Source organism: Solea solea, chromosome 14, assembly GCF_958295425.1.
Source record: "Solea solea chromosome 14, fSolSol10.1, whole genome shotgun sequence".
In the NCBI taxonomy this organism is placed as follows: Eukaryota; Metazoa; Chordata; class Actinopteri; order Pleuronectiformes; family Soleidae; genus Solea; species Solea solea.
The window spans coordinates 5,251,167-5,323,255 of record NC_081147.1 but is presented as its reverse complement, the minus strand read 5'-3'; positions in this window follow the sequence as shown (position 1 = coordinate 5,323,255).

Sequence of the window (72,089 nt, the reverse complement as noted above, 5' to 3'; positions counted from 1 at the left end):
GATGGATGGTTGAAAGATAATATGTCAGCACAATGAGGTGAATGGTGCAACCATTTCATTGAAATGTTATATTTTTAACTGAACTCAATGAGAATAGGAGAACAATGCTTTAATAGAAGAATTCAGACAAAAAAACAACAACACTGATGTTCTTTCAAGCAGCTTATCAAAGGTAGATAAGCTGCCGTATAAGCTGATAGACAGGTATAAGATGGTAGTTTCAGATCTCCACATTTTTGATCCTATAGCATGCGAGCATCAAAGTGTTTCTTTTGAGCTGCACATGAGTGGCATGAAAATCATGAAGAGAGACGGATTTTTAAATCTTGATCGATTTGATGGAACCAAATGGCTAAAACTGTGATGCTATAAAGAACCTTTCTGAGGCGATGACTGCTGAACAGTTTTTGTGAAGGTCATATATAGGAAGGTTAAAAGTAACCTAGCTGTGGCCTGTTTACTCCTGAATCTTGTTTTTTGACTTTTGCCATTTACATCCTCTGTTTACTCAAAGATTCAAACTAGAGATGGCACGATACCACTTTTTGTGTCTGATACTGATATCACAAATTTGAGGATCTTCCAATACCGATATCAGTCCTCCTTTTTGACCTTATAAATTACGAAGCTGTTAGCAACACATTTGTGCTAGCCATTTCAAGCTATTTCAAAGATATAATTATCCTACTTTGTGACAAATATTGTTTTCCCATAAAGAAGAAATAACAACCAACAACATAACTCAGCTAAAATCACGTTACTGATTGTTATTTACATGTTCACAGTTGTAGGATTTTTGGATTGTATCAGATTTGACATTTTTGTCTTCCCAATATCCAATCCAGTGTTTTTCACCACTATTGGACCGATACTGAGTATCATATCGGCTCATCCCTAGTTTTATCCAAACAGTACATACAGTATTTATCTGTAATCAACTTGGTCTCTCAGAGAAACATTGCTATTTTACATATGTGTAACCATGGGAAGCATCACATTTGTACATTTTGTGCATAAAAAAAACTATATTAAAAAAAACATTCCACATTTCACCCATTTAATTCAATAACCACTGTTCAGTTTGAGTTGATCAGATACACGTTATTCATTAATCATTTAAATAGTAATTACTCATTTGGGTGCACACACTTTAGTTAGCTTTGTTTCCTGATTTAGCAAAAAAGTGAGGCCTCCGAAACATGCCCTTAAAAGGGCTGCCCAACAAGAAGCGATCTTGTTAGCTTTGTCTGATTCGTTGTTAATTTCATCATCCTTTTAGATGTTTCCTTTTGATAGATTATGTTTGACTTGGTTCAAGATTGTTAAAGCTTCAATATTGTGATTGTTACGTCCTCATTTGCACTTTTGTCCTACTGCCTCTTAAACTACTGCATAAACTTAAATTATTATCTAAAGTTTATTGTTAAATTGCTGAGTTTTATCCCGGACTGCTGCCCTCGTCCACCTGCATAGGCCCCTTCAGACACATGTGTTAGAAAGTGTCCTAGATGGGTCTCCTGTGATCATATGAGACTGGATGTGGTGTCCCCCCGTCCTTTATTCAATTGCACACCCACGTTATGTCTGTTCTCACAAAAACAAAATTATGTTTTTAAGGGAATGACTATGTAGATGTGCTTGATGTCAGTGAGTTTATGGATGTGTGTTTCTCTCTGTGTGTGTATGTGTGCACACGAGTGAAAGAGAGAGAGAGAACAGAGGCGAAGCTTAAGGGAGCCAAAGTGCACTGCTGCAACCAGAAATTATTTTACTATTGTCCAAAACAAATCATATAGCATATTAATATTGTGTCAGTGTCTAAAAATGAATCAATGTATTAGAGTGCTTATTAGAGTAAAAATGGAGGTGGACGATGAATCTCGAGGATGGATTTCATTCATGCAGCCCTGAAATGTGCCCATTTGTGTCAAATTACCTCCGAATGTGATTTCTGATGATATATTAAAGACAAATTTTAAGTTTTCATACATCTATCTTGTGTTTTCTGCCAAAATCAGATGTCTGTGGTGACATTGAGCCAAGTTATTATGGTTTAAAAAAAGAAAACAATATAATCAGTAACAATCCTTAGTCTGTTTTGTGACAGCTTCCTTTACAGCCCCACCACCACACCACACCCCGACCCTCCCCTGACCTGTCTGATTACTTTAATCCATAATCTGGCACGGCTCCAGTTTCTGTCACTGAAATGCCATTTCACTGAATTAAGATGTAGTCCTCAATTTGGAGGCTGACAAGCACTTTGATAATTGCAGCGGCAGAGCGGCACAGATTGTGTTGTACATGTGGACTGTAAACTTAGTAGCACTGTCACTTGCATGGTGCAGGCCGGGCCTGTCTGTGAGCTCCAGAGGCCTGCCCTTATTCACCAGGTCAGGCAATCAAGACAATGGGCCTGCCATTATGATTATTAATGAACTCTGCTATGAGGTCATATTTTTCCAGAGATCAAAAATAAAAAAATAGAGATTAAACCTCACACAAACATTCTGTATGGGCAAGGGCAAGATATTTTATTTTTCCACCCTACAAAAAAAGCCGTTTTCAATCTGAAATTATGATTATTGTATTTCCCAGCTTCAGGTTTATTTAATTCTTATCATTACTATTATTATTATTGGAATATAAATGTATTCAAAGCGATAAATAGGAGCAGAGTACCATTTCAAACCTTCTTTACCCCCCCAAGAGAGATTTATGTTTTCACTGAAATAAAGCTTTGCTTTTCAGCACCACATTTTGGTAAACATGGATCCCCGCTGGAAAGCGCAGCTCATAATAAAGTGATAAAAAGAGCACACGGAGAAGAGGGAGTTGCGGATACTGCTCATCCACCATGTGGATTTTTATGGATGTGGTACTGCTTACTTTTTTAATGGAACTGACAGGAAGCACATTATCACCTATATCTTGATAATTATTAGAGTTTATTTCAGTTATTGTTTTAGCATAACTTAATATTACCAGGATTTGTTGTCCCTCTTTAACAAAAACATGTGAAAGTATTGACCAGTTTGGAAAAAAAAAATCTAACAACAAATTAACTAAATTAATAAAAAGAGTAAAAAAAAATATTAAAACAACAATAAATTATCCCCTTTCATGTTGTGCTCAGTACCTCTGTTATATGCTTAGCATATGAATCAAGTCAGCTCAGTTAATAATAATCAAAATAACAGATTTATTTTGACAGCCCAAATCTAATTTGTCAAAAAGACCAAGTTATAGAGACTTGTAAATGTCATCATTGGTGCTGTGATCCATTTTTATTTTGACGGATACTTAAATGTCAGTTTTTGATCTTCATTTTCTGTAGAAATTCCCTATGGTAAATTATTTTATGCTTACATTAACATGTTTACTCATTTTGACATGACATACACACACTTCTCTTAGAGAAAACACCACAGTTTACTTGGCATGTTCTGTATTGACTGCAAATCAAAACAGAGCTGTATTAAAGCCAAATCACTCATGTAGATTAGATTAGCCAGCACTTGACAACTGTCGCTGTCAGACATATGTGTTTATTTATTATCATGTTTCTATTTTCCGTGTATGACTGCTCATGTGCTTGATTTATCTCGAATCATACTTTTCTGCTCACGGTTTGTTCACTTCAGTATTGTACAGTGCCATGTCACTTCCGTGCATTTTGGACAGCCTAACAGAACTTTTGAGTAAAATAGATTTCCCATCAGGGAGTAAACTGATCACCAAATCCCATTGAGAAAATCAGTTTATTTAGCTTTTTGGATTTAGAAGTTGATGGTCAATTGCTGACTCATTTGCTGATATAAATCAATAAATCGGAGTAAATGATGCCAAATTCACACAGCCAATACATTTAAACTTACTGATGTAGACGGCATCAAAACAACTCCTGTGTTGTGTAATTCCTCCTAAAAAGGCTTTCTTGCAATATCAAGTTGAAAACATTCTAGATTTCCCATTCAGACATTGAAATTATTATTGCTTTGTAAACTGCTCATCAAATCCCATCAAGATAATGTGCGTTTTTTAAGCTTGTGTCGACACAGGACAGGTCAACTGCTGACTATGTCTGGTAATTTATGTCACGAAGTTAAGTCCAGACAAAGGATTTCAAACACCAAAGTAATAAAATAGTACATTACTAATGTAATGTAGGCAGCAGCGCATCAACAAAACTGAAATTTGGTTCACACATGAACCCCACTTTGAAAAATCTGATCTGTCCCTTAAGTCCTACTTTCCATTAAATGTAGGTGGTTATATATAGCCTATAGGCTATACACACAGGTTCATGCACTCATAATATATGTATATTTAATACAAGTATTCATCACCATAATTCCAAAGACGTGTGTCCTACAACTAGTATGTGCACTGAGGATTAGTGAGTGATGACATTCACAGAGCCAACGGCAAAATACAGAGCATGCACCCACACACACCCACCTAGCCATTAATGCATCACAACACACACACACACCAGCATACAGTGAATGTATATTGTACATCCTTTGTGTTGTAGTGCAGCAGAATTAAGGCACAAACATCCTTCTCTGATCCCCTTCGTTGCCTAATCCTCCATTAGCATAATGAAACCCCATCTAATCGAATCAGAGGGGACTATTCCTTAAATGGATCGTGCATGGATGACACATTAATAAAGAAATAGAGAGAAGAATAATATGGGGGTGGAATGGTGTGTGTGGGGTGGAGGAAAAGCATGTTAAACAAACAAAAAATAATTGGTCTTGTATATGGGTCAGGAGGACTCACATTGGGAATGAGACTTGATGTTGACGATCGGGGTTGTTGGAGGGTTATGGTTCACAGACTGTGATGTAGCTGAGGCCGACGTCACTTCACTCTCTGCTAACTGATCCAATGGCCTTGCAATCACCAATAATGTCTGTGAATTTAGTGTTTCCTCTATGTAATGCACTATTTTTACACCTGAGCACAGCCTACAGATCCTTGCACATACTAAATGTGCTCAGTTTTGGTCCAGTCATGTGGTCAAGTCATACATCACCTACTAAATCCAGCTCCTCACATACAAATAACTCAATGCCCTGGGTCCTCACTACCTGTCAGACCCCCTTCACACATACAGACAGGTGCGGACACCCATCTCTGCTCTTTTATGGACAGACCTTTCAGTGTTTGCAATGCCCCAACTCTGGACAGCTTTCAATAACTCCTTAAAATTAATCTTTTCAAACTGGCCTAGGGCTGGCCCTGGCTTTTTGTACTGTAAAGCATTCATGGGTTTGCTGAATGGCACTATATAAATAATAATATAAGAGTTTACAAAGTCAATGTACAGACGCACGTAGATGTGAGTGACGTGTGCATGTGTGCGATCGGTGCGACGTGTCAATCACTCCAGTGCCCAAGTTGAAAATGTTCAACTTTGGCGAAAACTGCATTGACACTATGACCAATTAGCGTTGAGATTCTCCAGATGACATCACGTACTTGCCGGCGGCACCCGGACCACAACACAAGTTGCTATATGGACTCAATTACTATCTCTCTATCTTCTGTCTACAGAGAAAAAACGCCGCTGTGTGTGGTTTCACCACCAACACCATCTGGAGCCACACACAACTTGGCAAGTTCCACCGTTGACTTCAGGAGCTCCGTATGAATGAGAACAGCTTCCAGTGATACTTTTTGACGACTTAGTGGTTCGCATTGAGGCCAGGCCAGGATTTTCCCGCAGTGATACCAACGTCAGGTGTTTTGTCCCAGCTGCGGAGAGTCTGCACGTCATGCGTTTGGTGTGGACGCAGCATTAGAATTTCTTAGAATTTTGCTGCATGTAACCCACCCAGAAGTGAACTGGCAGCACACATCTACGCCTGTGGAACACTGGGGGTACCTTGCTCAGGGGTACCAAAATCCTTGACCTGTTCTGGGATTTGAACCGGCAACCCTCCGGTTTCATACCTAATAATTTCCTCCTCTGTTATGACTGTATATCAGTACATTTGGGGGTGGGTTATGGTTTGTCTCTTCAAGGCCTTGTTTCTACTGGACAGGTAGGTTAACTTTATTTCTTTGTGATCTTTGGATTTGGTGTTTTTCGCTTGTCATTTGAACAAGTCTCACCAAAAAGTAGCAACCATTACCGATGCTGCACAGTACTCGTGAATCCATGTGAATAAAGGGCTTTGGATTCAAAATGTAGCCAGCTTGAACAGTTTTTTTTCCAGGATCTCCAACCCTACTTTTAACAAGAAAATCTGCTGAATGACTGGACATTCTCTCTTGTATGTGAGATTGCAAATATCCGCAAAAGTTAGTGGCATCTCAGTGGCTGATTCTCAATGTCTGATTTACTGCACCTAGAAGACTCATAATGTGGGTTTCCATCGGTGTGTTTTCAAGCATATTTTTGATTTGCACATAAAAACGGAATGGAACAGAGAAAATGTCTTATAAATCAAAAAAAAAGTTTTTACACTTGAGTGAGGTGGAAAGGTTGGTGTGACTACAAATGAGCATGATGGAAACAGATTCAGCCAATAGAGAAACACAATTAGAAATCACATGACACAAACAGCCCTGCAATGGACTGGCAAACTGTCCAGGGCGTACCCTGCCTAACGCCCTATGTCAGGGCTAGGTGGGTGGTGCAGGACATGTAGTATTAGGACAGTGGGTTCAAGGTGGAGGTGCGATTACATCAAGGATCAGCTCTGAGCCCCTTCTCGTTTGCAGTGGTGATGGACAGGTGGAGAGATGAGACCAGACAGGAGTCTCCATGGACTATATTTTTTGCCAATGATATTGTAATCTGTAGAGAGAGTAGGAAACTGGTGGAAGAGAGCCCAAACAGGTGGAGGTATGCACTGGGGAGAAAAGGAATGAAGATTAGTTAGAATGTGAATGACAGTGAGACAGGTGGTACAGTGAAGATGTAAGGACTAGAGGTAGCAGAAGTGGATCAGTTTAAATACCTGGGGTCAACCATCCAAGCAATGGGCAGTGCACATGAGAGGTGAAGAAGAGAGTGCAGGCAGGGTGGAGTGGGTGGAGACGAGTGTCAGGGGTGATGTGGGACTGAAAGGTAGCACCAAAGGTGAAAGGGAAGATCTGCAAGACAATAGAGAGACCTGCTATGATGTATTTTCATTAGGTCTGACCAGGATGGACAGGATTAGAAAGGAGGACAGCTGGTGTAACAGAAAAGGACTCAGGGGATAGGGCTCGATGATCCACTGTTTTGACCATTGAAGGAAGAAGCCGACAGAAGAAGGAAGAAGGTACATTCTCAATGTGAGGCTTGTGGGAGATTTCTTGGAAAAATTCTCACGATCAATACAACTCTGGAGGTGATGATAAAAAAAACATGAGGAAACACGATGAAAGGCCAGTCCATTTGGATTCAAACCAAAATAGTTGAGGGCAGATGGTTTGTCAGCAAGTTATGTTTTCAAATCAATCAATCAATGTGTATTATTCAGTGAGAGTGAATAAATATGAGCTGAATGACTGGTCGGTTTTCTGTGCTCATGTTCCCTGCGTACATCTTCTCATTTGTTTCCTCACACTTAGATGGCAGTGCTCACTTAAAAGTGTGTTTTCATATTATAAACATAAATTATATACATGTGAAAAATGCATTATGCAGTCCTTCACTCCTCATATAATGTGATGCATCTCCATCTGTCTCCATCTCGTTTGGACAGAGAAAGACCTTAGCCTTCCTAACAACCCTTGAATACAGCCACTAGTTTGTAATAATAGTGGCAACAGGCCCATTATATTGTTAAGTAGCAAAGCTACATAGCAGACGAGACAATAGCAACAGCAGAGCCAGGTTAATCAGCTGAAACAAAAATAAAATATATACAGAACAGATGAGAATATTTACAGCAAGTGCCAGAATTGGCCATTTAGACACAACCTACAATTGTATGCCATTTATCTGCCATAAATGTATAATTTTTGTTTCTTAGAAGAGCATGGCTTACCATATTACCATGGTAATCCCCAATTACTGGCACTAGCTGCACTTTGTGTGTGAGATGCACAAGTGCACATTAACACACACACACAGGGAGGTGAGGTGTGTCATTTTTTCATGGCTGTGTGGAGAGGAGAGCCAATTAGTGAGCATCCAGATGCTGTTTAGCTTATCCCTGTTCTGGCGGAGAGTCTCCACACACACACACATGCACACTCAATGCTATATACTGTGAGCAGTCACGCTTCCACAGAATATAAATACCACACATGCATGTACACATATCCATGAAATCCATGAAGAAAGTACACGAAAATATGCAGATGTTCATTTATACAAATTACATATGGACGAGTGCATTGTTTCCCCATTTTAATTATAGCTGCCCTGCTCAAATCATAATTGCCTTAATCCCAATTTCCAGAAAGTTTCCATTCATCCATTCATTCCCCCCTCCCAAACTTCTGAATCACAACAATATACTTATTTCCATAGAAAGTGATCACCAGCGGGAAGTGTTGTGGCGACCAATGATCCACCCTCCTGTATCTCACCAGCAATGGCAGAAAGTGAGGCTTTGTACGCAGATGTGTCATATCTTGCTGAGAAAAGATCAAGTGGAGCAGATGTTATGCTAATATGGGCTGTCTATCAGGCAGCGTGATTGACAGGGGCCTGTCATAAAGAGAGCGAGCCCAGCCATTACAATTTCAAATGCTAAACGCTCGCTTCGAAGAAAGCAGCATATGGGCTTATGGGGGGTGAAGGAGTGAGGGAGAGGAGAGCGACTACAAAGTTTCACTTTTTCTTCCTAACTGTCAAGAAGTGAGGAGGTGACAGTGTTTCTTGGCACTTTGATGAAGGCCTATAAATAATGTTTTAATGAAATTCTCCGGGTAAATTCATACCATAGCAACATAATTCATAGTTTGAACCTCAGCACGTGCACTGAGAAAATCGTCTCCCACTCATGTCCATGCCTGGGTTGTTAACACACATAACTTTAAGTGTACATTCAATATGAAACCTGACATCGAATGCTTGTATCGCACATATATGTTAGTTATGGAGGTCTACTTACATATATTAACTTTTTTTCATGGTTAAAAACCTCCTAGTCGCTGCAAACGAGCCGATCAAAATATCTCCTCACTGACGCTCTCGTCAGCCGTGCTGTTTCAGAACAAAATCACACCCCCAGAACGCGGACTGTGTTGTGATTGGCCAGCCAACGAGAGCTTTCCCACTGTCCTGTGATTGGCCAGCTACCTGGAAGTGACATAATTAGTAGGTCAGCTCTCAGATACACAGCTCCCCCTCTGGCACGGTGGATGCTCTGCATCTCAGCAGCTACAACGAGAATAGTTCTTCTTCTTCTGTGGTTGAATGTACGCAACCAGATGTGCCCGGACTAGTGCCCGCACCAGGAGGAACTACAGTGGTGATGTGTCGTTCGTGAACGATTTGTTCAATATGAACTAATCTTTTGTATGACTCGGGATTAATGAGTCGTCTCAGTGAGTGATTCGTTCATTTTCATGCAGTACCTTCCTTCGCCACATGGCAGACAGTTGCATAAGCTCAGCAGGACAGGAAACAGAAATGGTTAGTTCAGGATTCACTGAACTGAGCGTCCGTCCTCAGGTCACGTGACAGCTACCTAGTCACCGTCGTGCTGTTAAACAACAATGGCAGGGTGGATACAGGACACAAGTCACTTTATTGAGGTGTGTATTTGCTTTCCTAGGTTTTCATATGGTTTGAATTGCTTGTGGCATTTTGTTTATTATACTTTGTCAGCTGAAGCAAACCATGTTGTCTTCAGTGTTAAGTGTTTGAGAACCGTGGTCTTTTTTACAATGCCCACAAGAGGGCTACAGTGTCCACCCGCTGTAAAAATGAACGAAATGGACAAAATGACTCAAAAAAAAGATTAGTTCAATTTACTGTCTGAGCGTAAAAGATACGAGTCAGTAAAAAAAGTCGAACTTTCCATCACTACGGTGGTGAGGTTTCCTGATGACATCATCAGCAAACGGAAGTGCCTTTCCGCTTTGCAGAGCCCAGGAAAACAATAAAACCCTATTTTCTCAGCAGTGTCTGAACTGTTTTTTTTCTGAAACATTTGGGTTTCATAAATGAGGTAATGACGCAGGTACACACACAAAAGCAGCGTTAATTGGAGCTTCCGGTCTGTGTCGCCTTTAAAACTGTTGTGTGTACCTTTAAATATAAACAAATCCAAAGATAGACCGAGACAACAGGCAAACAGGCATGACGGGCAAACAGGTTGGAGTAAGACTGAATACACAAAATAATGTCCAGGACAAGTATCAGAAGTATCCGTTTTCAGATCAAGACATAACATACAACACATAAACAGAGGCGGAATAATACAATCAACAACAAAAATTATGCACTGCAACTTTTGAACAATGACTCAAATGTCAGCTTTTTTTCTGACTGGGGACATTTCTTGTGTCTCCATTTAAACAAACTGTTCCCAGATGACTCATTTTTGTTCAACTTTTAACCTTAACATAACAATAACCTCTTCCTAACCATACACATCTTCACCTTAATCATTTAAGTGAAGGGGTTTGATTGTTGTCCCCATAAGGAAGACAAGTGACCATAATGTGACTGTGTCCCCACAAAATAAGTAATACCGGGTAACACACACACAGGCACGAACACTGAGAGATCAGGGTGAAAGCAATACACAGCTTGCACAGCTATGCTCAAGTATAGTGTTTGACATTTTGTAGAACATGCAGTGACATTGGATTTGGAAAACAGATGGTGCTCAGTTGGATAGAGTACAGAGGGGATTCCAGTGGTTGTTAAAGAAAAAGGTCTTTTCAAGCACTTTAAATAAACTGCGCTGTAAATATTTGTGTTTTAGCACAGGGGGAGGTTCGGGTCAATTGACTGCAAAATAACTCAGTTTTATTTTTTATTAGGGGTGATTCCTGTGTGAAGCCAGGGGGGTAGAAGGTCCTCTGGGTCAGTTCAGAGAAATGCTGTGGGCAGCAAGTGCTAGACAGCCAGCAGCCATGGCTTTAGTCTGGTACAGCCTTGGATTTTAGCAGTCAGCAGTACTCAGCAGTGTAATACATCCTGGATGTATGAGAGTGTTATAGCTCTGCAGCAGGTGCGTTTTTGGGAGGCACAGGAATTAAAATTTCCTCTGGTTGTAATTTATGTCTTTTTCATGTGTGAGGGGGGGGGGGAAAGAAAATAATAAATAAATAAACAAAACCCCTGGGCACTGTGCTGTTTCATTTGATTGTCAATTTTTCTGAAGACAGATTGTGTGAGTAAGTGCGTTGCAGTGACGGTAATTATTTTCTAATCCATCAGAATGATGGACAGCAGTTGGACTCATCTGTCAACACTCCTAAAACTCTGTAAATGACAGATAATGTGGGCTCCTTCAACATTCGCCAAGGGTTTTCTGGTGAAGGAGCTGAAAAGCCAATATTTAATTTTGTGAGCAAAAAGCTTTATTTAAATCAGTCCCTGCTGAGGTGTTTTTTTATGGACCACAAAGGTTTTCAAACTGAAGAGTGTTAAAGGGACATTATGTGAGAAATATATTTTATGAAGTCACAAAAATGATCGTATCATCAGAGTTTTAGGAAATATGTTTAAATGAGATGTTCAAACAGTGGTACAGTGGCTAGCATTGTTGCCTCTAGGCAAGAAGGTCACTGATTTCAATCCCAGTTCAACCTATAGGCCTTTCGGTGTTGAGTTTGCATGTTCTCCCTGTGTGTGCGATTTTTCTGAGTACTCCCGTCCAAAAATATGCAGATTAGGTTAACTGGATATTCTAAGTTGAGCAATAGTTAGTTGAAAGTGGAGAGGCCTTGAGATGGATGCTGGTGTGAATAATTCTCTCCTCAACAGGTAAGCATTGAGCTTTATCCACACAGTGGGGCAATTATGTATGAACACATGGTTACATGGCTCCTTGCGTCTGTCTTTGGAAAGTATCTGGGGAGGCAGACAGATAGAGAGATAGATAGATAGATAGATAGATAGATAGATAGATAGATAGATAGATAGATGGATAGATAGATGGTAAAATTAATGATAATGTATAGCTTTCAGATTGAGAATAGGCCTTGCAACATTCCCATTGCAACATGCCAACATATTTAATGTGTGGTTTCCAACAGAATTTGTGAGTAATTTAAATCAAGGAATTTAAATTAATGTACTCCTATGTTTTCATTACCAATACTTACTTTTACTTACATATATGTTTTTCTAACATGTTTTTTTTTTTTTTTTTTTTTTAAATTAAAGACCATTTATTTATATCAAACCACATTTTAAAATGTATTTATTTCCTTTGTGACCACCTCCAAAAGCTTTTTGCAGTGATATTTCAGAGTTGCAAATGTCACTGATATAGATACTAAACATTTGTGGGTCTAAAACTAACCCTTGAGGTACCCCACATGTAAACTGTATCTTTAACCAGTCCAAAACAATACCAAATAAACCATACATTCTGTTATTTTTTTCCGTACCAAATCAATCAGTGCAAAGGCTGCTGATCTACTGTTTCTGTTTCTTCCATGAATAGTTTTTCTAATATTTCAGAGAACTGAGAAAATACCGACACCGGCCTAATGAGTTTACAGTACACATTTTAAAAGCTAATAGTCGCAGTAACACATTTTTACATGGCAGCCCACTAAAGAGGGCATGGGGAAGATGATCGATGAAGTAAAGATACTGAAAGTAGAGCTTTGATCACAGTATGTAGATCCTATGTAAATCTGTTAGCATGCCTCATTATGGGTTTAATCTGTGACATACACTCACATACAGACACACACATACACTTACATTTTCTAATGGGGCCATCTCTGCCTCTACTCCATAATACACTAAACCAATAGAGGCCAGTGTTTGTAAGAGAAAACACCATTGAGGTTCTCTGGAGGAAAGAGAGACACGGACGGTTTGAGATAAATTATGATGGTTTAAAGCACACACACACACACACACACACACACAGGTATGAGCATACCACACATGTACATACCAGCTATTTTTCTATGCACTCACATGAAAGTATATATGGTATAAAAACACAGACACATACACTCAGTTGCAGTGTGCTCTCTGGGGGTAATTATGCAGAATCTGCACGACATGTCTCTCTGCTGCATCCTGGGGATTATTTAAATGGTCAAATGAAGTGATGTACTATGGACCAACAAGTGGGCTCAAGGGAGTCTTAGCAATGGAATGACTGCGATAATGTGAGTGTGTGTTTGTGTGTTACAGCCAGGAAGAGGCTGCTTTGTGTGTGCTGTATGTGCGGCCGCGCGAGTGGGAAGACCTGCTTTGGGGAATCTCTCCCCTGCGGTGACGGGCTCGACACTTCATTCCTTATTCATCAACAAGTGTGCGAGGAGGAAGCAACGAGCAGAACTGAGCACATACACATACTGAGCTATTGTTTTCAGGCACACCAGAGGCACCACTGAGAGACAGGGAGCACTGCAGGATTACAGGGAGGAAATGGAAGGTGATAAACTCCCAGGTAACAGTCTGGTTTGGGAGAGCAGCAGCCTGACTGACACTGTTCCAGCCAGTTAGACTGACTGGGGCAGAATAGTTTCAGGGGAATTAAGTCAGGGTAAATTCAAGCAGCAGTAGAGTGGTACAGTCACTGACATAACACCGATTGAGTGGAACTAAAGGTTGTGTTGTTGCAATGGATATGATCTTTGATGTGATGCGCTGAAGTGACCAAATTATAACGCAAAACTCTACTATGGCTTGTTCCAAGTCAGTGTATCTCCATGGTCGCTGTACCATCTAATGGTTTAAATATTTTTCACCCCTTACCCCTATCACTTGGCCCAAATGTTGCATTGAACCTTCATTCATGGTTCATTTGTAGAGCTTTGATTTATTTGGCTTTTATTTTCACTTTGCCTTGTTTCTGTTTGTTTTACTTCCCAAGTGTTTGTTGATTACCTTCACCTGTGTGAAGTTTCTTGTCTTCTCAGATGACTTCCTCCTTTCAGTCCCTGCCAGATTGTTTTGTTTCTTACTCCATTTCGCCCCCACATATTTTTTTTAAAGTTTGTAATAAGTTTTTGACCTTTTGTCTTTTGGATTATTTTGCTTGTGTGACTTCCTTTTGTTTTCTTCAACCTCTTAAATTTGGATTTTTACCTGCTCTCTCCAGTAACTTGTATAGACAAGATGAAGGAACTGGTAGATGAGGTTTAATATGATTTGTTTCTGTCTTGTTCTGACTTTATTTTTTATTTTTTATTTTTCCAATTGTGTATTTTTCGCTTGTCGTGTTTTCAATGTTTCTCTCAATCACTGATGTGATCGTATGAGTATGATTTAAAGGTAGGAGTAGAAAACTGCTCCCAAGATTGCATAGTTCTCTCTTTGCTCAAGTAAGTTTTGCTGTTTTTTTCTATTTTGTTATTTTGCTATCTCTCTCTCTCTCTCTCTCTCCCTATGTATATATATATATATGTATATATATATATATATATATATATGTATATACTGTATATATGTATGTGTATATATACATAGAGATGTATATATACAGTCTATATTTTTTTGTCCATGTCTGAGTAAATAAATGAACAAACTAAACTAAGCTGTCAGTCTGTTCTTTGGTTCTTGAATATAAACTACAGCCTTTGCTTACCGGTGTGAACTCTGGAAATTACAACTTCAGGGGGCGCAAGTTCAGTTTTACTCAGTTTTACTCATAACTGGGCCTTTGAACACAACTGGACCACATTATAAGAGAGAGATTTTAAGCTCTCTCTCTTGACATCAAAGGTTAACTCACCTACCTGCAAGCTACAAGATGGCAAAATAATGTTTTATGGTATTTTAGATGCCACAAGTCCAAAGTTGCAACACTACTCTATGGTAGTAAGTGGAGGCTGACAAACTCTCAAATGGGTGATTTTTCTTGGCCATACTGCAGAAGGAGGGCTATGAGAATATCCACAGATTAACCAAATGCAAAGAAACTCATGTTATTGTCATAACGCTGACATTAGTTAGCATGTTATGCGCCAGTTTCAGTGAGAAAAAGGATAGGGCCATAGGTTCCAAGACCTCCAGAATGCAACACACTGGAACACACTATAAGAGACAGATTGTAATTGTAATAGTTTTACATAAACTCGCCACAAGCTACAAGATTGAAAAATAATGTAATACGGTTTTGTAAATGCCACAAATCCATATATCAATTGTGTTATAAAAAGAGTTTCATTTCCAATGTCAAGAACCACTATATAACCCACAATCTTCAGGTGTTATAGTAATGTCTATGAAGATGGGCATCTATTTTCTTTTTTTAAATCACAGCTGTACAAATCATGTCATTATTCCTGTGCAATTAACACCTGCACTTTATTTGTTTCAATTTAAATGCAGGTTCATTTTCACAATTGAGTAAGTGCAGTGACAATGATTCTGTTCCTATTCTGGACCTGGAATAACAACACAGCGCAGAGCAGTCACCTCGGGCTGTTATTAGTGCCTACATGTAAAGTCTCACAGTTTATCTGTGAAAGGGTTTTCACATAGACTGCCAAAAGCCTTTCTGAGGTGGTAATTGTGAATTCTGGCATGAATGCACCTGCAATTTGTATGCCTTAAAGCTTGCAATAGTAGGCAACACTTAATTCAAGTCATACTAACATGTTCATTTGAAACATAAAACTCCAGTTTTAGTCAAACTAACACATTAATTAGATTCCTTAACGTCATGTAAATATACTGAGTATTACAATAGCTACAGACAACAACTTTAATTTATTGATGGCTGTCAGGACGACCCTCCCACAAATACAGCACGGTTACAGAAACTAAGGGAATTGTACTTTATGGAACACGTCACCTACTACTTACATGTGTAGAAATGAACAATTGTTAAATGGTAGATAAATGAGTGCCCAATCTGTGATGATTATTGGCCTGCTGTGTTTCTGTAATAGTCTTTATCCAATGCTGATGTACCCTGTTTTGATACTGAGACTGAATATTATTACAACAGAATACATTTTGCAGTGTTAAAGTTACAGTAAAATAGTCAATTCAACACCAATTGTGGTAAATTGTAAAACTAACCCTTGTAGTGTTACTTTAGTACTAAAATAGCAAAGAATTTTGCCAAAATTTTGTCTATAGAGCGAGTCATTTTTCAAATGCAAGACTGTGGGTTGCATTCCTGGCTCCAATAGTCTACATGATGACATGTCCTTGTGCAAGACACTTAACCTCACATTGCTTCGGACAGCTGTGCCAGCAGAGTGTGAATGTGTATGAAAGATGTGTGGTGGAAAATGTTCTGCTCATTGATGCGCTATTAGAACTTGTGAGTGAATTGGTGTGAATAGAAAAACTGTAGTTTAAAGCAACTTTGAGTGTTCATCAAAACTAGATAAGTGCTATAAAAATACTAACCATTTCATATTTAAATTTAATCCTCATCCATATTTGATTCAGTTGTAATTTGAACTAGTGCTACTAGGTCAATATGGTCGATTTTAGGACAGGTAACCACAAGTGTAATCACTGTGGCAATGGGATGAAAAACCAACCTTTTTGCTTGGAATTGCGTAACATCATTTGTGGTCTGCAGACTCGAGTGTGGTTGTTTGTATGTTGGTGGAATGAAACAATAATTGAAGGCAAGAGTGGCCAAACATGAAGAACTGCCAACTCCCAGTGTCTTACGGGACTTCATTAAAAAGAGGCTAATCATGATAACTGCAATATATATTAGGCATAGACTCTGCAGAGGCCACAATTAAAGGAGGAGACAGTCTCACAAAACTCAAATTACACTGAAGGCTACACAATATCCAGGTTTAAATGGGGAAATTTATTTTAGTGGTGCAAAATGCAAAAACTGAGCAGCAGCACTATGACAGACCAAAACAAACGTCCTGTTTTGAAAAAGGTCATGCACCATTTATAATGTGATGTATTTTGTAGCTTTGTTTATCCTCAGTTTTTTGTTTTTTTTATATAAATTGAACAAGTCAACAACAAGTAAAGCCAAATGACATTTTACTGTGATGTGGTTGATCAGTGTACAAAGGATACAAAGTTAAAATGTCACTTCACCTTCATTATTGACAATCCTCTACACCTCCCCCTGCTTTTTCTGGAACATCAACTGGTCAGTGTCACAGTTCAAGGAAGAAAAGAAAGTAAGTGATAAAATGCAGCATAGCCTAAGGATAAAGTATTTGAATGAGTTAGAGAGTACAGAAAAAGAAACATGACCAAACATCAACCTTCTTCCTGCCTTCAATAGATTTTGCACTATAGAGGGTTTGTTCAACTCTGCATAATGCGATGTTGTGATCCTGCCTTGACCTGTGTGCAAAGAAGCAAAAGGAAAAAAAAAAAAGAAAGAAGACTCATGTTGTGACAGACAACATCAGGTTCACATCAGAGGCTCCCCGCTGTAAACACGCAGCTTTGCAGTGTTGTTGACATGTTGGCGTTTTTTTATTCTTTGATTTTGACTTAGACGAGGATGTTGTTGCTGTGGTGGACCTGGTGACATTCCTCTGAAATCTATGAAGGAAGGAAACATTCCAACTGCTGTGTGTCTATTAAGTACTAAGGGTACTCCAAAGGTTGTAAAGTAGAGGCAAAAATATGTACAGAGCTTGTTTGGCAGCCAATGAGCATGTGACTGAGCTCAGCCCTCAGCTCTCTTTGGAACAGTTGAGTTTGTTACAGTTCAGTACATATTTTTTTGCATTTTGCATTTGGCATAGTCAGTCAGTCATCATCTACCGCTTTATCCTCCACCAGAGGGTCGCGGGGGGTGCTGTGCCAATCTCAGCTACATCGGGCGATAGGCGGGGTACACCCTGGACAGATCGCCAGTCCATCGCAGGGCCACACACACAGATAGAGACAAACAACCATTCACTCTCACACACACTCCTACGGTCAATTTAGAGTGTCCAATTTACCTAATCCCCACATTGCATGTTTTTGGACTGTGGGAGGAAGCCGGAGAACCCGGAGAGAACCCACGCACACACGGGGAGAACATGCAAACTCCATGCAGAAAGGCCCTTGTTCCAACCGGGGCTCGAACCCGGGTCTTCTCGCTGCAAGGCGAGAGTGCTAACCACTACACCACCGTGTGGCCCCCATTTGGAGTAGTACTATTCTCTATTTTCTTTTCTCATACAAAGCGTGACGTCTTGTAGAGACAAACAGCCACAAACTGAGCAGGAGAAAAAAGAGCTGCTAGATGTTCTCCATTGTTGTCTGCTGTGTTGTTGACTGTTGTGTTGCCTCCAATGTCGTCGTTTGTTGTTGTCCTTCATTGTCGTCCCACCGGTACCACGTGATGCTACGTAGCCATTTTTTTTGATCCTCACAAAGATATAAGTACAAACACACATACACACAAACACACACTTCTCCTGAGTGAGGATTTCCCCATTGATCCTTGAAGACTTTTCTTGGATTGCACTCCATGTACACTTTCACAAACACTTTAAGCTGAAACTCCATCACACACACACACTTCCGCTGTAGTGGAACTGTGTCTGAACACTCCAGCTCTTGTATCTAATGTCTCAAAATATTGGTGTAATAGTAAACAAAACTAACCACCAGCCTGATGCATTCTTGTTAATAGTCTTACTAGCAGGAAATGTTGCTATTAGACCTGCTGACACTCCGTGACATGGCAAATAAACACCTTTCTTCTTAAATGGCGAATGATCTGTATTAATATAGCTCTTTTCCAGTCTTGATGACCACTCAAAGCTGCTTTACAGTACAGTTTCACCATTCGCCCATTCACATCCATTTACTCACACTTTCATACAGCACATCGATGTACAATTCAGCATGACTGGGAGAAGTAGGAAAATACTTATTTTCAGAATAAAACACCCCGTGTTGAAACCATATTGTATATCATTAAAAAAATCACATTGCAAGTCCATCATGCTTCTATTTCTTTGGTTGGTAGCAATACTGCAAGTCCAGTGTATTTCCATGCAAGAAGTACCACGAGAAACCTAGTTTCACGACTCCAGCTGTGCAACACAAGCAGTGCAGATCAGAGTGCAGCACATCTGTTCACATCTGTTCTAACCAGTGTTTGACAAAATACGACAAAGCCCCACCCTGAAGCACATTTAACGTTATGTGGAATTTTTGTAGCTTTTGGTGTGTCAACTTTGGTTTTTCAACAACATCGTTTGTGATAATCAAATAAGGAAAATCAATTGGCTTTCTTTTTCCAGAAGCACACTCTTTTTGTGTGTTCGAGCTCCATTTGCTTTGACCTGACTTGTGTGTTTGGATTGGATCTAAGAGTAAGTAAGACTGCGCCAAAGCAACAGAGCAGGAAAGAGGATGGATGAGGTCAGTGACTGTTTTTTTCAAAGAAAGATCCTAAAGCCCCTTGAACACAACTTCACTTAAGGCTAAAATATACTTCAACTCATTGCCTTCTATAAAATGTACAAGAGGGTGAGTCATGGTGAGTCACAGAGTTGCACGTCAGGTGTTTGATTCTTGAACAAACACCTGACCTACCTACCTACAGTGGGAAGAAGCAAAGGCAGTGTAACAGAGGGTTATTGAAAGCTGTAATAAGCAGGATCTGTCGAAAAAGAGTTTATTGTCGAGTCCCATTTCCTGGTTGGTAAAATAAGACATGCATTTAATACAGTGTTCCCAACAACTTTCAATGGAAAGTAGCTAACTCCAGCCACAGGTCTTTTGATTATATTCTTATATTTACATAAAACGATTGAGAAGGAGGATAAATCATAATGTCAACGAAACAGGAATAGAATCATGAACTTTGTAAGCCATTGGCCATAAGGTTAACATAGGGTCAGTGTATGTCAACTCAATAGCTCATTAGGAGAAGTTCGAAAGTCCACAAGGAAGTATGACAACAGATGAAGGAGTTTGACAGTTCATAATAAAGGAACAGGACATCAGTATGTCTATGAAAAACAGCACATCTATATGTCACTTTCTTATTAATACTATTATAATACTATTATATTACTTTCGCAAAGAAAAATTAGTGTTGCAGATTGACGGATCGCGACGCGCTGTGTCTGCATTGCACTGTTGCTGCATGCGCTCAAACCATCAACACCCACCGGATATGGTGGGAAACCTGGAGCCATGAGACTGGGATATCTCACTGTAATTAAAAAAAACATATATACTCTAAACACACTACCGGTGGGGCAGAAATTCCGTCCATGCATACCCGTCATGCGCACGATGCACAGCACATACGAAAGTATACCAGGGCCTTAAGGAACAGCTAATATGAGCATCCCCTCTTTCTGAACTGCCCTGTCATAGGCTAGATTTCCTCAAGAATAAGTTGTTTTACTGTGCTACAGCTCAGAAACAGAACAATCTGCAGTTTGCATCCTGTAAATGTTTGTCGTCATCAGAGAGTACAACAGATGAATGGGAGGACAGCAGTTTAAAATGCGACAGGAGAAAACGAAACAGCCCCAACACTTATTTTCATTCATCCCACATTCGCATCAGCACAAAGGTTACTGTATATTTTGCTCCACGTTAGAGGTCAAGAGACGTAGAGCGTCACAAAGGAAGAGCAGGAGAGGGAGAGAATGAAACAATGCTTGGCTGTCCTCCATTTGGGATCAGCGGGTCACGGAAATGCCTGGAGAGAACAGCTATTATCTCCCTCCACCTACGCCTCTGAACCTGCCACAGCCCCCAAAACATACAGTGGGGCATATCGGGGGCCCACAGAGCACCGCCAGTGGCCGACAGAAACAGAAGTCTCCAGATGGGAAAGGGTGGAGGAGGTCAGAGAAGAGAAAGAGAGATAGATTCCAGCCAACAGGGAAACATCTCACGACGAGAGATTTCGGAAGAGATCAATTGCAGAATAAGTGTTAATGATAAACTGTTAGGGCTTCTAACAAAGTGAAATATAAAGTATGAGTCGATAATGTCAACACTGCTAAGTCTTTATGGTTTTGTTGTTGCAAATGCACAGTCTCTGAGTCTAACAGCTGTTCCCAGCTAAGGCTGCATTAGCAGCACTGATGAGGGTTCAGTGGAGCCCAACAACCATGATTTCACTTTTCAAGGGAATTGAGTATCAAACTGTGAGTGTGTATTGTTAACTTCATACAATCTGCCAGGGGTGGAGTTGAACTTGTGACCATGACTTTTCTGCACACAGCACCACAGGTACAGGATTTTAGCCACTTAACTTTAATAAAATCTATACCATATTATTGGTCCTGTGTGTAACATTTAAAACAGGTAGATGACATACATAAAATATTCCGCCCATATGTGTGTTTTTATAAGTGAATAATTGCTTTATACGGAGCCCTAATTTTACTTTAGTGTCACAGTTTCAAACAAGGGTGCACTCCATTTGTTTACCCAGCTGTCCAAGTTGTTGAATGGAATAATGAACCTGCAAATTAGTATTTGGTGTGCACTAATTAAAATGTAAAATGTTATATTTAAAATAACAGAAAATGTGGGGTTTTTTTTGTAGCCTTAGAATAAGCCTTTTATATGTACATCAGACAAGGGTGTTGATTTATTTTTCTTATTTTGAAAGCTTATCACACAAACAAAGAAAAGAGGCTCCACATAAACCTGATGCATAAACTCACAAGCACTCTCCTGCACCAAATTCCATGGAGAAAAAATCAACAATTTTGTTTGCTTACGGGACACAGGAACTGCTTCTCTACTGCTGGCTCAGTTTTCATCATTTGGGTAAATCTGAATGGAGGATTTTAAACAGTGAAGCACCAAAATAACACATTTAAACTAAATAATGGGAGTAGTGGATCAAATACGCCTGTGCGCTGTGTTGTAAAATCATTGGTTTTATCTATAGACTTTGGTGCAGGAGAGTGAGTGGTGGTACAGAGTGAACAGTAGTGATTATATTGTGCAAAGGATGTTGAAGATGAAGCTGCCGGGGAGGATGAAAAGAGGAAGACCACAGGGGAGGTTCATGGATGGTGTGAACGAGGACATGAGGACAGTTGGTGTAACAGAAGAGGACACAGGGGAGAGGACAAGATGGGAGTAGACCCCTAAGACTGTGACTGGTGACCCCTAAAGGGATAAACTGAAAGAAGAAGATTCTAATCTATTCCACAACATAAAATGACATGAGACTGGACTCAATGACATTCAACGGCATTAAAAAAAGGCCTTTTAAAGAGAAATACTGCATAAATCCTACAGAGCTGCATATTTATAAAGCCCAAAATTAACAAATGTCTGGACACTACATAAAAACATGATGCTATCATCACCTTTTCAAATGCAAGTCTTTATATTAGCAGTTTTAAACTTTGTATCTGCTAAACTGATGTCTTTCATTTTTTAATCTTATTTTGAAAAGAAAAAGGAGTGTTAATTTTAAGGAGTGGAATGAGCTTTTTTCGTTTTCGACTGGTAAAAATGTCTGTTTACATTTTCTAGCAGTTGTGTGTGTTTTTTTTTCTTTCATGAAGAAAATTAAACGGATAAAATGATTTGTGTTTTGGAAATAAAACAACCATGAAACAGAGTTGCTTTCCGATCGTCGCCACACGGCTGCAATCACAACAACCGTTTCCACGTGAGACGAGTGCAAAAGCAGCCTCCTCGGAATTCCCACATTTATGCGCAAAGAAAACTGAAAGATTTCTTTAGATTTTTGTTTGAACTGACATTTCACCCTGCTGACATCCTGGCCTCTTTCGTTCACCGCGAGTGTGTTTATTTATACAGAGGCAGCACAGCCGCGGTAACTCCGTATTCAACTTTCCCCTCTCAAGCTGCATCCATCTTTGACTGCTCCAAACGCAGCAGCGGTATTGACACATGGCCTGTCAGAGATGATTAAAGCAAAGTAGGCAAGAGGCATTAGGGTCGATCTGCAGACACCTACACACACACACACACACAGCAGTACTCCCCTCTGGCCTTGATTTTTCTTCCCAGTGATTCAGGGGTTAAACCATGTGTGATATTCCTCCTGGCAAAACACATGGCAGCACTGAGGAAGCGCAGGTTTATGCCCCTCTCCGACTTTCTTACCTTACACATACACACCACTGCTTATTTGTTTTCATAATGTTCATTCACCTTAAAGTAAAAGCAGACTCTTGGTGTCCAGGTGCACATTTTCCCTTCATCAGCCAGGACTGTGACAACATATGATTCACTGGCATATGGATGGAGGGGACGCTGCCAGCAGAGCCATATTGTTCCTCAGCGAAAGACAGTGATATGTGTGATGTGATGCTCCGCAGTGAGTCAGACGCACAGTCTCTGTTTACATCAATAATTGCCATCATGTCAGAAAACGTGGGAGATTTGTTACACTGTCAGACACAGGTACGTTTGTTAATGAATATACATTTATTTTAGCTGATGCCATGTGAAAGTCAAATCATCAGGATAATTTATAGAACAGAACAGAGTGTGGCTGGTTCCTACATTTTTATCTCTGCATTAAGAAGAACTGTAGATCAAGATAGCGTTATAGTAGAAGCTGATTAAAGACACTGACACTTTTTCATACACAAGAGTGTTGTCCACATTCAGGAAAGTTTATGGGGGATTGGACCAGGATCACACCTTCCGGTCCCAATTCCCTTCATCTTGACCTTGGGCTGCCCCATTTTGCAGAACTTCCAAGGACATCTATACATTAGAAATAACACTGACGAAGAAAAAGTGTATGATTAGGATTCCCATTTTGGTCATAACTGTTCAGCTCTGGCATTAAAATGTAAATAACGACAATATGAGACATCATATTTATATCTGACATACATTTTCAATATGTTTTAGTTACTCTGATAAATCAAAGAAGTGTTTATGCCAGTATGAGTCCCACCTACAATGACGCCAAGGTCCAAACTTCGGGAGGCACACTGACAGAAACAGTCACTACACACATTTCTCAAAGGTGGTTTCTGACATTTTAAATGAACCATTTAACCATTTAAAATGTTTCTGACATTTTAAATGGTTCAAATTACACGAGTATGTTTGCATGTTCATGTCGTGTGCAACCATGACCATCTCTCCCCCACTGCCAACATTGCTGCAACAGCTCGATCTTGCAGATACATGTTGCACAACATCAGAAGGATACGGCCTCTTCTAACCCAGAAGTTGGCACAGGTTCTGGTCCAGGCTCTTGTCATCTCATGCTTGGACTACTGAAACTCCCTCCTGGCTGGTCCACTGCGTGTGCCATACGACCTCTGCAACTCATCCAGAATGCAGCAGCTCGACTGGTCTTCAACTTACCAAAAATTCTCCCACACTACACCGCTCCTCCGCTCCCTTCACTGGCTTCATGTAGCTGCTCGCATCCGCTTCAAGACTCTAGTGCTTGTATTCCATGCTACAAACGGATCCAGTCCAGCCTACATCCAGGACATGATCAAAACGTACACCCCATCTTGCCCACTCCGCTCTGCATGGGCAAACCGGCTTGCTGCCCCCTCACTGAGAGGATCGCAGAGGCATTCGCAGAACTCGAGACAGTTCACTGTCCTAGCTCCCAAATGATGGAATGAGCTCCCCATCGACATCCGGACAGCGGAAAGTCTCCACATCTTCCGCCGTCGACTAAAAACACATTTCTTCCAACTCTACCTCGACTAAGACGACGACAAAAAAAAAATGAACCAAAAAACACTTGCTTATACGTCGCACTTATGACTAGCACTTTATAGTTTGGCTTACTTGAAGCTCTTACTTACTTCTAGCTCTTGTTTGTACCCACATGTTTAAATGCACTTATTGTAAGTCGCTTTGGATAAAAGCGTCTGCTAAATGACATGTAATGTAATGTAATGTAATTTTATTTTATTGACATAAATGTAATTGCTGGATTTTTAATCGCCTTAGGCCTCATCCACACAGAAACAGAAATTTCCCAATGAGATTTTTGCTTTCTTTTCTATAAACAAAACATAATTTCAGGAAATGTTGTCATCCATAGAAATAACCAAAACTGGAGAAGAAGAAGGTGTGCATGTGCATACACCATGAGTACAAATTTAAAAAAATAAGCTGTATTTGAATATTGAATGAAGAAAGTTAGACTAAGAAACGAAACAATCTCCAAACAGAGGAAGACAAGAAAGACAGCGACAGGAAACACAAGAGCAATAGAGAGGTTTATTATTGGCATATTAGAATTTTCCCACTCCTGGACTGGTTTTCAAAAATGTATATTATTCAGCGGGGTCACAAGGTTGGTAACATTGGTCTTTCTGCATGGAGTGTGCATGTTCTCCCTGTGGATGTGTGGGTTTTCTCCTCCCACTGTCCAAAAACAGGCAATATGGAGATTAGTTAAATTGGACACTCTAAATTGACCATAGGTGTGAGTGTGAGAGTGGGTGGTTGTTTGGCCCTGCGATGGACATGCAAACTGTCCAGGATGTACCCCGCCTATCGCCCTATGTCAGCTATTGGCACAGCTCCCCCACGACCCTCCTGTGGAGGATAAAGTGGTAGAAAATGGATGGATGGATATTATCCAGTGCTCCCAAAATGCCAGCTTGGTGTGGATAAAAACTGAACCTCAACTATTTTTCGTGTGTACAGCTCTTTCGAAAATAAGCCTTTTACGTGTACTTTAAGCAAGGGCCTTGCTTTACCGAGGCTGCCATCTTGTGACGGCCTGTTTCTACAGCAGCCCAAAAGCACAAAATGCCCAAAGCACATGTGTTTTGATTTTTGAATCAACAATCTACGACACAAATGAGAAAGAACAGCATCCTTTCTTGTATGTGCAGGCGACTGTAGTTCCCATGGCATGCGTGGGGAGTCCTCAGCTGTATCTAATCTGCATTAGCTGTGACTAAATCCTACACACTGGACCTTTAATTAGATTTATTGCTAGAAAAACAAGGTGAGATGTAATTATTGACAGCTAAGATTGAATTGCATTTGGTCAGGTGGGCGTGTAGGTTGAGTGTAATTATTGCAGCTCTGCTGTCATATCTCTACAGTGTAGAGTCTTACTCCAGTAACAGTATTTATTATAATTTCGCTTCATTTCAGCTCAGTCAACTGTCATTCACTTCTACATTCAGACTTTTATTTTTCACATTTACACACTGGATTAAAAAAAAAATGAAAAAATAAAAAAAATATTCTTTGTTCATGACACTACATTATAATGCGGCATTCACATGGGTGAAAATTGCCAAGAGTCCCAATGTGTGAGTGGGCATTCAGTTAGTTTCGAGTTTAAAAATGATTGCAAGGTTGTGCACGACGGACTCCTCTTTAATTGTGTTTATTGTGATTCATTTAGTTAATATATTTAACGGGCACAAAGGCAAAGACAGTCTGCACTCTCTCAGGAAAACATGAATAAATAATAGGAAAAAAAAACTGAAAAACTAAAGAACAAAATGGCAACTTAAGGCTTTAAAAACAAGTCACATACAAACAAAGAGTGGTTCTGAGTGTTTTATATGCAGAGCTGGTAATTATGGCACAACACTGGCTCCTGAGGAAGTCACTTACACCACTGTGGAGACATCAGAGGAGAAGGGAGGTGTACTGTGTGTGTACTCTGCAGAAGTGAACTGAACTTTTCACAATCTTATGCTGTAAAACTGCTGTAACAGACGTGCATTGCATATTAATAATAGCAGCCTGTACATTGAGACATGATTTTTTTGTTTTCCTTGTGGAACTTGTGTCCCACTTTCTGAGCGAATAACACAGTGAAAGCAAGACTTGAGATGAAAATAAACACATTTCACTGTGTAGGTAGTTTTTACATCATAGTTCAGACCTGGTATTAACATCTGTCCTGAGCGACCAGTGGCCTCGTTTATAAAACTGTGTGTAAAAGGAGGCGTACATACGAATCACCAGAAAGTGCTTACGCACAAAAATATTCTGCACGTCCCACGCGGGTTTCCTTCATAAATCACAATCATCTCACAATTCAGTACAGCTTATGTGAGCTTCAGGAAACGCCCATACTTGACCATAAATACTCATAAAAACGCACCAGATTCATATTCATTGACAGGGAGTGACCACAAAGTCATGGCACACAGAGAGAGAAGAGAAAGGAAGGAAGTTCAAACAATCAGAAATCGAGGCACAGAAAAAAGTTTTATACGGCGTCATCATCACTTTGCCAAAAAAGACATCAGAGTGACAGGATGTGGCAGAAGGCCAATGGTGCAGCTCCACAATAGCGCACATTTAAGTTCCGCTCCTCTGTGCATTGTGGGCTGGGGAAAAAAGGAATGAAAAGCCACCGCTTATGTGGGTATCCACTTTCGTGAAGTGAATGGTTCCAGGGGTTAGACATTGGAAGAGGGTTGTTTGTCAAATTGGATTTTTAGGCCCACTAATCACCACATCTAAAAGTCGGTTTCTGTGCACGCTGACGCTGGATCCAGTGTGGCAGAGAGATCCAATAGGACAGCGCGTGGAAGTCACAATCCATTCATCATCACTGGCCAGCAGATGTGACGGGTCTCTGAAAATGCTCTCGCTCTGAAGCTGACGTTTGTCTCATCCTCTAGCAGAGACAAATCAACTATTTGTGTCATTGCGATCACATCCCTTTTTATTCCCTCCTCATTTGACTGAATCCCAGCGGCTTCAGTTGTGGCAATAAACTGAATTGTAAATGACAGACTGTTCTGCACAATGATGGGATTAACAATAATAATAACAATAACAAAGATAATAATAGTACATTTGATTAGAATAGCACATTATCTAGTCACTGTTACAACATTCTTCCTGAAAATATCATTAGAAGCACAATTCAATTCTCAGTTGAAGCACATGAATCTAGATCTGCGTTATCTATCTTCCTGTTTACTGTATTACCCCTGAGAATGTCTCATCCCACAAAAGTATTGAATAATTACAGCATTTATGTAAAGGTTTATCTTGCAGTTATAGATATCTTGTATTTGTGTGTATGTAGGTGCGCGTTTATGTTTATTTTTTTTAAATTCATCTCGTCGTTATGTGCAAACAAAATCTTGTGAGCGGTGACAATTTAATTTATTCTTCATTTTAAACAGTTTCTGGTTATTCATCCTCCTGCCATCAGAGTTACAGTTCCCCCGCTCTGCCGTTTATGTGCTAACGGACATGGTCAAAGTTTCCGTAAAGGACCGCGCGGCCAACAACACAATTTTATATAAATTAACAAATAAAATGATAAGGTCACAACAATGCTAGTCTACAAAAATAGGTTCTAAGTATGAACACAATCTCTTCTCAGGAGGCATTAGAACAGAGCTCTCATACTTGTGCCCCACTCTCCCAATTGATTTCATGCAATACAAAAAATAGATTAATATAAATCACATGTTTGTTTGTTATTGAGAACTGTATATCAAACACTTATTTTGACATTGTATGAGTTAGTGTCACAAATAGTGTAATTGCACTATTATATATATCTTTAAGCTCATATCACCCACTCTTACTGAACACTTTTTTTCACTTTTCCTCTTGACCAGACTAGATGTTCATTGGCCCCAAAGGTATTTGAGTTAGGGTTTGAAAGCAGCTGATTTAACGGCATAAGGGCTCTAACCCTAAGGGCCTGGACAGAGTGGGTATTTTGTGTTGTGAAGCAAGACACACAAACCTATGTGGACATTCTTTTTTAAGGCCCCCATAGTTCTCTAAAGCACTTCGGAAAGAGAGGAGTAAGCGGAGTCCTCTGTTTGATGCAATGAACACAGTCACACCAGTAGACATTAGATATGACTCACTCTTATGTTTTGTGGTTGAAACATATTGGATGTCATTACAACAATGTCACACTGTCACTCACTTTGTCACATCCCACCACCGGCTTCTAAAACTTGCGACCTACGTTGCTATATTGGCCCATATTTAACCCTTGCAGTCACACCTGTCCTCGGTGATCTAATTGCAAATGAGTGTTCACACCTGGCATTGAGAGGTACGCTTAATGCTGGAACATATTTGGTCACAGGAAATGTGTTTTTAACAAGTCTGACTGTACAGATGTGTCTGATGTCAGCATGTGTGTGTGTGTGTGTGTGCGAGAGGAGCTTAAGTGTATCAAAGCTCTACTAACCAATATAAAAAAGGAAGTAAAACAATATTCAGTGTTAATATAGTGGTGCTGGCTATACATAAATCAACATAAGAGATAACTGAGACTGCAGGTCAGACAGCATCAGCTAAGGAGGAGGTCTCTAATGGTGTGTTTCCACCTAGTGGAGCAGTTTGTTATGGCATGGTATGGTACCAAAATAACTGTCCCAAAACGTACCATCCTTCTGTACCCTTGCCCCAGTGTTTCTTCAACGCCTGCAGTCTATTTGCATACAAAGCTGAATGACTTGTTGAGAGAAAGAGCCATAAACCAAGCAGAAAAAAAACAAAATTCTCCATTGTTGTCAGTTGTATGAACACTGCTCGTTGGCAGTGATCATTGTTGTCGTTCATTTTCGATGCACTGGTACAATCTCACGCTACGTATCTCGCCGACACGGCCATCAGGCACAGCATTTTGTCATGTACAAAAATGACCGGAGGGCATCAGGGATAAATTACTACATTTTGTTTTAAATTGCTGTGAAATAAGGCATGATTCAACATTCAAGTGACATGTTCTGCCTCTTAAAGTCTTCTTCATGTTGATGTTGGGTTTAATATTGTGACATTTCAAGTAATTTATTTATTTATGTTGATGGACAATTACGAATATTGAGAGTGAGCACTTTGTTGTGAAGCTAAACCTTTGAAATATGAGATGTAATAACCACATGCATGTGTTGAAAGATATGCAAAAATAAAGAAATTCAATTCAATTTTATTTGTATAGCGTAAGATCACAACATACATTATCTCAAGGCACTGTAGTCAGCAGAGAAAGCAGAGAAACCCAACTATTCACACAATGAGCAAACACTAGGCATCAGTGGAGAGAAAAAGAACCTAGGAAGAAATCTCTGACAGAACCAGCCTCGACCGGTTGGGGGGAAAAGAAAAATGGGGGACAGAAGAGAGGTGGGTGACAGAAAGGGGGAAGAGAAGGGACAAGCGGGAGGTGAGGTAGAGACAGAAGAAAGAGTGATAATGGTGATGATCTGATATGAATGATAATAACAATAATAGCCTTAAAAATTGGATCTGGATCCTGCAACCTGCCAGATGAGGACACACACTAGGGAGAGAGAGAACAAGGTTAATGACATATAATTAACTCATATTCATATCCTGAGTGTGAGAGAGTGAATGTGAGTGCACCACAGGAAAATCCCCTATAGGTCTATAGCACCATAACTAAGAGGTTGTTCAGGTTTCCCTGAGTCAGCTCTAACTATAAGCTTTATCAAAAAGGAAGGTTTTAAGTCTAACTTTAAATACAGAGAGAGGCTCCACCTCCCGAACTGTTACTGGGAGCTGGTTCCACAGGAGAGGAGCCTGGTAACTGAAGGCTCTGCCTCCAAATCCTTTCTTACAGACTCTGGGAACCACAAGGCCTGTATTTTGGGGACAAAGTGATCTGTTAGGATGATAAGGTAAAACTAGTTATTTCAGGTATGAAAGGGTCTGATCATTAAGTGCTTTGTAGGATTTTGAATTTAATTTTAAACTGTATGGGGAGCCAGTGTAGAGAAGCTAACACTGGAGTTATATGGTGTCTCTTTCTAGTTCCGGTCAGAACTAGTGCTGCAGAACAGATTTGTTGGAACATCCTGATAGTGAGGAGTTACAGTAATCTAATTTTTTGGCGTCCTTTAAGGACAGAATGTTTCTAATTTGTATAATGTTCAAGTGGACAGATTATTAATCTGCACTATTTTTTTCTAAAACCATATAAAAACACATAAAAACAATAATATATCTGAGAATTATTGATCCTCGTCTTGTGTGTTGGTCGGAGTCATGATTTAAGGTTCAGCATTCAGACCTGGACTTGGCGAGATCTGGATGTGATCAAATCCCTCAGGTTGGATGTTAATACCAGCTCTGAAAGGAGTCAGTGACATGACAAAAACAAAAACAAGAACTGGGGGAGAAAATAATTCAAGACTCCAGCTGTGTGGGAGCATGATTTTTTACAAGACACAGCTGTCATTTCATAAGTCCTCATATATTATAAACCAGAATGTTGAGCAGTGTACTAACACGTGAGCAGTATTTAGCTGTAATGTCTCCTCGTGCCGCAATGATGAGAAATGTCATGGCCCCAGGCAACACTTGGTATTTTCAGCCATAGTTTTGACTCCCACTGGGAGTCAGAACAAATCTGTGTCGCTTTGATTCCTAGCATGAGGTGAAGGATTTGGCTTGAGTCTGAGCAAACCTGGTGTGCTTTTGCCATGCAGACTGCACGATTCAACCAGGAAGTTTTTACAGTCAGAACTAGGTCATCTCAAGTTTTTTGTTTTTTTTTTCCTCTCAATTTTTTTTTTTGTGAAACAAACTCCAGTGAATGATTAAAAATGTGTAATAACTTCATGTCTTCGATTAAATAATCCTTCTCTTCATAATGAAAAACTTATTTAATGGAAATATTTTAACGCACTGATAAAAAAAAGGACCTGGCGTGCATACTAAGTGCACATTCCCAATACAATAAGTTAATTTGAACTGTCTTTCTCTATTAAATGTGGCCTTTTAAAGGTTCAAATTATGTATTTCATAATTTAAAACCAAGCAAAAATAATACATCTTTGTATATTAAGTACAATTTTTGACTCACTTTTGTCTTAAACCCATGCAGTTAATCATGTTTCCAGCTATAAGGAAACATGAAGTCGCCCTTCCTTCATTCGGAATCTGTTGCTGTGATTTGCAAACATTGTAATGAATTTGAAAACAGCCAACCATCAATCCATCCATCCATCCATCTTCTCCCACTTAATCCTCCACATGAGGGTCACAGCGGTACTGGTGCCAATCCCAGCTAATTTGAATAAAGCTGAATTAAAAAAAAAAAATGGTCGGACATAGCACACGCGCATGCTCAGTGACCTCTCCGGTTTTGGTTTAGTGGTTTTGGTGTAGACGTTTCCTGAAACGATGCCGTGTTTCCAGAAAACACTATCAAAATGAGTAAAGGATCGTTAAGAAGGATTTGTTTTTTTAAGTGTATTGCAAAGAAGGAAACTGAAGGACTTTTCACAGATGCAGTAACTGCAAGTAAATTACATACTGGAAGAAAAAACAAGCCACATTCTGTTTGAAATGTAATTATTTCCAAGTTTCAGTTTGATTAAAGCTTTTCAGTGCAAGTCTTGTATCATTTGCTTGTAATACAAAATGGTAAAGTACATTTTATGTAGTCTAACTGGGGAAAAAAAAAAAGAGTAAATAAATTCTAGACTTTTTTGGCAATTAGCCTGTTTTTTCACAGACTCCCTGTGGAATAACAACTCCGATATCACATATGCATTACTGGCTGTAGGAGAATGAACTGATTTGGACTGTGGGGTTGTGTGCGGTTCGCGCTTCATCTGGCACTCTTCATCGTTGACGCTCTCTGCAGAGCCACTTCAGCTGTAATCACCCTCACAATAAACTATTCAGGAAGCCTTGAAATCTAGCTCCTCTCCTCGTCCCCACCCCTGCTGTTATCCCTTTTCAAGCAGACCCCAACACCAACCGAACCCACCCACTGACTCTTAAGTTCGCTTTCCGCCTCCCTGAGATTCTCAACCTCTTAGAAATGATCACATCTACTTGCAGCCCCTCTCCACCCTCCACCACGGTCTGAAATCTTCAGCTTTTGTTCATTTGAAAATTTGAAGAGCGTTGCTTCACTCTGACCGTGATGTATCGCTGTGCTCTCCCCCACAGAGCTGGGCTTAATGTGCACTTAGTATGCAGGCCAGGCCTTCATTAAAATGCAAAGTGTGTTCTGGGAAAGAGAGAGAGTTGGGGGGGGGGGCTTTGCTGTGTCATAAACATGGAGCTGTGATTTGCTCCGACAAGGGCTGTGCAAAACACTTTCCTCCCTCACTCCCTCTCTCTTTCTCTACTTCCTGTCTCTCCCTAAATTGTTGTCTCAGGACTGAGCCTAATTTAAGAAAGCGTCTCAGGACTTGGTCTGAAGTGGAGCAGAATACAACAGAATGGGGTTTTAAATTATGAAACTTGGAACAGAGACCCATTGTTTCACGGATAATCTCTGCTCAGTATGTGTCTCTTTTGTATCAACCCTTACCCACCTTCTCTGTTTCTCACACACACATATGCATGCACACAGACACACAGAGACTCATTATCTTTGTTTTTTACTTATTAAAAAAGGGCCATCTTCCCTCTTTGGGTCCCACGGTGTTAAATATGCAGTGGAATACTCTCGCCCTCAAAGTGCACCACGCCTAAATGTGACGCTAATTGAACGAGAGCAGGCCATTTAGTGCAACACAAAACATTTACTTTGGTGACTTATTAAAACACACAGGTGTCATTCATTCCGTGTGTGGCAGCCCATGAGATTCCACCTTTGAAAAGGTCAGGTTTCAACTTAGCCTAATATTGCTTAGTCCTCTATGCTTAAAAACATCACACTCTCAAAACACAATCAAGTAATTAACTTTGTGTGACGCATTGTTTTTTTTTTTTTTTTTCATTAGGATGCTGATACTGTACACTGTTATTTATTTTGATGCAATCCCACAGAACTGCTGCCCCAGATAGCCACTATAATCTCTTCACAAAATAGCACGACAACAATAATGTCCATGTAATAATAATTATTACTAATAATAATAATAATAATAACAATAAGTAGAGACACATTTATATAGAATAAATAGAAAATAAAATAAAGTTTTTTTTATTGTCATTGCACAAGGCAAGGCAATAAAATATACAAAACATACACAAAAATATATATGTTTTAATTATATTCTCTATTCTGTAAAACACTCAGTAACTGTGTTTTGAAAAGTGCTGTGTTTTCATTGTACAGTAGAGAAAATACATAAAAATAAAAACAATTTCCCAGTCGATAGTATGGCTGATGGCTGTCGTGATGCTGCACACGTTTGTAAAACTACATCCACAACCCACAGTTTGGAGAAACGTTGATGAACTTCGATGAGAAGTGTTCTGCTCTGTTTGTCGAGGAGCTAACCAAGGTAGCCCGAGTGCTGGTGAAGCTTATAAACCAGCAAAGCATGGATTGAGCTCTCACGGTCAAGTGACTTGTTTTGAATGAGACTGAAAAAAAATATGTGTGTGCAATACAAACCTGTTACCCCATTATTAAATGCGGATGAGTTGGCAGCCTCTTGTGCCGTCAGGTTTCTAAGCAAGGTGAGGAAATAATTAATTTTGCTGCTTCCCATTCAGCCCCCCTGTGCTGAACTCTCTGGTTATCACACATTCTTCCAGGGCTACATTTTTGATTTTTATGAGTCAGTTTTAACAGAAAAAGATTTCTGCTCTTTATAATTAGAATTCTTACAATGAATGAATGGTCTGTTCATCACGTTAGAGATGCTTTTGGGTATTAGTGGTCTTGTGTTAATTTGTCAATCATCTTAATTCATCATTAGTTTAATATAATTCATTTTTTTATTTTTTTTATGAGTATTTAATTAATGACAGTGAGCCAAATCTGCAATTGTTCATGCCACTGCCATTTACAAAAAAGGGAAACTAGAGAATAGAATGGCTGTCATGATTATTAAGGAAGTATATATGCTAGTATATGCTATTCACTCACTGACCACTTTAGTAGGTACACCTGTCAAACCTCTTGTCACTTCTTTAACTTTGTTTTTTGGGGGATTTAGATCACATCGAGTGGAAAAACTCCACTAAAAAGGAGAACACTAAGAGCCACAGAGGAGGGATCCCTCTCCCAGATGTGGAGAGATGATGGACAGATGTGCAAACATCAAATTTAATTTGTTTGAGCAGGAGAAGTTCTTTCTAAAAACCTTTCGTAGACACTTCTTTGTGTTTTCAGTCATCAGCAGTCTTGCTCTTGTTGCCGTTGCCTCCTCCTGTCTTGACAAGAAATCACTTCCTGTTTGCAGCGTGATAATGTTGCTAGGCAACACACAATGTAAACAGGGCTATGGTTTGAGTGTAGCATTGCGTTTACAAGTTAATGCACAGCAGCATGTGACGTGATTGTTGGTCTGATCTTTTGGGTCCTCACACCAACTGTCCTCATGTGAACATGGAAATGCAAACCATTGCAAGACACACACAAATCTAATACTGGAACAAAATAAATATTAACATAATTGTGTATGCAAATTTATTCCATGTACAGTACGTGGAATCACTTTTGTTTTGATTTGGACTATCTTTATTGTACAGTACTTACCGTCAACGAACCTGCAATCTTCGTCCTTGTTTACTTTTATCCTCCAATCCATGTTCTCTATATCCATCCACTCAAGAAATCAATTGGAGCTCATTAGATTCTTATAAAGGCATATTGGAGCCAGTGAGAAATTAGATTTTGACAGAAATTACGCAGCACTATGTGGAGGAGAAAGCGGTAGAAGATGAGTGAGAGTGAGTGAGTGAGAGTTTGGTGAGAGCCTCGTGGCAACACATGAATACATATTGCCAAGACAGATCAATGTGACCTATAGCGGAGCCTGGTGTGATGTTTGTACTGTTTGAGCCTGCTCTGATCTCTCAGGATAACTGTCTCCCCCTGATCCTGATGTTATTGGACAATACATGAACACCACATGAAGAATACATGCAAGCCCTGAAGAAAAGAGCTAAATATGCTACATTTGATATATAACGAAAGGTTGAACGTGTGTGACTCTAAAGATATCAGGACACATTGTTAAATATTGCCTCTATTTCCATTCTCTCTCTTTTCTTTTTCCTGGCAAATCATGTGTGACTTCTCATGTGTAGACACTGTGCCCACTCATGCAAAATAAATTCATGCATATTTAAGAGGGATGCAAATGAGAGAGCATGATGCACGGAGCTTTTAGCTTGAAATTTAATTACAAGTGTAGTCCCCCTTTGCCAATGAGTTTACTTTTCTTCACTGTCTGTTTTTTTTTTCTTTCTTTTGCTCTCTTTCACTTTGCATGTCCCCTGCAACCCATTATGCGGGTCCATGTCATGAATTGAAAATCTCAGGCATGACAGCTCGAGGGAAAAAAAAGAGAAAGAAGAAGAAAAAAAACTCTGCAATACCAAACACCCGTCTCATATTTTATACAACAAAGTGGCTGTTGCTTGCAGAGAGACAGAGCTGGGGAAAGAAGAACAATAAGGAGCCTTAGATTCCCATTCCCTCTCATTCTCCTACTTTTGCTTCTAATATTCTCACAAACTCAAACCGGAGCTTTTATTTCTCTGCGGTGCTGCTCACCTTGACCCAGAGACGAGGAGGACGGCCTGTCAACCGCTTCTCCACTCCCTCCATTGACCCTCCTCCAACATCAACCCCTCTTATGTGGCCTAGTTTCTCAACAGTCCTCTTACTCTGTGACTGCTCATTACTGTATTCTGGCCAGAGTTAATGCAGGGAAATATGACCCATGAGTTGGGGTCAAGAACTCTACAAAGTCTACCAAAGTGCTCCCCGTTTTTAGCACCTCTTCTCATTCTTCTTTTTGCAAACTCCCACACCTTTGTCCTCCCATAGTTCTCCACCACTTCAGGGCCTTTCTGTTTTCCAAATGTGATTAATGCAATCAATGATCTCTCGCAGAGTATGCCCTCCCACCCCTATACAACGAGAGAGAGTGCCAGGATGAAATCAAATCCTTTGAAAGCCAAGTTCTCTGTGGTATTAATTTCACCTTGAAACAATCGAACCCGGATGGCAAGTTGTCATAAAAGTGAATGTGATCCTAAGTCAATCTGCAGCCACCAGCTACGTCGTATAGGACTTGAAGACCAGTTACTGCCTTCGATAGTGATTATGGTAAAGTGTCTCGGAAAGAGTGCATGCACTTCACAGCATAGGGTAGGACTGACACTTTTTTTTTTTTTTTTTATTTGAAATGACAGCCCCAATGTTGGGATATTGAGAGGAGCCTTATAAATATCCCATCATTTGAAAAGGCCAGGAGGACAGCTGTGAAGAGGTGCCCACTGAGAAATGTCCCCCTCCATTGATATAAGTGTGTGTGGTGCAGGATGGAGTTGGACAATGGTCTCTTGTAAAAACATCTAATCCGAGCATTTTTCGATTTATGTGCATGGCATATCAAATATTCATTTACTCAGACATTTGGGCTCCATCCACACTACTACATTTTTAATGTTTAAATGCATCATTTATATCTGCTACTGTTACGTGTCCCAAAATCTTCCTGACTGCCCCCCTTGGGCAAATGAAAACATTTTCCAGACCCCTCTAGCCAATCAAAGCCTTACTTATAACTTTAATGCCTAACCTTAAAGGGGAACTCTGCAGGCCTGATTCCTCAAAATCAGAAGGTCTCACAAGATCTCACAGAGCCGCCGATTAAGAAGCAGAGAGGAAACAACTGTCTGATTGAGCGAGGGTAAACACTTACAAGTAAACATAGGAACAAATTGAAAAACAGAGAAGCATGCAAAACGGAAGCCAACATGGCTCCATGGCTTGTGTTCACCATCTCCATTGAAAACAAATGGCGAAAAGAGAGGGGGGTGGTTATGGGATGTCAGAGGTGAGTTGAAAAGTAAACAGTAGATGGATGTTTATGGTGGTGTCATACAAATATACTCTCCAAAACTGTAGGGGGAGCTCCATCGAGAAAAAGCAACCGGACTTGCAAAGTTCCACTTTAAATATTATCTAAATACAATTGACATTGTAATACTAACTTTAACCAGGTGAGGTTCTGCCTCATTAGGGCCAGGCGTATGTCTTTCATGGGTCTTCAGGTCAGTGTTTATACCTATAAAAGTAGACACATAAACAGACTGTGTCTAATAGTATTACTTGACAGAGGAATATCTTTTAGCTTGCTTCATCAATCACTAAAGTTAATATTTGAAGACAAACACACATTGGTCTCTCTTCTTCACCCAGTGTGAAGACTGATTGAATATAAGCCTATTTGCACATGCTTTTAATTTAATTGCCCTTGACAAGTTAATTATTTAGCAGAATTTTTAGCAGGCAGAATTAATAATAATCAAAAAAGCTTCATATAATTGGTTTGATAATTAAATATTCTTTTAAATTCAACATTTTCAGTTACTGTCACAAAAAGTCTGGTTGGTACAACTTTCACCTGCGAGCATCACTTTGGCCTCTCCAGGTCTAAACTGTCAATGGAAAGTTGTGATTTATTTGGTTTGGATTTTTGGAACTCTCTGCACTTATTTTCCCCTATTGTTCTTTTTTATTCTTATTATTTTCAGAAACTAGGCAAACAACTACAAAGTAGAAAATCCACTTTCGGTTCACTCTCTGTATATGAATGGCCATGTAACAGTATGAAAAGCACATGAAAAGCATGTGATACAGTTACATTAAGTGCATTCATCATTTTTACCTCTGCAAAATGATATGTAGCCTGAGCCCTTGTGTTGCCAAGATGATTAACACAATCTACCAAAGTGTAACAGCAAGTACATTTTCCCTGAAACCTATTTGTGACTGCATCATATTTTCTAACATAATGAGAGTATGATTTTATTTCATGTAGGTTTCACTTGCTGTGGACATGAGTGTGTCTGTAAATCATCACAGATGGCATTTATTCTCCACCAAAATATCCCCTTCTTACAGTCCAATATCCATTAATGAAGCAATGGTCTGACACGTCACTTAATATCATATTATAATGAAAACATGGCCCACAACCTTCTCTTGCATGTATACACTTGCATTACACTTATACCTTTATTTAATAGCGTCTTTATTTTCTTTATCCAGGCGTTGCCAGTCCATTACAGGAACACATACATAGACAAGCAACCGCCCACTCTCCCAGTCACACCTATGGTCAATTTACCTAATCCCCATATTGCATGTTTTTCTGTGTCTGAATTGAATTATGGTCAACATTCTAAAAAACAAAGGTTCACAAAGATGACACATTATAGTCAAGAACGAGCTGGCGCTAGGTATAAAACTCACTAATACCTTATTTAATAGTGTAACAGGTAAAAGTAGTTCATGCTCGTGCCAACAATGCTTAATTTCCCTCGCTATCCATTCCCTGATGTTTTTTTTTTTGTTTTGTTTTACAAAAAAAACTGATTTGAAACTGAAATAAATTGATTTGAAAATGAAATTAAACATAATCTGAAAAACATTTTATTTTTTTCAAATTAAATATTTGTTTTCAAGCAATAAAACTTTTGGCCCTGATCTACCTCCATACCTTTCTTTATGGAAGTTTTACCAGACTCTTTCTTAGCATTGTCCAGATGATAGTTGATTATTTTTTTTTTTATTCTGCAGTCAGTAAAATTGTTTAGTTATGTTAACTATCACTGATCTTGAATTTTTGCTCACTGATTCTTGGATCATACAAAATTTTGTCCAGATTTTTGGCCAGAGAGAGAATAAATGTTTCTTCCCTCCTAAAGTGTTCTTGAAGTGCTGAAGGGACGGAATGCTAACAGCAGCAATGGAAAGTGACTTCAACACTGCAAGCATATTAACGGTTCTTTAAGATCTTTATATTAATGTCAGGGTCTCCTTGAAAAGGTTTTTTTTTTTTTTTTTTTTAATAGGTTATGTGTTATACCTTACATTGCTGCATTGACTGTGTTTTTTTTTTGAAGCAAGACATAAAACATCTACATTGTCCAACCCTCTACTATTTCCATTTGACCTCCTCACACCACCACAACTCTCATCATATGCTGTGAAAGTGGGTCAAGTAAAACCGGACACGTCTCCACTGGCCTCTAAACACATTAATGTCCACACACCCACAAACACTTCACCTCTCTTTCACTTCCTTGTTGTAATGCACTCAGCCACCCACACAAGCATCCACATTCATTTCTTTTTGCACAAAGCAAATTCAAGATCATATTCTTTGCACTGACAAGCCATAGTTGTATTCTCTAGTGCTGTCTAGGTTCCACTTAATACCAGTACCTACTTACACAACCTGGTTGTAGAGTAGTTCATGTGGTGGAGAGGCCAAAGGAAAAAGGACACAATGAACCTAAAGCGACATTTGGAGACGAGTCGTCCAGAAATCCATGTATAAGTTCAGAAAAGCTATTTTATCTGCTCATCTGGTGTGTTGTTGGTAAACTTTAAATCAGTGTCTTCATATTGAAACAATGTAACACAGAGAAAAAAGAAATGTGCTTGATTTTTACGAAAAATAAAAATGTTTCATATCAAAACCATTATAACTGTGTTGTAAATTCAAACCTTAATAACATATTAATAGATAGGACAATAGAGAAACATTAAAATGATACAAACAAACCTGTAACTTTTGTGACAACTAAATCTACTGTAGATTTAGTCAAATAATTTATGATTCTATTAAATTGACTAAAACTAAAACATCTCAGATTAATGAAATATGACTAAAACTAAATGGTAGTTTTGTCATAAGCGGATGATGCTGTACTGTTAGCAGCAGAAATGTCAGACGCAGCTTACTCCCTCTTTGCAACAACTGTCTAACATTTGATATAAATTGCTCAATTTTGCAAGAGTAAACACAAACCTTGGAGAGTTTGTCATGATACCCTTCAATGTAATAAGGTTGGGAAGTGGAACACAATGAAGAAGCTGGAATAAATGTAACATAAATATCAATAGCAGGAACATTTCACCTGCTTTTCAATATTTCTGTACTGATCAACAAGGTACAGATACCAATGTATTACAGCTCTTGATACCCATCCCTAACTACATAACATTACGGGTACAGTACATATCTTGGGCAGCTGATATCATGCCATCCCATAATGCAACTGTCTGAATCAAAGGAGGACCATTTTAGCAAGAAGCCAAGCTCTTCCAAGCCATAGATGTGTATACCTGGAAAATTATATACCAGACAATATATCAGGCAACTCGTCTCTTTGTCAGCTGTATTCATAAAAAGTGAAAGTGGTGGATAGATGTTGTGCCTGGGGATGCCAGAACAGTTGGCAAGCAAATGGGTGAGCATTGTACCGGATCCCCATAGATCCCGAGAGACAGCAGAGGTGGATCACTGCCATAAAACGCACTCAAAGCGAACATAGAAGATGGAGTGCCGGCAATGGGCTCAGGTAAAAACCCGTGTGACACAAGTTATTGGTCTAAAAGTCCTCAAACTCCAGAACTCTTGACATTCTCGAGCAGTACATGTGTAATTTAAATGACTCTGCTCTGGAGATGTCCTGCTAGCACCATAGTTCATTCTCCAGTACATATCCGAGGTGAGAAGGCAGCTCGAGAAACTCTGCGCGATCAACTGTGTGTGACGTTATCGTCATCCTACTGGAAAAGCCATGGTTCCGTAATTGAGTTTCCTCCAGGTATGCTTAGTGGCAACAGTTGGATCATGACATGACATGCTTCACACAACACAACATATAGCCTAATGTGCAAACCTCCGTTCAAGTTGATAAAGTCATGTCAAATAATCTGTAATATAGCCCAGTGTACGTTGGAAACATGTTACAACAAGCACTAAGTGATACATTGACATGAAGTCCCTCAGCAGCTGCAGCAGCCCCTCACCCATGCTGCTGACAGTGAGAGTGAAGAGGATGATGAGCCATTCCTACAAAGCACAAGCCATGAGCTCTAGGGCGGCCAGGTAGGATTGAATAAAGTGAAGCTAATAGGAATAAAAGTGACTTGACTAAAAGATGACTGGGAAGCAGTTGTGCGCGTCTGGTGGATAAAACTGTAGTTAAAACTGTAAGATATTCCCTTGATAATAACTTGACAATTGATAATTGAGATGGTTATAATGAGAAAGTTCATCATAATTATAAGATTTTTTAAAAAGAGGACATTTTATCTCATATTCTGCACTTATTTTAACTATGATTTACTATTGTATTAATAAAAATCATGTGTAAGTTTTATAAGCAGTGAAAATACCCCACAGTGTATTCATTTTCAATATCCCCAGTATTTGTACCCATGCCACCCCAACTCGAGCAAACTCTGCCCAACTGTGAATTGTGGGGAAAATTGGGCGAAAATCTTGTTGTGTGTTCCTAGCTTTGCTGAGACAAGTATCCATGTCGTTGTGAAAGGTGGGAGGGACAACAGTTGGTTTGTCATTGTCATACTTCTAAATCAGCTGTTTAATCCTTTGCATTAACTGAGTAAAACAATAGCACTTTAATAATATGAGTACACGTGACTTTCTTCTACTTATAATAATAGCCTTGTTTCTCTGTTAGTGCATATGCATTATATACGTGCAAAGAGGCTGTAGTTAATTCAACATTAATTTGTTTTAGTGATAAGATAAAAAAAGTTGTACATTTTTTGATTACATTAAATTGTAATCTTTGAGCGTCACTTGACTGTGTTGAAATTATGCCTATAGTATCTGTACCTCTCTCCTCTGCGCTTCCTAGCCCTCAGGAAAACTGGCAGAAAATGAGCCAATGGTTTGAATTGTAGTGCCTCTTTAAATTTGACTCTTTAAGCACATAAATGCATGAATTGCAAAATTAACAACCCAGTTAAGTGCTAGTACTTGCTGGCAAGGTAAATAAACATTTCTCTGTCCATTTGCTCTGGACGTGTCTGTTTTCAAAGTTAACTTTGTGTCGCTTTAGTTTGGCGAACGATATAACGACTTGTGTCATTTGAGATTGTGTATGAGTCTTGTAAGGTTGTAGACACCTCCCACTTTTCAAGAGGTGTGGCCAACGAATGCAGACTCTATAGAGCTTCGGTAGCTGAGGTCACACGAACAAAGTAACGTTCCTAACATCCCCACTGGCTTATAAAGTAGACAGCACATCAGGTAATCACATCAGGCAATATCTCAGAACACTTTTTAATCATTAAAGTGAAGATTGTAGATAGCTATTGTGCCCCGGGATGCAAAAACTAAACGGGAGAAAATTTTTGCCATTTTACGGACGTGAATCACTGCTATGAAATGTGCTCACAGGAAGTAGAAGACGCAGCAATGTGATCAAACCCCAGCAAGGATTTTGTGATTAACTCTCTGTAAATAATGGACTAATGTGGGACACTCCCTATAGCTATCTACAATGGCGTCAAGTGATGGCGTCAAGCGACCTTTGCCTGGAGGAGTGCCATGGCGCTCCGGAAGTTGCTTAAAATGGAAGCCACTTGCTGTATCCAAAGAGAGCTGCTCTTCAGTGGCCTCCATGTTAGGTAATTACAAAAGCTGCTGAACACTGCTTCTCTGTCATCATTGCGTTCAACCTGCCTTTAGCACACCAGGTGTTTGTCATTGTTTCCCTTGTTTGAGAGATTCTGAAGATGGCCAAAACGGGGTCCTTGCCAGACGTGTCTGCAGAGTGAAATCAAATCGCTGGCAGACTCGCACGCTCGGCTGGGTTCCCCCAGGCTAGCAGGGTGACTGGTATCACTTTCACCCTGGAAACTGTGTGTGTGACTGTGTGTGTTGGAGGTTTGAATTCTTTGGGTCTGACACATGAAATAATCACCAATGAAACCAACAAAAACACAGAAGCCAAACAGGTAAGCATGCAGCACAGTAAAAACAAGTGTCAGAGGAAGTTACAGTGTCTCTCATCCAGAGGAAATGCTAGACACACAGATTGTGAGAATGAAATGGATGTGAACAAAGAGTGTTTTTGTTTTTTTCTTTCACTAGAAAGACATTTCTGCAACAAAAAAGAAAAAAAAGGGATGCTGAGACAGGTCAAAATGGAAAAATAGTTTTTCGGAGCTAAGACTTTTTATAGTCTCAGATTTGACATACTGAATTGAGATTTCTTTTTTTTTCTTCTTCTTGAAGATTTCTTTTTTATTTGAATACAATAGAATACAGAAATGATGAATAATTAGTTAATCTTTCTTTTTATTTGTCCCATTTTACGTGTACAGATAAATCATGTGACTTTTAAATCAAAGTGATGCCAGGAGCAACTCTGATTACCTAAATGTGACTTGTTGGGCTAACCAATAGCGAACTAAAGGTGGAATCATCATTTTTATTCTAGTAATGTTCAGTGAGAAATTTTCTGCAGGATGTAATAAGAAAAAGAGGATTCCTTTGGATTAGTCCAGGTGCTTTTTGTTGGACACTATTCAGTTTATACTTTCTTTAACCTTGGGTTTTAAGTTCTTTGTGTCTGGTTTTCTGTTTTGTGTGAACCTTGTTAAGTTTTACTGCCTGTCCTGGCTTCTTTGTCCATTAGCATATATTTTAATACTTATTATCGATTTATTATCTATAGCTGCTGTGTTGGATGCATTGAGGAGAGAGATGGGATGTCAACATCCCAGTTCACCGGATGTTGACATGACATGGAGACTGACATGCTGAGGTTTATCACTTTATTCAGTCACCCGGACATCGCACACCGTTAGCAGCTGCAGTGACACCGGGGAGATGACGGTGTGGACTGTGGAGCTGTGACCTTGTGATGCACTGGGACCTGTGGTCACTTCACCAGTGATTCCTGGGGGAGGCTGCTTGTCTCATCATCACTATCAGTTCATAAAGTAACTGATAAATGTGATAAACACATTAATTAGAGTTGAATATAAACATGTTGAGTGAAAGAAACTGGAGTTGTATGCTGAGTCTGTAGTTTTTCTGGCCATACTTTATTTTAATATGATATGACCATTAATTAATATCATACAAATGTATTATTATCATTAGTATTATTATTATAATAGTAATTATAATAATACTAATTATTATTAGCGCAGGTAATTATATAAATGCTAATGTTATTAGCCTTAACTGTGTAACTTAACTGTGCTGTGCCGAGTCGAGCCACTGGAAACATGCCATAAGTGTCCTCCCTTTCCAAAAGTGTCCTCACTATAAGACCTTTGTAGCCTTGCAATGAGGAAATGCAAACATAATGGAAACACTTTTTTCTCTCTTATTCTTGCATTCAGAAAACATTATGCAAACACACACACACACACACCTCCAAGCCTTTTGGGACATTAAATGTAAATAACAAAATAACAAGCTAAACATTTGTGTCATCTAATGCCAACAACTGTTACATTTGATGTAACAGGATGTATATTAATGCTACACAGTAAGAAATATGACAAAATGAAACACAATAGAAATCCAAAGCATCAAGACTGTCAGTGTGACGTCTTTATGCAGAAAACAGTGACACGGCTGTGATTAATGTGGGTTTTACAGGAAGATATTCAGGCATCCATCCTTCTTCATCTACATCCTCACTAACCCCATTACCATACAGGAGAGAATACAACACAGATTATTGTGTCAACAAAAGATGGAGGCGGGGAATCAGAGGCACGGTAATTGTTGATAGATTTCCCTCTCACATTATTGTTTTTGATGTTACAACAATTTCACAAAACTAGCAAGCTGTAAAACAATAAAAAAAAAATGAGAATGTGCATTGAATGAGTCATTTAAAGGGTGTGTTAGCTGATCACTGTGAATAACTGAATGAATAACCCTTATGTTTGCTCTATAACAAACACAGGGACAGTTTCAGTCTATACCAGTGGTTCCCAAACACCCGGTGTTCGGTAATCACAGGTTTGGGAAACCTAGTCTCCCAAATGTTTGGTTTGGTATAATAAATTGTAAGTTTGCAATAAATAAATAAATAAATACAATACAATTCGGGAAGGCCCCAGAGACTTTAACCTTTGAAAACCACAATCTTTTCTGTTAATCCTCAATTTCATGGCATGCATAAGTTGAAAGAATTCTGCTCATGGAGTTCCTCATATATTTCACATTCCTGACATTTGCTAAGCAATGATGGAGGGTTGGAAGAGATAATGCCTCTGGCAAAGACTGATGCCAATGCAGAAGCATCAAAACCAGATAAACATAATTCTTGATATGAAAAAACAGATTAATGTACTTGGGTAAAGTCAGCTGCTTTTTTTTTGGGTCATAATTTATTATTTCCTTGCATGGACTTGTCTTCAGATGCTCAAAGTTCGGAATTTGAAAGAGGGTAAACTCATGTTCTCATTAAGAAAATCCAAAATAACTCCCAACATGAAAGGGAGTGACTCCGTGTAGACAGATGGTCCAATGTTTTGCTTGGAAAGAGACACTATCAAGAGAAAGAAGCTTCAAAACTGCTTCACTGCTATTTACAGTATAATAGTCAATTAAATTAAATAATAGAATAGCTGCATTTTCCTGTCCCAATCGACCTGAGCTGGAGAGAGTCCTGACTTGGGATGCACAATAATCTTGGCATGATATCGATATCAGCCGATAAAACATGCCAAGATTCCTCGATATGGCTAACGACTATAACAATAGGCAGAATAGATGATGGCACCACCAACAATTGTTTTCTTCATTTTGCAAAAGGAAGAACATGTGTCTACATCTGCTGTGACATGAGTCGGCAAAATATGATGTTCATTTCACATCACCACAAAGTCCAATATCGTGCATCCCTAGTACTGACAATCCTGACCCAAACATGCTTTTGTGTCCTGCAGTTTTCTTTACCCAAAGGAAAAATCACAGCCCAATCACAAATATAATGTATGTAAATACACTATATCAAATTTCCCCATGGTGTCATGTTGTGACTCTACCTCAGCAGAAATCCAGTTTTCACTCTTCTCTCTGACCACTGTTGGCGAGTGTGTGTCCACTGCAGCACTTACATTTAATCTTGCTGTCCAACAGGAGTGAGACCCTGATGTGGCGCCTTCTGCTGTAGAACCGTCCACCTCCAGGTGCACATTGTTTACTTTTAACTTCACTGCAGTTGTAAAGAGTGTTTATCTGAGTTATCGCAGCCATCCTGTCAGCTCTAACCAGTCCAGCCATTATCCCCTGACCTCTCCTATCAACAGGAGCTGCGACACAATGGATGGAGTACGGACATCAAGAGACTGTGGTGTGTGTGAAGATCCCAGTAGATCAGTAGCAGCACACAGCACAGCAACAACAAGTGTTATTGCTAGTTTCCAACCAACGCAGTTGTCATTTTCACACCCAACGCCCACATTGTGTTGGTAGCAAATGCTCTTGTGCTCATCATTGCAGCAGATAGACACTGCCATTGAGCCAAAAAAAAATTACCGTTGACTGTTATTCCAACAGTGCATTGCATCACTTATATGCAGGTTTAATGTCGGTGCAATTCCTGAGGTCTAATGGAGTTGTCGATGTGACAGTTGGTCAGTAGGCAGAGAGTCCACCACCCAAGGACCACATACACTAGCTTTCCAACAGCATTATATCAGCTGCCTGCATCACCATGTCACAGTTTTTTTTAACACTATGGGAGTCAGTCTGCACCATCTTGGCTTGATTGATGTCACGTCCAAATCACACCTACGAATAATTCTTAATATGGAAAAATAGATGAATATCTGCATTTGAGTATACTCAGCTGCTTTTTTATTTCTTATAATGTTCTTCTATAAAGATGCTCAAATAATTTGAATGGTGGTAAACTCGTGTTCTCATTAAGAAAATCCAAAATAACTCCCAACATGAAACGGATTGACTCCATGTAGACAGATGGTCCAATGTTTTGCTTGGAAAGAGACACTTTCAAGAGGGGAAAAAAAAGCATTGCCTCAAATCTTCTTCACTGCTATTTAGAGAATAATAATTAGGCAATGAAATTAATTAATACTACAGCTGCATTTTCCTGTCACAGTTGACCTGAGATTGAAAGAGGTCTGACTTAGGATGCAAAATATTATTGGCATGATATTGACATCAGCCGATATAGGCAAACATGCCAAGATTCCTGTGGAACTAGCAATTGAAGTTGGACACTCCCCAATACGCTTGTGCCACACACTTAAGACCATGCACTAAGGATCGTAGGGCTTATAATTAGGAAGCCCATCAAAAGTCATGGTAAACGCTAAAAAGATCAAACTTTCCACATTGTGATAGGAACTTGACCTGCATCTGGCAAACACCTTTACCATTATCTGCATGCTTTATTCAATGCCCTGCTGAAACATGATTCGTTAAACGCAAGTAAATCCAACAAGTTATTTTCTGTCACTTCTGAACTTGTGATTCCCCTTTTCTATTTTGGGAAACCTGATCCAATATCCATAAATGGCTTAAAACACTTTGTGGTTAAGCAATTTAGTGACAAAAGAAAATATTGGTCGAGTCAGAATGTAGTTCTTACTCAGTAAAGGTCCTTAAACAATGTGTATTCTGTCAGAGAGAGGACTATTGTGGTAGAATCATCATTCAAAACAGCATTTATACAAATCATGGCACATCTTAAAAAATACAGATTTTTTTCCTATCAAATATGAAGTTCCATGAATACCGTGACTTTCACAGTGTCTTCCAAAATAAAAAAAAAACATCAGTTGTATGTAGCCTAGGTAATTTTAGTAGTAAATCAATCAGTTCAGAAATCCCTTGAAATAAACTGAAAGTGATCATCAGCTATTGCAACATCTAAGCTTCAAGCAAAATAAAGTTGGATTTGAAACATCTCACATCTGATTAAATATATTCTTCTGACAGCATTTTATACTTAAATGCCACAAAAAAAATCAAATTAAAGGAAACTGTCTATTTGCTTCCAGCTTGATTATACACAGGCACAATCTGCCTTTTCCAAATACAGCTAGGTAGATAATTATGTACAGAGTTAAGATGGGGGACTTCATTATTCAGCACACAGCAGAGCAGACACCATTTATCACTCAATGCACTTAGAATATTTTTACACCGAGCGTTTCATTTAATAATGAAAAACCTTTCAGCTGTAAATTAAACACTACATTGTCCTTAAAGAGCATTTGGCTTGCTTGTTTCATTTATTAAGCAAGAGTTGACCCGGACTCAGTGGTAGCAGTCACTCAAATATTGACAAAGTGGAGGTGGTTGTGAATGTGAAGGTCCGTCCAGCGCGTGGCCTTTTTCTCAACATCCCACGTCTTCCATAACAAATGTAGTTCAGTCGGTTTACACAGGGGGGGGGAAGTCGATGGCGCAATTGTTAATGCGGAGTCACGTAACATGCTGCATCTCGTACACCCATTTAAGTCGCCTCCACCTACACCACCTACGGCTGCCCACCAATGCTCTCCTCTGTAGTCATTAACACTGTGTTACTGGCAGAAAATGAATCATCCTCATCGTCGTCACCAGTCTTCTGTCGTCGGCAGCGTCGGAGCCATTAAACCAAAGTGGCAGAGTGCAGCGCGCTACATGTCTTTTGCGCGTGTCATTTGTCTTAAACTCATTTACTCTAACCAGTCTCCGATCTCCCCCTCCCCATCACCCACATCTTAATATCATGAAGTCCTAATTAATATCCCTGCTTAATTAAACACTCATATTTAAGGAATGTAGCGGGAGGGAGGAGGAGGAGGAGGGAGGAAGCTCTCATCCATGCTATTAATTGTCTTGGTCATTAGCTCGTTTCTATCTGTCACTGCATCGCGCTGTGATGAACTTCCCTTCATGGAGCCTCCACTGGTTTACAAAGGGGGGTAAAAAAGTGGGATGTAAAATGGTGTGATGTGTTCTCCGAGCACTAAATCTAACCAACCCTGAGGTGAAACTGAAGGAAGCTAATGCTTAATGTTAAATGATGTCACTGTCCGCTGAGTTTAATGTGTTCTGGGAAAAGCTCTCACATACTGGTTTTTAAAGATGTTAGCGGGGAAATATTGCAGGGGTTTAACCAAGAGAAGCTTTAAGTCTCGAGGACAGATTGGATGCAGAATTGCTACAAATGACTGTGAGGCAGTCCATTTGTGATCCATTCAGTGCTCCTGTTAATCACTCGTGTCACCACGAAGCTTTGGGCAACTGGTCTGGAATCACCAGCCACTTTATTAGGTACATGTGAGAGTGGTGTGGGGTTAGGCACATTGTAACTTATGAGGAATATCAAGAGCAGAGTTGTGTGACCAAAGAGATGCCAACTGGGATAAGATATACCATAGCACATTTATTCACTGGAGTTCCTTTTCTCAGGAGGTTGATCAGATTTTAAAATGATAATTACAATATAAAAGGAATAAAAGGCTAAACTCCAATAATATTTGTGTAAGAAAAGGGGGAATTCTGGGACACAATAGCCAGTACGAGTACACTTTTGCCAGGTAATCACTCTGTGTTTCACATTCTCTGCTCTGCTGGCAGTGGTCTCGTCCGGGGGTGTTTCTATGGTGGCCTGGTCTCTAGCACTGACCTGTTCACCACCGTCTCAGAGTCTCTTCCCCTCACTCCTACGCTCTCCTCTCGTTTCCGTCAGTTATTGGGCACTCGTGGTGGAGCCTGCCATGGTTTCCTCGTTGGCTCGGGGTAGTGTCCATCACACGGGGAGGTTTAACAGGTGACGGTAATTTGCCAGTCATCAGTCACTCAGCAGCAGGAAGTAAAGCATAAACGGTTAAAACACGTCTCCATTTCAAGCTAAAAGCATTAAGTCAAATGTAGCAGATAAAAACAAGAAAAGCATTAAAAATATAAAAGCATGAGACACTCAAAATATATATAGAACATCATCAGTATTTCAAAGCTAATAAAGTGACAGGAGAGGCAACCAGTGTGGTCTCCTGCTGCTGCAGCTCATTTTCGTCAAGGTTTTGATGTTCAGAGGTCTTCTTCAAATACCGTGGTTGTAAAAATGTCAGTTAAATGAATATATTACATGTTAATAATTCATATCTAAATGTACGGGCTGATAATTTAATGGGATATGTTCACAAAATTATGTTTCGATAATTATTTGATTAAGACATTCATTTTGAGTTACAAGCCAGATATAAAATCAGAAAATCCTATTAGCAGAGAAATATGCATTATTACAGCAGGAAGACAAGTCAAGGTAAAGGTAATCATAAACATGCATTTTCACATCTATGAATGTAAACTGTATCAAAATATTTAATAACAACATCATTAAAATATAGAATATAATCTGCACTATAGAAAGTAAGTAACCAGAATACAGAGTTGCATACCATCCTTCTGCTTGTCTTCAAATAGATTATAAAAGACTATAGAATGCTATGTATTTATTTTTATTTATGATAAAAATAACATTTTGCTGGTGATGATTCATTTCACAAATACCACCCTGGTATTGTTTTTGCACAGGCACAATTTGACAAAAAAAAAGTGTGATATTTTGTTTTTATTTATAAGCCACCATAGAAAGGGAATTCTGTCTGACACAACTAATCATCAAGATAAACCCTTACACTGTCATAAAATGTCCCCTGACAATATTTTCTCTCAGTAATATTTCTAACAGCATTTTCTTTAAAAAAAAAAAAAAAAAAAAAAAAAAGTCACATGGCCACACATTTATAATGCGTGGGAATGAGATATGTAACTGTTATTGTTATTATTTGTTGTATGTATTGGTGGACAGTCAGTTACAACCTTGTTTTCATCTAAATGAGATGTCATGTGATATGGACATGCAGATGCAGGCAGGGGCCATCAACAAATCTCAACACAGACAAAGGAAATGTTCAATATCTTCACCATAATCCGGTGTAGCGTCTTTAAAATAACTACACATTTTGTTAGTCTCCAGTCTATAATACTACAACAACTGTTTGGCAATTTTTATTTAGAATATTAGTTAATGTCATCCCTGTTGTAGTGCCTATAAAATCACTATAGACTTCACTGGTGACCCTTTGGAAGTAATTTCTGTGAATTTCTACATGGAATATTAGTTATTATCATAACCATAATACAGTGTTGCGGCTAACAAAAAACCTTACTAAGTCTATAGTGATTTTTTTAGATGATATTGTAAATTGTACTCATTTCTGAGCAAAATCTGACCATATTGATATCATCCCCAGCCTTTAAAATCACGACAGCCTTCACTTTTCTCCTGTAGATTATACCACAAAATCTATTTGGGAAAGACATAGATTTTCATATTTCCTAAGAATTTGTATTCACAATATTAGCTAATATCATAGACTTATCCCCTATTGATTGGACTGCAATATATATATTTTTTTAAAAACAACAAAAAAACATGTTTGCATAACAACTAAAATCATCATCATAATACAATGTAGTGCCAATGGAATCATAATAGATGTAGGTGTTCTAGTGTAACTGATTGTCCACCAATATAATTGTCCAAAAATAACAATAACATATGACAAACTATTTACTATACCTATTATTTTTCTCACTGTACCTCATAGATTTTGGAGGTCAATGGTCAAGGTCACATGAATGGGAAGTTTGCTTTACATTAAGTCATTGTCCTCTTAATGTCCCGCCGCTGAGATGACACAGGTTGATTAAAGTGATGATACGCTCATCGGATTTGCCTTCAACTCTCTGTGCACCCACAGCAATAAGTTTTACTACCCTGCGGTGAATGGTATATGAATCTAATTTAGAATTTTAGTTGAGTGAGGGGTTCAGTATGTGGGACAAATCTGACCAAACTTGCATGGGCACAATGCTGTCCTGGAGATTTAAAGTAGTCAAACTGTTTGATGTTTAACCTGTTTTGAGGTTTAGACAGAAAGAACTGTCGCTAAAGAATATTACATTTACATTCAAGTGCCTCAAAACTGAGGGACACCATGGAAGCCACAGTACAATCGAGGTAATAGAGGAATCAGGTGAAGTGGTGAACTGAAATTAGACTATTATGTCCAACAGAGAGGTAATTGACTCATGACTGATAATTCTGTCGGACAGCCTTTGAGATCACTAGTATTTAATTTCATCAACAACAAGAGAGCAGTATTGTTGCTATGGGAAATTCAACATTGATCCCACCATTGAGAGAGTAAGCAAGTGTAAAGCTATTGACATAAGTGCAGTTACTGAAGTCCATTTGCCCAACAATGTTCTAGCATTGTCATATAAGTGAATATGTCTGCAATAACATGCTTGTTTTTCTGCCTTGGTCATTGTTGTGACTGTTTTGTCTCTTTAGTTAACTTGTCATAATGTCTCCTATATTGTTGGCTTCCTACATAATTCACACCTTTATTTCTTTGTGTTTTAAGTATATTTACATTGTTGTTGCTTTTTTAGGTTTTGATCCCTAGCACTTCCAGTACATTCATACAGTGTATAAAATAATTGTATTATCATTATTATCATCGTGTGGAAGTGGGACCAGGTGATGCTGTTACGTTAAGTTCATTTTAAAATAGCAAAGGAAAAAAAGTGGTTTGAATAAATAATAATATAAAGTGTTAATATATACAAGTGAGTGGATTTTTAATGGTGAAATAAATTATTAGGGTTTTTGGGTCTGCACTTAAACACTACTTCACAAGGTTGATGAAGTAACCACAGTGCCCTTGTACTCACATTCTCCACATTTTATTGTGGTGTTGGTTTAATTTCAAAATTGATATACCTGCCCTTGAGTCTATGCTCAGTAATCCATAAAGAAATTAAAATATCCATGTGGTGATTTAACCAAAAAGACCAAAAGCTAAAGGGTTTTCTATTAAGTGCTCAATGAAAGGTCTGAATGAGACATAAACATCCTCTTTTCACTGTGTCATTGACGAGTGTGTATTGACACATTGAAATGCTACCCAATTAAAACTACTTTAAGAACATGGTAAACAGAAATGAACACTTTCAGAAACCACTTTTTTTCTAGCATTTTATTTTATGTAACATTGAGTTTTCTGTGCATTTTCAATAGCATAGAGCTACAGAGCTGCTGCAGTTGCTGCTGTATGTTCCACACAGCCCTGATACAAAACCAAGGACAAACATAGGGTCATCACTTTATTGCATTATCATAGTCCATCACTCTGCATAATGTGTCCATGTGACCCTTAAAATAAGGAGCTTATGAAATCAGCAGTGGCATAAATATCGATAACGTCTTGTTCAGATGCTGTTCCTTTCAAACATTACACTGTAATTATAGGCCCGGCAATCAGTATTGATATCCTGGTGAGGCCAGGCACACTGGGCCAGTCCTAATGCAATTTGTCAGGCAGAAGAGAGGGGGAATCAAATCACAGGGCGGAGGACAGGATGCCCAGGAGCTAACCTGGGAGAGCTGGAGTTGGACACCTGAGCTCTCCAACATGTTTATTCACTTGGAAAATAGATCCAATTTACCACACATGAATGCAAATCATACAGACTTCATCATTATTTTACGTCGATAATGTTTTGGATTTCTTCCTGAATTTTATCTTATTCCTGTGGCTTCAGAAAGTATTCAGACCCTCTGTGTTGTGTTGACATTGCACTATTTGTTTTTTATTGCATTTTTAACATTTTGCTCAACATTGCGCATACTTGTTTGCACTTTATTGCAGGTTTGCACAGAACATTTGCACATTTTATTTAAAAAAATAATAATAATTAATACCAGGCATTGAAAAATTGATTCTATTTCAAATGACTCATATAAAGTCGGAGGTTTTTATGAAGCACTTTTCTAGTCTTGATAACCACTCAAAGCTGCTTTATGCTACAGTTTTGCTATTCACACCCATTCATTCACACGTTCATAGAGTGCATCTATGTGCATCTTTCACACATTCATACAGTGCAACTTTCACACGCTTTCAGCACGGCTGTCAGGAGCAACATGGTTAAGGGTCTTGCCCACACATCCCCATGTGGTCTAGTGAAGCCAGGAATCGTACCCTTGATTTTTCAGTTTTAAGGTCTGCCACTCAGCCACAATTGCTCACAAAAAGGACAAGAAAGAGAAGTTTAATTTAGAGGTTTTCAGACTTTTTTCCAACACAAATGAACGATCATGTCAAAAATGTATTATTTTGGTGAGTGAGAAGGGAAAAGTGACATGTTTCACACAGGCACTGACGCTAACGGGAGCTGCGAAAGAAAAGACGGACAAAAATGCTGCTTTCTTTTTCAAAAATAAATATGCAATATGTCAGCATGTGCCATGAAATCAGCTATGCTTCATGAATCACAATGAGTGTCACGGCACTTTGCCTTCATTAGTACACCGGGGTTTCACTAATGTGGCTTTTAAAGTCACAGTGACAACAACTGTGTCTTCCATTATGTGACATTGGAACCGTGTTTGCGAGGGAAAGTGAATATTTTGTGGGTTTTAACTGCAGTACAGTACAGTCAGCCAAAGTATTATTATTATTATTATTATTATTATTATGTACAGTGTATCAAAGGATGCTAACATTTATAAAACTGTAGTACCTAATATGGATGAGCCTATACATAGTATTTGTCTGATTGTTGGATTGTTCAATAGTTTTAGTTACACATTTAAATGTGTTAATGTCTCATGTATTTAATTTAGTTTATATTGTATTTTTTCTTAAAAGATAGATGCATTGCAAACATAAAACGTTGACTGGAGAGTAACCAGTTCAATAAGTCTTATCCCCGTACTGCCGGTGTATAAATACAAATGCTCCCCCTAGTCAGGTCTGATAGTTTTGCTTGACAGAGCCTGTTTTCAGATGAAGGCAGCAATATACTAATGTTCGATCGATTCTGGTACGAAAGTAAAGCTGAGGCAGAATAATAACATCATCATCATCATCATCATGTTGATTTTGATAACTTGCCATTGCTTCTCTGGAGAATGGGATCAACCTTTTTGCATTCAGTGCAGGTCCTTTGGCTGATAACTATCCTGCGGGAAAAGGTCGATCTGCAACCAGGACATGCTCATGTACTTTGTGTTATTTCCAGCACTGAGTGCCCTTCACAGCTCCCTGGTGGCTGATTGGAAATCTTCCCTGCCTGCTCTGTCTATCTGCTGTGTAATTGACCCAGATCAGGCTCAAATCATGAGACAAACCGAGTGTTTGAAAAACACTCACTTTGTTTGACGGCCGCCCCACCATCCCCCTGTGCCCTTCCCTTGAATGTTACCTGGCCAGGGCATGGCAGCATTAGCCATCACAAATTGGCCTGGACAGAGACCCTATGTGTGTGTGAGTCTGTGTGTGTGCGGTCCAGTTGTCACACCTGCTAATGGGAGCACACACTGTTCGACTCATTCCATCTCTAACTCCCAAAGATTCCCACCCCCCTCTGTCCTTCCCTCGCTCGCTCTACAGTGCAGATATTCATTCCCCATCATCCCGCTGTCAATATCAGTGCAACTCAGGCTAAGAGGCCACATTCACTCGATAGTGCCTCCAATGGCGTTGTCCCAGTCTTCGTTCTTCTGCTCAACTGTGCAACTCCTTCAACCCTGCAGTTACGTTTGTGGCTTGTTTACGCTTCCCTCGCTCGCTCCGTCGCTCTCGCTTTTGTTTGCTCAGTTGAACTTTGTCTTTGTTTGCACAAGTAGAAAAGCACACACACAAACACACACACACACACACAGAAAGAGGGAGAGCACGAGAGAGAGATCAAGGCCGGGTTTCCACTATTGGGAGAGCAGGTGAGCTTTTCTGTAAATGGCCTGCTGCTGCTAAGTCATTAACATTGATGAGTTTGACTGTGCGGGTGTTGATTTTCCATACGCCATCCTCCTTCACACACTTGGTGAAGGTGAATACACCTGCTGTTGTCCTCAGTCCTCTTTACTTAACCTCTAATGGCCAAGAACAGACCCAAAAAAACAACAGCAAAAAAAGATATTTGATTTTTGTTTGGGCATGAGCAGCTAATTAAAAAAAGAAAATGTCAAAAATGTCACGCTGCTTCCAAAAGGTGATGATTGTTCCACAACTGTATCAACTTGACTGTTGCCTAGTAACACAAACAATGAGCATATCCTGCACATTTCCATTAACTGTGCAACCAGAGGGAAAGAAGTCTGTGTTGAGAGTTGCTTTGGTGGTTTGAATGAATGTGGCGAGTTAGCAGCTCTTTCAGATCTGTAACACAGAACACTTTTTTTTAGTTTGGGCTATATTTTTTGTGATCATGACACATTAAACCCGCAACAGATGCCAGATGTCGTTCCAACAATAGCAAACATTGTTGAGAAAAAGTTCAAATACACATACGTAAATAACTAGAGAACAGAGAGTTTTAGTTTATCCAAAGACACTTACAAGTACAACAGCAAGAATGCCAGGGTGGCATCCGTTTGCATGCTTCTGTGTTTTTCAGTTCTCAACATTATTATTATTATTATTATTATAAAATTAATTAAAAAGTCATTGAATTCATTAATCTAATAACAAGGCCTGTCAATGTCTTAAATCAATCTTTAAAAAGTCTTAAAAATGTTAACACATGGTAAGTCGGATTTTATGGTTGTATTTGGTCTCAAATCTCAAAATAATTGGTGATATTTATTTTTTTAAATAATTTACCGAATGCCTCTCACAGTAACATCACGCAATCACGATAGCGCCAATGTTCCCAAACTATAATTTGTTTGTGTGTGGTTCCGACAAGACGGCCTACATAAGCAGGTTTGGATTAGCCCTGTATATTTCAGAGCTTGTTGCATATGCTAACAATTTCTAATCCTATGTAACTGATGTGATGTTTTTTTTTTTTGTTTTGTTTTTTTTTAAAAGTTGGTCTAAAATTTCATTTCAAGTAGTAAAAAAAAAATATTTTTTACTCGGAACCCTGACATGGCTGCATTCTGCTAAACATGTGCACACACATGAATATACACACAGTGAACATTACAGGCCTCCATAACATGACAATAAATGAAGGTGTAAGGAGTAAGAAAAACACAGATTATAATAGTAATAATAACACTAATATAATAAAGTGGAAGCGTGGGAGTGTTTCCTTTGGGCTTCTCTTACTTTAGCTCCTGTGCAGAGATTTCCCAGCAGTGATCATCCCCATGCCTGAGTGTAATATGGTCTCTCACTGAAGGATTCTACAGCAGCACAATTAGGACACAGGATATATATCTCCCTGCTGCAGCTCTGCTGTTTCTGTGTTTGGCTGATAAAATAGTGTGATCCAATAGGTCATTTATCAAAATATGACCCAGCAGCAGGTGTGCCGGACCTTTGTCACCATGGGAACAGTAACAATGCAGTTAAGGTTATGGATAAAGTCACAAGCTGTGTCCAAAGTCAGGAGCTGCGCCCTGCAGAGAACAGGTTCTCTGTCATTTTCTGATCATGTTAATGCTGTCTCTACGCAACAGAGCTAACGCTGGACTCAGTACATATCACTAATGTAACAGAAATTCAAGTTTTAAGTAACCAGTGCATTACCTACACATCGGGCTTTTTGGAGTCCCAAACTGGGTTCTCCTGCTTTACTGTTGTTAGGTTCCCATTCAAATATTTTAAAAGTGTTCACTAATTTTGTTTCCCAAATTTGGTAAAAGAAAACAAAAAGCAAATATTTGGGAATGGTGGATGGATGCATGGATGGATGGTGCAACTTGACAAATAAACTGCACCAGTAGCTGTTGACAAGTAGTCATGTTTTATTGCTGCTTCCATCTGTTATTGTAGTAAAAGTACTTATATTAATATTAGGGTTGACTATAATTTTTCATAAATTCTTTGTAGATTTACTCTGAATTTTCACATCACACTGAACCAACAAACATACACTATTACATTTATCGGAACAAGAAAAAAATTTACTTGGCTGATTCTGACAGTTTAAGCTGCTGAATCACTCAGGGCACATGTTCCCAACAACTGTATCAGTTTGAGTTTATTTCATTATGTTCTGTGTGAACGTGCATAACTGTGTATAAGTGTCATTAGATATGGTTGGGAATGTAAGTGGGGGACCGTGTAGGCCGATAAGGATGCAGAGCATCCCGCAGCCACCAATCCCAGGGATAGCCACACATCTACCCCACAGAGGACCAGATGGAAGGGTGCGAGATCGGTCCATCCATCCATCATCATTCGAATTTGGCAAGGTGGTGAGTATCATATGTTTCTGTGGGGTGACAATGTCAGAGGACAGTATTTTCACTTTAGAGGGAGTTGAATCATGGTTAATGCGTGAGGCAGCAGGTGTGTGTAAGCGTGTGTCTGCAGTGACTGATCTGTATGTAGCGTCAGAACAGATTTAAGTGCTGTGGTTTGACCTTGGTCAGACAGTTACAAGAAAAAGCCTGTCTGTAAAAAAAATGACAGCATCACATCACTGTGGGGACCATTGATATCCCTTCTCCTGTAACATCCCCATCAGCCAAGGACCATGCTTAGAGGAGAACGCTGACATCATCCTTATTGTAAGTCGCTTTGGATAAAAGCGTCTGCTAAATGACATGTAATGTAATGTAATGTAATCCTGTCACAAAAACCACAAATGTTGTCGATGTATTGTTACTTTCAGTCACAAGAGTAAATATGAACTTGCAGATTGAGCCACATGCGAAGCTGTTCCAGAATTCAAAAGCTCCATGAAACACCACAATGTCTGTCATTATTACATTTGTCTTTGTGTGTAGATTGAAGAGATGAAATACACCCTGGGTTGTCTGTTTCCACAGCTTTCATTCTTTGTCATGCTGAACTTAGTTAATTGCCTCTTGAGTGCAGCTCCATTATTAAAGCACAGGCAAATCTAAAGGCTGATACCAAGGGCACGGTGGGACTTTGAAACAAAGAGAGCTGAACTGAGATCATTCTGACACATAGGGGTCCTTTCATTGACTCTTTTTATTCTTTTCTTTTGACTTTGTCTAATATAAACTGTACTCTATACACAATTAAATTGCATTCTCAATTATGTTATGAAAGGAAGATGCGTTCTCAATGACGTTATTGTCTACACAGCTGTGTATGAAGGAAATATTAATAGCGTGTGTTGCTTGTTGGCATGTTGAGAAAATGAGGGTGATGTTAATTTTATGAGTAAGATTCTTCTTTATTGTTATCACTGTTATTACTGTATTTCTATTGTAGCAATACTGTTCAAATGTTTTGCACATGCAACATTTATTTCATGTCTATTCGTCTTGGAAGACGGATCATTGATGGGGCAACAGAAGCTCAGTGGTAGAGAGAGAGAGTCATCTTTAGACTTGAAAGTTGTGGGTTTTTATTCCCGGCTCCGCTAGTCTACATGCGGATGTGTCTTTGGGCAAGACATTCAAGACAAGAAGGGTTAGGTTAACCTCTGATTGACATCACTATTTTAATACAACATTAAAATTTTAAACCAGTTGGGTTAGAATATGATCCATATGAAACATAGCTGGGGAAACTAACATTATTTACATGAGACAGGGCGTTTCTCCAGAAAGAAGAATAGAATAGACTGACTGCCGGAGCAGCTATCCACTTTGGAGTGTTCTACTCTGAGAAAAGCATTTTGACAGCAGATAGAATGAGATTGGACAGTTTCATTGAAAAGGCTAGCTCGGTCCTGGCATGACCCTCTTGGCCCAGAGGGAGAGAGGAGACACATGTTTATTTAAGCAATCACCTCTGATAGAGAACTGCTGCCATCTTCTAAATGACACCATCAACATACTGGGCAGCTCCTTCAGGGATGGACAGATCCATGCCAAAGAGAAGATGTTCTGCAGGTCCTCCCTCCATCTACTCTTAGGCCTCTTGTGACCTCTGTTGTCCACATGATCCCTGAGAGTTTATCTGATACTAAAATGACGTGTGCATGTCAATGCCATGTGTGCAAACCTATCTATATTATAAATATCATATGTTACACTGCTAAAAGAGCCTTATTAGAAATTAACCAAATATACTGAAATGTATTTAAATGTTCAGTTTTCAGAAAAATAATCAAATCAAAATTTTGCTGAACTAGAATGCCTAAAAATATGTTGCACAAACACTGAATTTTACTTTTATATTTAACACATACTTGCTACACACAGTAATGAATACAAACAACAGGTGCAGGAGCAGTTGGGGTTTTATGCAAACCATTGTTTTAGCATGGTTAGTGGTAATTAAAACTTAAAGTAGGCTGTAATGTTGTATACCGGCTAAATTAGATTTTTTTTCTCAAAGATAAGATTAAAATGTGCTTGCCAAGATTATTTTTTCTTTATAGGCAAAAAATGACAGATTTCCCAGAATTTAAGCTTATTTAACTTTCTAAAAAATCTGCTTTTGCAGTTTATTGGCTCTTACATTGTAATATAAATGATTATCTTATCTTAACATTTTGTTCTTACAGACTTGAAAGATTATGTAAGCATAGATATTTTGCCAAGACCTCTAGGTTTGGATCTGCCAGGGAAGATGTTAAGCTAGCGGGACCCCAACAGATTTCTCCTTGTGAAAATGACTCTCTCTCTCTCTCTCTCTCTCTCCCTCCCCACTGACACCAAATGCTTTATCATTGTGTGATCCGTTGGGTTTATCCTTTTCTCTATCATATAATAAGTTTTTGTAGTTTACTGTGTAAAAGTACTATACTCTACCGTGACTGATGTATGTCACTGATGGCCTGATCATCCCAGCTGCAGTGGTCTTCTTCAAACCACTCACAGGCCTGGTCGTAACATATACAAATAAAGTTGATTTGAAAACTCATGAGTCCAGGAGCAGAAGGGCTTTCTTTGGAGGTTAAACTGGAAACCAGCCTTCTGCTGGATGCTTTGATGTCTTTCTGCCACTACAGAGTGATCTTACTTCTTGTGTCTTTTGATGCAGTCATGTACAGGACATCCTGAACACGGAGCTTTCTGTAAATGTAGTGTTCTGCATTGCCTGCATTGGTATTCATTGCATTCAGGTCAGCACCATGACACAAAAATAACTCCAAAATTGGAATAATTTACAACATATGTCACTTTTTCTGTGTTAGTTTTCATCTCTTATATCTTGAAAATTAAAAAAAATATATATTTTATCATATTTGTATGAACATAGGCTACTGTACCTGGTCTGAAGACATGGCAAGTCCTGCTTCAGAGTTAGCTGTAATTGTGACTGTGACACTGTATTCCATGACCATTGTAACACAGCATGTTATGTAGCGTCTAGCAGTTCAGACTGTGCTCAAATGCAACCGGCTAAAAAAAAAAGAAAAGAAGTTGACAACACAGAAAAGGACAGTTTCCTGACATCTTGTAAGGCTGGATGTTGTATAAATTGGACCCTTTAAAGCAATCTAAAACAGTTCAATTTTCCAATTACTGGACTGACATTGTTCATAATTTGTGCCAATACTGTCGGGAAAAAAATGAAAAGTGAGTTTTACTTAATTGTTTTCCTCTTCTACCGTGCTGTCAAACAGATTGTGGTATTTTCCAAACTGAAACATTTAGTGTTCCCCTAATCATTTTTGTAAATTATTTTAAATGGGCCATATTCAGTGGCGGCTGAATATGAAAGGAGAACAACTGGGAGCACTATCAGCTCATCACTGTCTGCCTTGACAAACACAGACTTCATTTCTACCCTGATAATTGTATGAGAGTGAAAGATGCAACTGTCATTACTGTCAGAGAGGTTCACATTAGACCATTGTTTTTTTTTTTTTGCTTTTGTGTTGTTTTTGAGAAATGGCAAGGTAAAAGCTTTTTGGACAAAAAAAAAGAAAGAAAATGGAGAGCAGATGAAGCTAGAAACAAGTGCAGATGCAATAGAGTAGTGAATTACCAGAGAAGTGGATTCATCTTTTTTTTGACGTTATTTGATCAAATAGTGTCTGCCAGACGCACGGAGGGACTCTGCTTGTCTGTTCTTGTCTGTGTGGTTCCTGTCAGTGCTGCTGTCTCCTCTGACTGACTGAGACAAGCCTCATTTTTGTCACACACTCATCACTCTGTCTCAGTGCTGTTTAAAATCTGTGTATGCACTTCTGGCTATGAGGAAGGTCTGTCACTTAAATATCGCTACACCTATTCCGACCAGAATACTGTCACATTTAGTTTGGATTGGTATGGTAATAATGTGATAGTCGAAGGTTTTTGAAGTGTGAATGTATGATGTATTGACTGAAAGTGCACTGTGCACCCACTGTGCCACTTAAAACACGGCTGCCAGCAGGTACGCCGAGACAAACTGAATTTAGCCACATAAGAAAAGGCTCACTTAATAAATGATTTGGCAGCTGAAGTCTATGACATCTTCAGAACAAGCTGCTTGATCACATTGTTGGACAGCCCTTTTTAAACTAGAAAACTCAAGTTTGCATTGCTTTGGAAACCATTCACTCTCCCACACTGAAGTCCATTGAGATAGTCAGTGATTTTACATCATGGGACACACGAGTTGTTGATCCATTGCCGACCTGATTAGTATTTCCCAAAGTGTTACTTTTTGACTTTGTGCCATACATCCGAATGAAGGATTTCAAACACCAAACTTACCCAACAAGGCAGCCGTCACAAATTGTGTAACCATGTTGGACCCAAATGCAGGACATTGCATAGGAGAGAGCAGGTGAAATGTAATGTTAAACAAAGGCACTGTGTTAAATCACATGCAAATGGTCTGTATTTATATAGCACTTCTAGCATGATGACCGCTAGTTTTACCATTCACCCATTCACTCATTAGAAACATGGGGTTGATGTTGTGAAAAGCCTCAGACAGATCTGGGAATAACAAAGCACATGGCGTTTTATCAAGTTTATCATCAGTTTTATGAGAAGTTCCAAAGTCTGACTGCCACAGATTTTGGAATTTACTGTCGTCCTCCACAAAGAAACATCACTGTGAGTTGACTGTTTTAAGGATTCTGGATGGAAATAGCAGCATGTATATAGGTTTGATAGTTGTTAAAGTCACCAGTGACACTACCTCCATGCAAAGGAAGTGCATGAGCGGCGTTCCATATCGAGGAAGGTTCCCTGAAGGTTGAATTAATAACGTGTACGAGTGATGAAGTAATAAAAAAGCGCAGCGAGGCATAGGATTGGTGGGTCAAGGTTGTCCTCATCTACAGCTTTTCTTATGTTTATCAGTGCATCACATACCTATGAATATCTGTGAGATTATGATTAAAGACTATAAAGTCAGGATTTATTGTGTTGACTTTGACATTAGGTTTGGATATGTTATCAAACATGTCACTCACTGACTATTTAAAACCTCCAATCATGCCAGCCAACACTGGGCCTGCATTTACTGATAATAACTTAAAGTTTTCAAGTTCTTATTTGTGTTGTTTGACTTCCGTTACATTTCGAGAGGGCAGATAGATAATAATCAGGTTTTTCCTTTTCTTATAAAGGAGATGAGAGTGTTGCTCTGCTGTCTGAAGTTATGCCACTTATTGTTTGTGCCAGAAACTCTCCCATTGGACCAAAGTTTTTTTTAATTTTTTTTTTAATTTTATGTAAAGCCAAAGAAACTTGGGAGTTGGATCTAATTTATTTTTAAATGCTATAGGAGACATGCGACTGAGTAAATAAACTAGAACATAATTTAATGCTTAGGCTGGGAGTGTGATATCCCCTTGTTCATGTCGTATCTTGTGAAATTTAATGTGTGAAATTTCTTTTCTAGTTTTTCTGATAACATGAGTCCCACAAGTAAACACAACCCATGACTACTTGCCTGGGGCTAATGCAATAAAGCGAACTAACTTATACACATATTGTCCAGAGTTACCAGATAGTCCAACATTCTCAATATTTAACAGAGCAGTCTGGTGTATTTAGTGACAGCACTGCTGATCGGGATTCGCGGCTGGCAATCACAAACCCTGCCGCTGTATTTCAGTCCAGTGACTGTCTCAGACAGAGTCTGTGCTCTGGTCATGGTGGAAGTACTGTAAGTAATAGTTTTAATTCACTGATTCTAATGATTTAGTTAACCAAAAAACGACCATAGGTGGATTTAAAATGCACTGTACATAGTGCTGTGTGTATTTCCACATGTTCTGAACAAAAGTGTGCAACATATGTTTCCCTGTAAACTCGCTGTCATTGGTTATTGTGGGGCTTCTGCTCACAGCCCCAATCGCTGTCGAAGTCATAAACATCAAACATGTTTAATACTTACAATTTGAAATTTGGGAAGACTCTGATGTGCCCGATGTACCCCTCATACAGCAGGATAATTTGGCCAGATAATCTGCACAAACCAGCCTCAAATCGCAAGGCCACCATGACTGTCAGAAGGGCCAGATGGGGACCAAAATCTGGCCAATTATCCTCTGGGGCAGGCTTTACATAGTGAATCTGTCAGTATATGGTAAGACCACCATTTGCCTCTAGCAGTGTGACACATTTTCACTCGGAGTTGATCGGGTCATTGAACGTGGCCCAAAGAATCTTGGCCAATTCCTCCTCAATGGCTATGCAAAGTTGCTGGACAAAATTGTGGCATCCGCGATAGCTGTTGCAGGAAAGAACTGTGCAAATTTGTGAACCAAATCTGACAGAAATAATAATTGTGTTTGCATAGGGGAGCGATAGTTTAGCTCAGTTCATGAAACGGTGTAAATGAGAAATTCATAACCCTTGAGAGCAGGTTATTTCAAAGGGTTTGTGTCTTCCTGATTCTCATGAAATATGTTAAAGGTCATTAGACGGATGATTATATGTGTCATCTTGAGGACTTGTTTTGGCTGTGTAAGTGCTTGTCTCTGTTCCCCTTGACCAAGTATATTCAAATATCTTTCCTTCAACTTAACTCATGAAAGAGTCGAGGTATTTTTCACTTCTCCAAGACTTGATAGTAAAAATTCCCCAAGGGGAGCGAAAGAAAGGTGTTTTTGTCAGTATACTTTACTTTTTTACAGAGACTACACTGTAACAAATTTCCTGTAGAATTGACAGGCAAAAAAGTTGCCAAAAGAGTGCTGTAAAAGTGTTTTTAATTACTGTAAAATAATTGCAGTCTATTACAGTATAAAAATTACAGCAATGCATTGTTTAATATTATAAATAACCATTAATTGTATTTTAGTTTCCAATATTATATTGCATTCCATTAAAATTACATGAGTTACCTGGCAGCTATTTTTTAACTTGCCAGTAAATAGATGTTACTTATTCATAATTCAATATCTTATTGTAGAATGTTTTTACAGTTAAACTTTGTTTGTCACATTTAGCAAATTAAGCAGCTGTTAAATAAAAAAAAGAGTCAGTGCTGCAACCAAACACATACATTTATTAAGAATCAATACAGTAATGTGAAAGATGAGTTTTCAGAGATTCAAAACACAGTGGTTCAACAATGTTACCTAAAATGAAGCATCACTCCTTTTAAATTTAACAGTAGCTCACCAGAGTTAGGTTATTATCTCTACAGTGCACATAGTTGACTCAAGCTGTGTGAATTTAAATTCACTCGGGTTAAAAATGTTTTATCAAAAAACACAATTCACCTATTTACACAACACTTTGCTTCAACAGCATGCACAACCCTTTAAACAGAATACAAATGCCATCTGAGGCACAACAAATGGTCCATATTCATAATCAATGCCATATTTTAGTACGCATCATTTCAAAAACTTTAATACTGATCCCGCTCATAAAAAGAAAAAGAAAAAAAATCAATACATAGAAGGCATAAACATAAGACAGACTGCAATAAAACAATTGCAGCATAGCCACTCATTGTAACTCAAAGTCAAGCGTGTAAAATGTAAAAACTAACAATATTGGAACCACTTTTGTTGATGCCATTGTTTTTCGACAGGCTTAGAGCCATTCAAAGTCCATTATTCTTTCGAGAAGTGTAGAGACATGAGGGCTGACACAGTTGTTGCTCTTCTCATGTACGTTCCCACTTATTTGACTGATCCACTTTGTTGTTGTTGTTTTTCCAGCGGTTGGGTTGATCCCGATAAAGCATCTGAAGTCACAAAATCGGAGAAAGAGACACTTAATGCAGTACGTTGTTTACAAGAGACAGCAGAACTCATCAAGTGGTGGAGACAAGCTTATCAGTTTTCCAAATATGCAAAACTGCAAAACAAAAAAATGTGTCCATGCAAGCTGAAGCAGAAAAGTGGCTTTGCAATGCAATACAATGGAAATGCAGGGAGTTGAATACAAATAGCACCTTATGTTATTCATAATGGAAAATGTAACAAAATAGTAATCCATTAGCATCCTCTTCAATCACATACTTTTGGATGAATTTCAGCGTGCTTGACGCCTCCTCTTGGTACACCAGATTGAACACATAGTAGCACGCAAAAAAATGCAGCCATTCTTGCCAAAGTATTCTGGTGTGGACCCATGACCACTTGGCTCTCGATGCTCAGCATGCAATTGGTTGCTGTTAGAACATCACCTAAAACAACAAACATATGGTTTATTATTATTATTATTATTATTATTATTATTATTATTATTATTATTAATAAATGTGTTACAGTGTTCTCTATTCTGCCATGTTTCTACATCAGCCTGAACGAACAAACCAGCCAGAGCGTGTGTTTCTTGTTGCAGAATGACAACATCCTTTGTGGTATTCACATGCTACTGTAGCAGTAAATATAAGAGTCTTCGGTTTGTTACAATCTGCAGTGTGACAGTTAGGTGCCTCGGATTGTCATACAGTGCACATTTAAGATGCTTAAGTGACAAGAGACCAAAACAAATTAATTAAAGCAAAGAAAGACAGTCAGGGAACCAAACTTTGCATTTATTATTTATAGAGCAGGAGTCTGAGCTTTAGGTTGAGCTTGTGACAGAAAAGAATGCCATAATTGTGTTTGTGTCCTGCTATCTTTGTGTATAAGTGTGTGTACTTGTACATACATCTTTGTTAGGACCAAAAAAGTAAGGATACTTTGAGAAAGTGAGGACAATTGAGTGTGTGTGTGTGTTCAGCAGGTCTGAGACTGTGTGATGCTCATCATTCTGTCTGTCACACTGGGTGACTCTTGATGTGACTGTGGCTTCTCTGGTCTCAAATACCCCTGAGACGTGGAGAAGAAAGGCAGAGAGATGGACAGAGGGATGGATGGAAAGAACATGAGTGATATCCAGAAAGAGTGAGAAAGTAGATGTGTGTGTGTGTGTGTGTGTGTGTGAGGTGCGTCAGCAAAGGGCCTCAATTTCCCTGGAGACGCACTGACAAGAAGACAGATAGAGAGAGAAGCAGAGAGGTTGGGCTTTGCAGGAAAGTGTCAATCCCTCGGCCTAAACTGCACGACATCAACAAAAATCCCGAGGAGCTTTCTACCAATACCGATACAAACTAAATTTCACTAAATGTACTGTACATCCAGATGCAGAAATGTTGTGATTCTGGCTATGCTAACAACAGATCACACAAACAAGGGTAACATTGGGTGAAGTTATCTGCCCTTCACTGGTCAACCTGAGCCGCATGCCTCATTAAATACTGCCGTGAAATCTAATATGGATATTTATGGTTACACAGACAATGACGCCTGTAGCAACCGATAACGTCCAATAATGTAATAACGGCCAAAAACAAAATAATTTAAATGTAATAAAACCAATAACGTAATAAATTGCCAATAACGTAATAAAGTTGTTGAGCCAATAACGTAATAACTTTTTGCCAATAACGTAATAACTTATTACGTTATTGGCTGGTTATTAAGTTATTGGCCTTGCATTAAAAAAATCATTTGATGATATAATAACTGAGCCAATAATGTAATAACTCAGGTATCACTTTATTTTATTTTCAATTTCTGGAGAGAAAGTGCCAATTAGGGCAATTAGCCTTAACAGATATCCGACCTTTTAGATACCCCTCCACCCTCAAACCTCCCTCCACAGGAGGCCTAAAGGTGCAATTAGGAATCAATTTGGATTTATATGTCACTCTTAGGGTTCCATTATAGTACCCAGTGTATCCAACTCTGTGACCATATAGACACTTTGACGGGGTAGTACGTTGCAGTTTTCAGTATGGTATTACAATTCACCGCCAGAGCGCTAGTGCTGCGGGAATGAGTCGTATACTCCTGTATGTGTAAATTAACAGTTTTTCTCTATGGGATTTGGTGTAGGGAAGCAAACAAACATCAGTTTCCTGTCCGAAAAAAAAGCTGCTTTAATGCTGAGATAAAAAGGGAGATGGTCCTTGGTGAATAGAGGAATGAAGATGAATGAAGCCTCTGCTGAGTTGTTAATGTGGTAAACCACGGATGATTATAATTCTGATGTAGTCATAACAAAAACAAACAAACCCTTGAAGAGATAAATGACCAGCAAAACCAATTGGTAAGTATCCACAGAGGTAACTGATAGAAAATGAGTGTTATTATCATAAATTGTACAGACACTCACTGAGAGAAAAATATGGGTTAGTGAGCATATATATCTAAAAACTTTATGATATCCATTCTGTATTAAATATGCATTCTTGTCTATAGTTAGTTAACACATTATTATGATTAGGATTAACATGATTATTTAAACACAAAAGAAAAAACAGTGCATGTGGCACTATGTATCTGAGGCAGAAAAACAGCCAAATACATTCAAAAAGAGATACATTTTTTTCTTATTAATCTTTATTTTTAAATGACATTTTTACTTTTCTTTAAACCTGAATCATCAGGAGAGAAAAAGGAATCTTTGGATCTGAAGAAACCTGATGCACATACAAGCAGGAAGGATGTAATCCTGTCTATTTGGCCTGGTCCGTATTATGTGCAATTCATGTACTATATCGCATTTTTAACATGTAACACATGTTTCTCCCTCCAAAGTAACCACTTGGCTGGACATGGCATGTATCTGTGTTTCCTTTCATGTCAGGCAACAAGTGAGTCCACCTGAATGTTTTTGACCGACAGAAAAGAAAAGTAAACAGCCAAAAACACAGAGAGCTAGACTACGAGTGCGGTGGGTGATTGACTGTGATGAGAAAGGAATGGAGGGAGGAAGGATGGAAGGACACGGGGAGTGAGGCAGAAACAAAAACAGAGGGAGCAGGCTGAAGATGTGTGATCTCAGAGTGAGGAACAGCTTGAAAACAAAGGAAAAATGAGAAGAAAACAGGAGGCGACTGTTGAAGGCTGCTGCTCATGGGGAGAGGACAGTCCAGCAAATGTCCCGTGCTGCAGAACAAGAGCCAATGAAAGCAATGCAGGGGAACTCAAACTTCATTCAGACATTCATTTCTTTGTGAAAAGTTAGGGCGACCTAAACATTACTAGTTTTTTCAACATGAACTGCCATTATCCTGAAAAGCTAATCATTTCAACAATAGTTGAAGATCTTCTCCAATACAGCATGAACATAAATTATGGTCCAATTCTAAGTCCTATAGACCATAAAGCATGGAATATTAAAGGTGGGGTCTATAATATGATTGATAGCTGATGCCACATATGATAAGATGCTGCTCTGAGTAGCATCCACTCCTTGCTCATTCCCTAGCTAGACCCGGCAACCCAAATATGTGGGTAGGCCTATGTAACATGTCATGTGATGGTTCAGAAACGTGATTAGCTCCAATGTATCCGGGGTTTGTAGAATTTTGCAAAGGGGTGACACTTTATTTTGATAGCCCATTGTTGACTATCTTTGAGTAAACAACCGGTAGCCTATTCAGTATCATGGTATAATCAGTCAACACTTATAGTATAGTCTACTGGCAGTTAGTTGTGGAATATGTTGTGCTCTAACCCTAACTATATACAAAAGTGGCTGTTGACTATAATTACTATTCTTGCAGTGTTTTTAGTTTTACTTTATTAGTTTTGTTGACAGGGACCATGTACAGAACCAGGTCTATACCAGAGTTAGCTGAATAGCTAATTTGCATATGTGGTCCCTGGGCAGGGAGTAAAAAGACACTAAAAGACATACTAAACATTATAGACAATATCGGCAACAACAACAGCAACAATAACATTACAGAAAAAAAAAAAACATCATACAAAACACATACTACATGTGGTGTTCTAAATGCATGATCAATGGTCACATGATTGATTCTCTTTCAGCCATATTTTCAGAGAAATTTAAAAACTGTTCAAAGTTGCACAGTCTTTAATATGGAGTGTTATCAACCATAACAGTAAAATAATAAGTGATAGTTGATAACTCAGAGTCAACTACACTTATCTGTAGGATAGTTGACAGTCAACTTTCCAACTGATAGTTGACCATCTAACTGAAGTGGAAAACTGTCAACTGATTATCTGTTGACATGATACTGAATAGATGTTGATTACTCGTAGAAAGTCAACAATGGACTATCAAAATAAAGTTACCTTTGCACGTAACATATGCTCACAGATTGACTGGAATGAGATTAAGGTGGTTGCTGTTTATAGTGTGTGTGTGATTACAGTCCGCATCAAACACAGCTGAGCATGAGCTGTATGATCCCTGAGAGGGAGAATGTGTTCCAGTGTTTGAAAAGTCTGCTGTAAACTACCTTTTTAAAAAAGAAAACAGGAAAACTCTAATGTTGGTTCCTTTAAATCTCAGTGTGACATAAATGCTGGTGCAGCTAATGGCCATGCAGCTCTCACTTCTCCTTCCCTGTAGTGGAATGTTAGCCTAAAAAGATGATCTGCTAATGTTCAAACTGTGCCTTGACCTTTTTTCCTAATAAGCTCATACCCAGAGGGCCTTTTCACATTCATGGATTATAAACAGTTATTGTTTCCCCCCTTTTTTTTGGTTATTGATGTTTTTTTTTTAGTTTGCTCCAAAATTTTAACTGGCTGTTGGAGAGTATCAGAGGAAGTTGGGCTGCTGACTGTGCACATTTTGCCTTGTGGCACCTCAGCCAGCCACATCCATCACATCCCTAATGCTAATGGCTGTTGCAGACCTGCACCCTCCTCCCTGTGCTCAAATCACCCCACCCCGCAATCCCCCACCCACCTTTTAGCCAGCATGGCAAAGGAGACTTGACACAGAAATGAGATGAAACTAATGACTCTAATGAGTCTCGCTGCCCCCCTGCCAATGTCTACTGTCATTACCGCTGCCCCTGAAAGTGACTCCAAATGGCTCTGTTTTTAGTTTGGCACACTGCCGCTCCCTTTCACTGAACTGCTACAGTAGCAGGAAGAAGAAGGAACTTTCTGCTGGAGCTGGACTGTGAACCCTGTGCCCTCGGAAGCAGAATGAGACGCTGATAAACGTGCTCATTTCTTCCGTTTCCTCTGAATTTGACTTGCACTGAGTCAAGTTAAATGAAACATTCCCTTCTTTAAAGCTTAAACTTGTCATTATGATGTAAACTTTG